General features: G+C 37.1%; 5 protein-coding genes across 8 annotated transcripts; all 5 read right to left on the bottom strand.

The window, feature by feature from the left end:
• Nucleotides 1-21,439: 21,439 nt before the first annotated feature.
• LOC130554081 (uncharacterized) lies at nucleotides 21,440-24,189 on the bottom strand. The gene is made up of 4 exons (XM_057333509.1): nucleotides 24,168-24,189; nucleotides 23,700-24,053; nucleotides 23,134-23,435; nucleotides 21,440-21,878 (listed from the first exon to the last, which is right to left on the bottom strand). The coding sequence occupies exons 1-4, from the start codon at nucleotides 24,187-24,189 to the stop codon at nucleotides 21,507-21,509; spliced, it is 1,050 nt and encodes a 349-aa protein (XP_057189492.1). The 3' UTR covers nucleotides 21,440-21,506.
• Nucleotides 24,190-24,673: 484 nt separating this feature from the next.
• LOC130554080 (gastrula zinc finger protein XlCGF57.1-like) lies at nucleotides 24,674-40,129 on the bottom strand. Its single transcript, XM_057333508.1, has 4 exons — nucleotides 39,621-40,129; nucleotides 35,684-35,823; nucleotides 34,625-35,572; nucleotides 24,674-26,778 (listed from the first exon to the last, which is right to left on the bottom strand). Exons 2-4 carry the CDS (start codon nucleotides 35,736-35,738, stop codon nucleotides 25,823-25,825), a joined length of 1,959 nt encoding a protein of 652 aa, XP_057189491.1. The 5' UTR covers nucleotides 35,739-35,823; nucleotides 39,621-40,129; the 3' UTR covers nucleotides 24,674-25,822.
• A 6,452-nt stretch (nucleotides 40,130-46,581) lies between these two features.
• On the bottom strand, nucleotides 46,582-49,457 carry LOC130554989 (gastrula zinc finger protein XlCGF57.1-like). 2 transcript variants are annotated; one of them, XM_057334959.1, is made up of 3 exons: nucleotides 49,366-49,457; nucleotides 48,277-48,384; nucleotides 46,582-48,189 (listed from the first exon to the last, which is right to left on the bottom strand). In XM_057334959.1, the coding sequence occupies exons 2-3, from the start codon at nucleotides 48,320-48,322 to the stop codon at nucleotides 46,832-46,834; spliced, it is 1,404 nt and encodes a 467-aa protein (XP_057190942.1). In that variant the 5' UTR covers nucleotides 48,323-48,384; nucleotides 49,366-49,457; the 3' UTR covers nucleotides 46,582-46,831. The 2 variants fall into 2 exon arrangements, with proteins under 2 accessions (XP_057190942.1, XP_057190941.1); XM_057334958.1 differs by having other exon boundaries at nucleotides 48,277-48,405; nucleotides 49,366-49,437.
• A 9,590-nt stretch (nucleotides 49,458-59,047) lies between these two features.
• LOC130554988 (gastrula zinc finger protein XlCGF57.1-like) lies at nucleotides 59,048-64,272 on the bottom strand. 3 transcript variants are annotated; one of them, XM_057334955.1, is made up of 3 exons: nucleotides 64,140-64,272; nucleotides 63,503-63,628; nucleotides 59,048-62,775 (listed from the first exon to the last, which is right to left on the bottom strand). In XM_057334955.1, exons 2-3 carry the CDS (start codon nucleotides 63,555-63,557, stop codon nucleotides 60,956-60,958), a joined length of 1,875 nt encoding a protein of 624 aa, XP_057190938.1. In that variant the 5' UTR covers nucleotides 63,558-63,628; nucleotides 64,140-64,272; the 3' UTR covers nucleotides 59,048-60,955. The 3 variants fall into 3 exon arrangements, with proteins under 3 accessions (XP_057190938.1, XP_057190939.1, XP_057190940.1); XM_057334956.1 differs by having other exon boundaries at nucleotides 63,503-63,605; XM_057334957.1 differs by lacking the exons at nucleotides 63,503-63,628; nucleotides 64,140-64,272 and adding an exon at nucleotides 63,048-63,210.
• Nucleotides 64,273-66,372: 2,100 nt separating this feature from the next.
• On the bottom strand, nucleotides 66,373-68,151 carry LOC130554991 (gastrula zinc finger protein XlCGF57.1-like). The gene is made up of 2 exons (XM_057334960.1): nucleotides 68,045-68,151; nucleotides 66,373-67,902 (listed from the first exon to the last, which is right to left on the bottom strand). Exons 1-2 carry the CDS (start codon nucleotides 68,097-68,099, stop codon nucleotides 66,644-66,646), a joined length of 1,314 nt encoding a protein of 437 aa, XP_057190943.1. The 5' UTR covers nucleotides 68,100-68,151; the 3' UTR covers nucleotides 66,373-66,643.
• Between the last annotated feature and the right edge of the window lie 3,938 nt (nucleotides 68,152-72,089).

The raw sequence follows: 72,089 nt of genomic DNA, 5'->3' as shown, positions 1-72,089 counted from the left end.
TTGTTTATGTTGTTGCTGCTGAAATCGTCCAACTCTTCAGATATATATATATATCCCCTCACGTGGTAAATGAAAAGTGTGTTAATATGTGTTATAAAATCCACATGTAGGACAGTAACCAGGACGTTCTTCATTCTTGGTCTTTTGACTTATTTTTAACAGCTCCAACTGAACTGTATTTATTTGCAAGTCAAATACTTTTTCTTTCAATTTTAACATTCTGTGACATTGTAAGTGCAGACTGCAGAGCGCTAAACTATGGAGAGCAAAAAATCATTATGTGTACAGACAGTGTTAACAAAAATACTGTACATAGTATTCTAGTTTATGCAAAATAACCAATGCTTGTGTCTGTGAATAAAACATATGCAAATGTGAAATTTGTAGCAGTTTGTGGTTGATGAACTAGTTCATTTATGTGAAACCAGGCTTAGAGTATGAGTAAACAAATAAAAAACATCTGTAAATAACAGCAAAAAAGGTACCCGCCTTTTTCTAAACTTGTCCACCTCATCCGGGAAGTGCCTTGTGTTTTCCATGGTTAGAAACCAGAGGCGTGTGAAGCGGAAAACCGAGCTCTCAAGATGTCAGCTGTCAGATCTCTGTCTGTACACCCCACGCAGACTTCAACTCACCGCTCAGCGCCCACATCCACAGCACCTGTTTTCCACGCAAACAAAATCACCCACACTTCCTGTTGATGTTTTTCTGTGTCATCATTTTTTGAGGATGAAATAAATAAATACAAATAAAGGTATTTTAAACATCCTGTCAGATTTTAATGCAATGAAGATGCATGTAAACGGTGAAGTATTAAAGGTGGTATGTTGTGTTTTTTGTTGTTACCCTTTAGGTACAGATATGTATTCATTCGGTTCCAATATGCAATTTTGAGCTGCTTCTATGCACTCTTTAGGTGAAAAGTGCACTGTTTAAAGGGTACCGCCCTAGTTACAATTTTTATTTTTCTGAGGGTGTACAATTTTATAATCTTTGTTGTGCATATTTAAGTTCAGTTTTGCGCTGTTTTAAACATCCATCATTGCAAAGAAGCACAAAACATAAAGTTAAAGAGCTACATACATTTTTTAATTTAGAAATCTAGTTTGTATTTATTTAAGATTTAGTAGATAAGATCCTGAGTACAGACAGACCAGCACTGTCTTGTTGTCTTGTCTTTAAGGAAGGTACCGTATGTACTGTGGGGTCTACCCCTGTAGCACACAGCGGTGAACACTATTAGTCCACACTACATGATGTCAGGATGACCTCATTATACCTTTTCAAGACACATTTCCTAGAAGACAAAATGTTCATGTATAATAAACAACATTTAGGGGCAGGACATCCGGTTTCTACTCAGCAGTAGCCTATAAGGTATGATCATATACGATTAGACCTCTGTGCAGCAGTTCTCACACTTTTAAGGCCAAATCTGAATATTCAAGTACCACCTTGTCACAACAATTTAACTCCTATTTTTTTTCAGCATGAGCAAGTTAACATGAGCAACAGATAAAGGACGACGTCAGCAGCAGATCATCCAAAAATGAAATCATTTATTCCCCCTTTTGTCTTTTTAAACCCGTATGAATTTGTATATTCTGCAGGCCACAAAAGAAGATATTTTGAAGAATGTTGGTAACTGAACAATGGTTACCAACGCCGTTGTTCAGCGCTCTTCAAACATTCTTCAAAATATCTTCTTTTGTGGCATGCATAAGAAAAAAAGTCATACGGGTTTGAAATGACGTGGTAAATGTAAAGGTAAATGATGACAGATTTTTCATTTTTGGGTCAATTCTTTTATGCACAGAGGTCACTACAGTGGACAGAAATCGAAAAGTAATTTCTTGTGTTTGCATGGGTTTTAATGCCATAGTTGCGTATCAACTACACTAGTGCATCATCCTATGCACTCCCACCTCCTTAAATGTGCACGACGTGAAAAGAGAAAAATTGTTCGGAGCAATAAAAACCATGAATGAGGATGTTATAGTTCATGCATGAAATGGTTAATATTCTTGTAGTTACAGTAATACAGTAATTCATATGACACGTCATCATCAGTCACATCAAGACCTTCATCGGCCCGTGTGACTGATGGGTAGAGCAGCATTACAAATTAAAATATATATTGAAAAATTGAACAATTGAAAAAAATGATGATCTTATCAGAATTGAAAATCGTTTGCTCTTTGCATATTTGATGATGCATTACTGTACTACTTTTAAAAGAAGTGTTTTCAAACATTTTGAAACAATCAAGGTTAGTTGCCTTTAGCTCCTAAGTAGTTGGATGGATTTCCAATCATTTACATCAATGTGTCATTTACAGTATTAGGAGTTGAGAAAACAGCTCGCGAGTAACTGAAAAATATAAGCAAGATCAATGACACAAATATAGCAACAACAGTCAAAAACGAGTTGTCTTCTGCTAAATAATAATAAAAAATAAACACACTTTCATAAACATGCTTTTGTATGTCATGTGTCATGTGAATCTAAAGTGCTATTCCCGTCTCCACACATAAACTGTCATGTTAAAGTGGAATAAGGCACCAGAATAAGCCTGTAGGTGGATTACACAAAACTGTACATCTTGTGACCTTTAAATGAAGAAAGAAATGTAAATACGAAAAACACAAATTGAAAAACCATGTACACGGAAAAAGTCTGACACTCTTTTCCAACATTTACACAGACACAAACTGGAAATGTATCAAACCCTGACTGTTACAAAACCAGTTTACCCAAAGTACCGCTTTGAATGTGCATTTCAGATAAGTGCAAGATTTATTCTTGAAATGAAATTTCTTAAATCTTCCAGACATTGTTTATTACACATGCATGTCTGTATGACATATCGCTTATTGCTGCCTGAACTCTCTGTAAGTTGCTTTGGATAAAAGCGTCTGCTAAACGATTCAATGTAAATGTTTAGAACTGCAGCAGTTTTTTCAAATCATTTTATTTTCATGAGAATAACATCACTGTTACTTTTTTGCATGCAATGTAACAAAACTGTTGTGCTGATGTTATAGCGGTAAGAACTCTGCATTATTTACACATTGTAAAAAGTCACCTTAAGTCTTAAAGACAACCTCTGACACCATTCTGAAAGTAGGTAAGTAGGATGATTGGTATCAAGAGTTTTCATGTCAGTATTATTTTTTTCCACAGGAAGTGGGCGCTGTGCAGAAATAAGAAACAGCATCTCACTTCCTGCTTGCGTCACAGACGCCTGCGGTTTTTTTTCTCTTCTGCAGGTAAGACAGGATGTGTGTTTGTGTGTGTTTGCGCATGTGTCTTTGTGTGTGTGGGTGGGTGGGTGACAGGAATGAGGACAGGAAGACTGGTGCATGCACATCTTGCACACTTTGCACCTTGCAAAGAGTGCAAGAAATGTAGCACATGCATGACTTTGGTCTATTACAAACCGTATAATATGCCACCATGTAGGCCTATAGTTTCCCTGCAACATTTATGTTTAAAAATATTTATTAAACGATGTTATTAGTCAAATATGCCAAATCACATATTGTATCAAGGTTAGTATCCTATTGGGAATACATTCATGTGATGTGAAAATGACCATTTTGATGGTTTTCTTGCATGTTTCGTGATAAGCACCCTAGCCATTTAAGTTAAATAAATAATGAAATAAAATGAATGAAAACGTGTAGACGTGTAAAGAGACGTCTCTTTTTAAATGCAAAATGCAATGCAAAATGAGGATTAATGTTGTGGTTTGTACTGTATTGCTATTCATTTAATTTTCAGTATATTATTCACAGCGACATTTTATAATATGTACATCGACACACAATGTGATAAATACATTCAAGTCATGCACATATTCGGTCTAATTCCTCAGTAAATCTGTCCAACTACTGGCTAGTGAAGACAGTGACAGAAGCCTCCAACAGAGGGCGCAGGTCGAGATCGTTTCCACAGTAAAATATGAGTACCCACTGACACCTATTGACAGCATTTCAAAACTGCAATTCTAGATTTACAACCACATGTAAGAGCTCAAAACAGACACTAGATGACGCCATTGCATTAGTCATAGACCTGCTTCTCAAATTGTGTCTCTAATCTCTGATTTGCAGTCTCTATCATGGTTGATCTGGGCTTCATGTGAGAAAAATAATTGAATAAAGATCACTTTACTGAATGCAATGTGCATGGTTTTCAACATGGTTTCACAGAATAGATTTAAGTTAGTAGACCTAAAATTGTGATTAAAAATGTGACTTAAAAGGGATTAGATTTGAGCCGTGTCTGGAAAAGGGTCTTTGTCACCAAGATGTCTTCACTTAATCCACATAAAGCAAACCATTTTTGAAATATGCTTCGATACGGTTTCATATTCAATAAGAGACATGGAAGAGAAAAGCTAATAAAGCTGTACAGAACCATGTAGTCAATGCTGTAACATAGTGAGATTTGTATGTTTGCCATTTTGCGTTCTACAATTTTATTAATACTGTGCATGCACAGTTATATAAGTAGGCCTTAGTTTACACTGTATACAGGGCAAATAGTCTTTAATGCGGTTTACACTGTAAATAGTGCAAAGAAAATGCTTTTCATTGCTATTTACACTAAGTTACACTGTGTAAAACAAATAAATGCTATTTGTGAGAGGGTACACTAATATTCAACAACAACATTTTTTATTTCTGCCGTCACCGACAACTCACAATAAATAAAAAATGATGTCAGGGGAAATGAAAATACAGAATAAAGAAAATACACCCAGAGAACAGGTTTGTCTTCTCCAAAAGAAGGAAGTTGATGCATAGCCAAGAGCCTGAGCAGAGACGTCCCCCCAGAATCATTTACACATATTATTATTATTACACAAAATATTGCAGCAGTCGTATAAGCTTTTAGGATAAACTTTTATTGCTTACATTTATTTGAACAAACAACACAGCCTAATAGAAAGAGCACATTGTGACCCCTCAATACACGCACGCACGCACGCACACAATTTTACCAAAATTTGAACTTTTATTCTTAATACATAAAATAATATCATAAAATAATCAATGTAATTAAAAAGACATCAATCGAGTAATAAAACTTTTCCCTCAGACCTATCAAAGAAAACTATGTGAAACCACATGTGTGGACCACATGGTGTAACATACAGCAGTATGTGAATGGTGCAGCGTATAAAAGGATGTACTAAACATGTTAAAGAAACACTATAGACGGTTTCAAAGTGACGACATGAACAAACGTTATTGCGCATGCGCGCGTCAGTGGGCTGCACTTATCTTACACATTCACAAACAATAGAGTGCCATTTCTGATAACAAGCAAAAGAAACCGGAAAGAACCGTTATTTGGCTAAACTTGCCTCTCCAACAAATTGTTTATTTAATAAAATGAACATACAACAAAATTCAACAAGTACACTCTAAAAATGGCTGGGTTATTTTTTAACCCATAACGCTGGGTTGAGTCCGTTGGGTTGTTTTTTTGGGTTATTTTTCCACATTTTAAACACTTTTTGGGTAGTTTTAGTTTTCCAGGTGTTGGGTTAAACCCGCTGGGTTAATGTGCTGGGTTGTTTTTGCCCACCGCTGGGTTGTTTGAAGAGGCTCACGCGCTTCCCGCCCTTAAGACGTTGAGTGTACTACGCAACTTTCATTTTTATAAAGAACAATGGGGCAAAGCCACTGGTTGGAGCAATTTAAAGGTACGTGTTTTACGTTTTAAGTAAATATTTATTGAAATGAGCAGAATTTGTAACATTTTGCAAGGCAACAGTGTCTTAACTAACATTAGTGATGTAACTTAGATGACCAGCAACTGTTACCTCAGATCGCCATTACATAAATTGACTCGCATATATGGAATGCCAAAATTGACAATATTAAAAATAAATAAATACAAAAATAAATCCATGAAGAAATGTAAAAAAGCACAAATAAATGAGTATTTGTGCTTTTATTTCCTTATTTATGTGTAATTATATATTTTCCACGTTTATTTATTTTTTCATTTATTTATTTATACAATCATTTATTTCCACTTTTATTTATTTCCACATTTATTCATGTATATATGTATTTATTCCTACATTTATTTATTTTCACATTTATTTATTTCTACATTTATTTATTTATGTATTTCTGTGTCTGTATGCTAATGAGTGGGGCGTGTTTCACCTCAGACATTAGCAATCGATCTCAGAGCGGCGGTGCTGAAGCTTTGAGGCCACAGTGACACCTTGTGGTGTGACCAAACGAAACGAGTTTGGCTAAGTTGCATAGAGAAGGCAATCTAGTCATTAAATATCACCCTAACTGTATGTAGATAGGGTTACCACACATAGCCTACATATACTTTATTAGGGACATGGCCGTAAAACATTATCCGGTGGAGATTTCTAAAATGTCTTGGCGCACATGAACAGAAACTGCACAACAACAGGTCTGCTATGAGACACTTGGAAGAAGACACTTGGCAATGGAAACGCGTGAAATTATCCAAATCACATTTAATGTAAATGCGCTGGATGGAGCTGATAAGAGCTTGAGTTGTTTGTCAATGAGACTCGCACCCACCAGCTCAGAACGTCGAGAGAAACCAGCGCATTTCACTGAAGTCTACACAAGCATTATGATCAATGCGTTTGAAACGCGACTGCAAATACAGTTTACATTCGGGTTTCTTAATTTTGCAATGCATAACACGTGGCATTTCGAATGCTTAAAATATAACGCATATTTCACAGATGCTGCTCTTAGATACTGATTAATCAAAAGTCATCAATTGGATTTAGGGATCCGGGATTAAATCAAACAAAAGTGCATGCTCATGTTAATGCAGTGAGACACGCATCTCACGCCATCATCATGCCCATTCAAACAGCACCGTTAGGTAGCCTATATTTACACAGACTGCTTAACCTTTACACTTTAGTTACAGTGGCATAAAAGCCATTATGAGATTAATATTTTAAATGTAACATTCTGAATATATAAATATGAAATTGTGGAATCAATGAAATGATACGCGTAAATATGAAACTAAAACAGCCAGTAGGTGGCGGCAAGTCACCCTCTTAACGAGTGAGTTGAATCATTGATTCAGCCGATTCCTTAAAAGTACTGATTGGTTCAGTAAGGAAACACCACGTGTTGCTCGGCGGCGCGTGCAGCTGGAACTTAGGCGAAACAGCAATATATATATATGTTTATAATATATAATATCTGATCTGTTTTATGATATGTTTCTGTGGACAAAAATGTGTTGAATAGAATAGAATTTATTGTCCCTGTACATAGTAAAACGAAATGGGATGCAAATCCTTAGGTGAAACAAAACATAATAATAAGTAATAATGAGGATTATTACCCAACTAACAATTGTTGGTTCCAATAACGTATTCCTAACGTTAGTTTTTTGGTACCCAGAACGTTATTTTCTAAGGTTCGTTTTTGGTTCTCCAGGAAAGTTTTCTTTCCAAAAGTTTTCTAACCAAAAACTAACGTTATAGAAACCACGAAACTAACGTTTTATTTCCGTAAAGAAACCCAAAAACAAACCTTAAAAAAACTTTCTGGGTACTAGAACGTTAGCCTAAAATATTTTTCTTGGGTACATTTGGCCTTACTACACGTCATTTACTGTATGAGTACATCCATGCTATGTTTTTATCCATCGCTTATCTAATCTAACGTTAATTAAAATAAAATACATCAGCACACAATATGGAGGATGAAATCAATGCATTAGATTCTTCTATTAACTTGATCCTTTTTCATTACTGAAGTAATTTTCAATTTAAACATCACAGTATACCATAATAAAACCACACTGTGTGTACCTCAGCATCAGACATGATATTGAAATAAAATAACCAATGACTTTAACACAATACACCGGATTTAAAGCAGATATTTATTGACAGAAGAATAAACATTTAATTATCTTCAGGATAACTGCGTTTTTAGATATAACAATCAAAAGCCTTGAGTTTCAATCCTTACATCATGGTCTGTTCGTTTAGATGTGTCAAATCAATCGAAAATATAAGAATACTCTCAAATCTGTATGTTTTTTTAATTAAAAATTTAAATAATTAAACCGCTTAAACTAATGTGTTAGTGAGTGAGGTAGGCTAAAACGAAATGACAGTTAATTTTTAAATGACGGGAGTGCGCGGCAGAGCAGAGAATGCACGTGCTCGAGCACACACATACAAACCCACTAAAGAAATACACGTGGATTTATGAGTGAATTTTCATTTCGCTTAACTAGTTTAGTATTTTCAGCAATTAAAGTGCACATTTATGATTTTCATTTGGTCAGTATAACACGTGTTAATGTGATCTTGACAATTGTTACCATTAAATAATAACCAAAAATAACCATCAGGGAACGTTATTCTCTGGTTGCAAAAAACAAAATCTGAAAAGAACATTCTTAAAACGTTATTTTTTGGTTTCCAAAAAAGAACCAAAAGGGAGCCAAAAACTAACGTTAGGGGAACGTTCTGTGTTTGCTGGGAAGTTACGAAAAACACACACACACACATTCGTCACATTTTCATAATTTGCATGATCCCTTAGAAATTGCTCATGAACTAGAACAAATATTTCACTCTGAGGTCAGTTTATATGGCAGCATTTAAAGCGATGATGGCCTTTGGATAAAAAAATTGTTTAGCTTATTTGTCCTTGTCTTAATTGTTCTGTACCTCCTGCCTATAGGGCAGTAGTTCAAATAAAGAATGACCGGGGTGAGATGAGTTTTTTAGGATATTTCTTGCCTTCTTGAGACAGTGAGAACTGCTCAGTCTCTCCAGTGATGGGAGAGTGTGAACAATGATTCTCTGGGCTGTGGTAATGACCCTTTGGAGTGACTTCCTTTCCACAGCAGACAGTGCAGCTGGCAAACCATACACCAATGCAGCAAAATGAAAGGGCTTCGTTAATTCTGTCCGGTGAAGAAATTCCACCACGTTTGGTCCAATCTATAAAGAAGAAAACCAAATGATAAAATAACAATACTCCGATACACTTAGCACTGTGTCTTGACATCAGGTATATATGCAAGTAATTGAAATGTTTGGTTTAAAACGGAGGGAGCAATATAATTGACTGGCCGCTTAATGTCAGAGTGGACTCCGAGAGAGGCGTTCCTGAACGGGAATGCTGGACCGCGCTCCGGGGCACTCGCCGGTTTGACTCACTTTTAGTTCAATTCTCACTAAAGTTCATAGACTTAGCTTACATGTGATGGGGTTAACTAAAATTGTATTAATTCGCAGTGTCGCGCATCTTAACAGGATGGAATGCCAAAATTGACAATATTAAAAATAAATAAATACATAAATAAATCCATGAAGAAATGTAAAAAAGCACAAATAAATGAGTATTTGTGCTTTTATTTCCTTATTTATGTGTAATTATATATTTTTCCACATTTATTTATTTTTTTATAATTTATTTATACAATTATTTATTTCCACTTTTATTTATTTCCACATTTATTCATGTATATATGTATTTATTCCTACATTTATTTATTTTCACATTTTTTTATTTCTACATTTATTTATTTATGTATTTCTGTGTCTGTATGCTAATGAGTGGGGCGTGTTTCACCTCAGACATTAGCAATCGATCTCAGAGCGGCGGTGCTGAAGCTTTGAGGCCACAGTGACACCTTGTGGTGTGACCAAACGAAACGAGTTTGGCTAAGTTGCATAGAGAAGGCAATCTAGTCATTAAATATCACCCTAACTGTATGTAGATAGGGTTACCACACATAGCCTACATATACTTTATTAGGGACATGGCCGTAAAACATTATCCGGTGGAGATTTCTAAAATGTCTTGGCGCACATGAACAGAAACTGCACAACAACAGGTCTGCTATGCGACACTTGGAGGAAGACACTTGGCAATGGAAACGCGTGAAATTATCAAAATCACATTTAATGTAAATGCGCTGGATGGAGCTGATAAGAGCTTGAGTTGTTTGTCAATGAGACTCGCACCCACCAGCTCAGAACGTCGAGAGAAACCAGCGCATTTCACTGAAGTCTACACAAGCATTATGATCAATGCGTTTGAAACGCGACTGCAAATACAGTTTACATTCGGGTTTCNTACTTTCACTGTATTTAAATTAAACGAATACAGATATTAACAAAAACATCAAGGAAAAAATAAAAGTTAAGTTATTCCTCAGCAAGCAAAGAGCAGCGAAGAAATCGAATAGCAGATGATTCATTCCCCTTCATTTGAAAAACAACAGTCTGGAGAAATTCCCAGGTAGAAGCGCATTGCCTGGGAAAGTTAACATCAAAACACATAAAATGCGTTGAAACATACATCAACAGCTGAAAGCAGCGTGGTTTGTTCCAGAACTTGTCCATTCAAAATGACAAAAGCCTGAGATATATGCCGGATGTTTCCCATGGCGGAACAAAATGAAAGGGCTTCGTTAATTCTGTCCGGTGAAGAAATTCCACCACGTTTGGTCCAATCTATAAAGAAGAAAACCAAATGATAAAATAACAATACTCCGATACACTTAGCACTGTGTCTTGACATCAGGTATATATGCAAGTAATTGAAATGTTTGGTTTAAAACGGAGGGAGCAATATAATTGACTGGCCGCTTAATGTCCAGAGTGGACTCCGAGAGAGGCGTTCCTGAACCGGGAATGCTGGACCGCGCTCGCGGGGCACTCGCCGGTTTGACTCACTTTTAGTTCAATTCTCACTAAAGTTCATAGACTTAGCTTACATGTGATGGGGTTAACTAAAATTGTATTAATTCGCAGTGTCGCGCATCTTAACAGGATGGAATGCCAAAATTGACAATATTAAAAATAAATAAATACATAAATAAATCCATGAAGAAATGTAAAAAAGCACAAATAAATGAGTATTTGTGCTTTTATTTCCTTATTTATGTGTAATTATATATTTTTCCACATTTATTTATTTTTTTATAAATTTATTTATACAATTATTTATTTCCACTTTTATTTATTTCCACATTTATTCATGTATATATGTATTTATTCCTACATTTATTTATTTTCACATTTTTTTATTTCTACATTTATTTATTTATGTATTTCTGTGTCTGTATGCTAATGAGTGGGGCGTGTTTCACCTCAGACATTAGCAATCGATCTCAGAGCGGCGGTGCTGAAGCTTTGAGGCCACAGTGACACCTTGTGGTGTGACCAAACGAAACGAGTTTGGCTAAGTTGCATAGAGAAGGCAATCTAGTCATTAAATATCACCCTAACTGTATGTAGATAGGGTTACCACACATAGCCTACATATACTTTATTAGGGACATGGCCGTAAAACATTATCCGGTGGAGATTTCTAAAATGTCTTGGCGCACATGAACAGAAACTGCACAACAACAGGTCTGCTATGCGACACTTGGAGGAAGACACTTGGCAATGGAAACGCGTGAAATTATCAAATCACATTTAATGTAAATGCGCTGGATGGAGCTGATAAGAGCTTGAGTTGTTTGTCAATGAGACTCGCACCCACCAGCTCAGAACGTCGAGAGAAACCAGCGCATTTCACTGAAGTCTACACAAGCATTATGATCAATGCGTTTGAAACGCGACTGCAAATACAGTTTACATTCGGGTTTCTTAATTTTGCAATGCATAACACGTGGCATTTCGAATGCTTAAAATATAACGCATATTTCACAGATGCTGCTCTTAGATACTGATTAATCAAAAGTCATCAATTGGATTTAGGGATCCGGGATTAAATCAAACAAAAGTGCATGCTCATGTTAATGCAGTGAGACACGCATCTCACGCCATCATCATGCCCATTCAAACAGCACCGTTAGGTAGCCTATATTTACACAGACTGCTTAACCTTTACACTTTAGTTACAGTGGCATAAAAGCCATTATGAGATTAATATTTTAAATGTAACATTCTGAATATATAAATATGAAATTGTGGAATCAATGAAATGATACGCGTAAATATGAAACTAAAACAGCCAGTAGGTGGCGGCAAGTCACCCTCTTAACGAGTGAGTTGAATCATTGATTCAGCCGATTCCTTAAAAGTACTGATTGGTTCAGTAAGGAAACACCACGTGTTGCTCCGCGGCGCGTGCAGCTGGAACTTAGGCGAAACAGCAATATATATATATGTTTATAATATATAATATCTGATCTGTTTTACAAAAATTGTGTGTGTGTGTGTGTGTGTGTGTGTGGAACATGAAACTACACCGTGGCCTCCCGCTGGTGTTTTAATACTTATTTTTATACATTAAATGATAGCCTGCATTTATACTGATTTTTAAAAAATAGATTGATGTCTATTCATGATTCATGTCTATTTTTGCCTGTTACTTTATATAATTATCTACAATTCTTTGAATGCTATTAAACCACCTTCCTGTTTTCTCTTCCCATTGTCCATTTATTCTTCACATGTTGTTTGATTGAAGACTTTATTTCACTCTTACTATACTTTATCTGCATTCCTATGTCTTTTTTGTGGCTTCCTTTGCATACTCAACTAAATGTCCTTTTACTCCAACATAAGCTGGTACCCAACAGAAAGACATTAATGCCCATCATCTAAATCCTGTTTAAAGAATCTTAATCAACATATCTGATCTGATTTCTGAATTACGTGTTTTAATTGTAATTAAAGATGAACTTGGATCAGATCATACAAGTGTCCTTAATGGGTTTCTTCAACATGCTGCAATGCCAGCAGAATTGCTCGTATTTCACCAGTGTACAGTATATTGGAGGGACCGGTGCCGTGGCTTCACCTTACTTCAAATATAAATACTTTTATGTGGTTTTGACAAATATTAATCAATTATTATTCACAATTAACACCAACCTTTTCTGATACAGAAAGTAGAGAATAATTCATGGTTTAAGTCTCTAATGAATGCTTAGGCTCTCTCTTCCTGCTAGGTCAGTGTTACTGTGCAAAGGGACTTCTTATCATCATCTACGAAAAACATCTTCTGTTAACACACTCTACCCTTGAGGAGGTTGTGTATGTGTGATATTATTGTTTCAGGAAAGTGAGAAAGAGTGGAAAATCACGAGACAGACATAACGTCATGTTTTGATTCATATTATTGTACATGCCTGTCATCTTCGATATAGGACTATATGTCCTGTCTCATGACTCAAGAAGTGTTTGAGAGCTTTGTGTTCTTGTTTATCTATTGATGTGAGCTTAATTTACCCAAGTAATGACGTAGTTAGTTGACTCTGTTAGCTTAAATACTGCATTTTGGATGTAAGGCAGGTCGGCCTGTGGAACTCCTTGAGTGCTGAAGCTGACTTCTGCTGGCAAACCTACAAACTATTTTTATTCACTAAATTTTATTATATTAATTATATTCCTGACTCTGAGTCTTCTTTCATCATAACTGGTCTACGGGTCTTTTACTGTAAATCCCCTACAATATTGACAAATTGTTTACTATTCTTTTACTGACTTTGACATTAAATTCTGAGACACTGTATGTCACACCTACTTCTATGTTCTTCAAAGCATAGAAAATATTTCAACATAACCATAATTGTCTTCAATGTACACATGTATGTGTTATGTTGAGCATTTGGTTTTGACTTATCCTTATTGTCCTTATTTAACATGTCAAACAACCTTGTCCTCAACACCACAAAGACCAATGAGCTAATTGTGGACTACAGGAGGAACAAAATGGACATTCGGCCTCTCTACATCAGCAGGGACTGTGTGGAGACGGTGACTGCCTTCAAATTCCTGGGCATTAACATTGCAGAGGACCTGTCCTGGGACTCCACTGCACTAGTAAAGAAGGCCCAGCAGAGACTGTTTCTCCTGAGACTCCTTAAAAAGAACAATCTGAGTGAGGAACTGTTGGTGTCCTTCTACTGCTGCTCCGTAGAGAGCATTTTAACATCTTCCGCCATGGGAAACATCCGGCATATATCTCAGGCTTTTGTCATTTTGAATGGACAAGTTCTGGAACAAACCACGCTGCTTTCAGCTGTTGATGTATGTTTCAACGCATTTTATGTGTTTTGATGTTAACTTTCCCAGGCAATGCGCTTCTACCTGGGAATTTCTCCAGACTGTTGTTTTTCAAATGAAGGGGAATGAATCATCTGCTATTCGATTTCTTCGCTGCTCTTTGCTTGCTGAGGAATAACTTAACTTTTATTTTTTCCTTGATGTTTTTGTTAATATCTGTATTCGTTTAATTTAAATACAGTGAAAGTATACATTTACACATTAATGTTTTTACTGATTCAGAATTCAAATTTGACTGATTCATGAATGATTTTATTAATTCACTGATAATTGTTCTAATTGATATGTGACATAGGTCTGTTGCAACATGTAATTGTGCAGAATTTTATTCATTCGTGTTATCTATACTGCTAGTGTTTGATATTAGCCATATTTTTATTTATTTAGTTATTTTTATTAATTGTCATTTGTTGCTACATATTGTGGAAAATGTTTATTAGTTATTTATAATGTTATTTATTAACATGTTATTTATAATGCTTGTTAATGTTTGATATGAAACATTTTTATTTATTATAATTTAACAATTTTCTTTTATTTAAGCAAATCTATAAATATTGCTGCTACTGACTGTAAAAGTTTAAATTTTTATTAACAATTATTTTTACAGTCAAATAATTTTTTTTTTTTTAAATAAATGTCAATTGTCTTGATTGACAATGAAGCACAGGAGAAATTAAGAATAACCCAGCAAGAATAACCCAGAATTAAACACATGAATAGTTAAAATGACTACATTTGGGGTTTTTTCAATAACCCAGCATGCTGGGTTAACATGTGTAACCCAGTGTGCTGGGTTACTTTAACCCAGCATGTGTTCTGTCCAATATTTACCCAGCGCTGGGTTGCCAATTGGGTTGTTTTTAACCCAGCCATGTTTAGAGTGTATAGTTTATTCAATACAATTATTATACAATAAAATAATAATATTAATTCATATTAACATAAATTAAATATAAATAGTTATATTACTAGATATATATTTCTTGAGTTTTACTGGCGGTTGGCAAACCAGCTTATAGGTATATAAAAATTATGGTATTTGTACAACTACTTAGTGTAGATTTTTTTCATTGTACACTCTAAAAACAGTTTCGCATTTTCTTTGTGTTATTTCTTGGACAGCACATTTTGTGTTACATTTACATTTAGTCATTTAGCAGACGCTTTTATCCAATGATGAGGCATTTGAAACAACATAAGGACAATAAAAAGCATACGCGCAAAAAACAAACTGGTCTCATAACTGGTGTTACTTGTGTTCCCTTTTATTTGTTTTACATAATACAATAACAAATATTGTGTTAAATAGCTTAACACAAACAGTGTGTTAATTAGTGTATAATGAATTACATTTTGTATAATTACAAAAGAAAAAAATGATCTATTCTGCTAAAAATCCTTGTTCAAGTTACTTTACAACATTTATTGGGAAAACATTTTGACGTTGGATGTTTCACAGTGTCTGTTTTGTAAATGTCTGTAAATGTGAATTCAAGCCAAAGAAGACTACACAAGGAAAGAGACTCTTTCTGAGATGCTATTAACTAAAAAGGTCTAATACACTCTAAAAACAGCTGTGTTAAAACAACACGTTTTGTGTTTAGTTAAGGACAACACATTAATGTTTGTTGTACGTACTTTTAACACAACTTAGGTTGTCTTCATCATTTATTTCACACAACATTTCACAATAACTCATAATGTGTTCAATTACGTAACACAATCAATGTGTTATTAACACATCCTTTTTAAGAGTGTATGGCCCCCTAATGTCTACTTGCAAAACTGAACCTTTAATGATGTAAAGACAATAAAATAATAAACATTAAGTACATGTTTGCTTTAAGTCTTTATTATGCAAAAAAAACCTTTAAACACATTTAAAATGAACAACCCCTTTATTAAGGGAAAATAAGTAATAACACGTGTTTGTGCATCAATATTATTAGCTTTGCAGCCAATATTCAACAGTTTGGCTTATATAGCAAAATGTAGAAACCTATGAAATGTATCGTTCAAACAAACAAACAAACAAATAAAAAGAACGAATTAATGAATGGGCCTTATGAAACCAGTAACCAATCCAGCTGGATATTTATACCGCAATGCATTCTTGATACACTGAAAAAAATGAAACTTTGGACCAACTTAAAAAAAATACTGTAATTCGTTACAGCCAGTTTTATTACTTTTTCTCTAGTTATAGTTTTGCTTTGGTTAAAACTTCAAATTTTAATTTTATAATAACCAAAATATTTATTTTACCAAAGCCAAAAAGGTAAAAAGATTTTTATTTGAAGGCCATACTCCATTTTTTACTTTGTTACATTTTTTCATTTTGGAATAACCTAATATTTAACTTATATTTACTATTACCCGATAGCAAGCAAGCATTAAATCATTGTTAAAATTGTCAATGTTAATTATCAGAGTCAATATCAGTTTTGCACCCACAATTAATGTTGAATGTTGAAACTTCAACAAACCACCATTATTGTGATTAGTGTTTACTTTAGTTGGGCTCTTGACTATTGTGTTTTGATGTTAAGTATTCAAAAAATACATTTATTGAAACAAAGAAAACTAAGATCCATTAGGATCAGATGACAGTGATTGTAATCATTTGCAGTTATTTACTTAAATTTTAGGAAGGTCTTATGGCGTTAATGTGTGAATCTTGTATATATTGTATAGAATGTGGTGTTTTTTTTTAAGTTTCAACATTTTTTCAACATTAATTGTGGGTGCAAAAGTGATATTGACTCAATGCAATTGACATTGATAATTTTAACATTTAATTTTAACATAAATTTGAGCATTAAATTAGAACCTTGGGAAATTTTAATTAAATTGTCTGTAACAAAATTACATTTTTTTGTCATTTGTTTAAACGCGAAAGCTATAGTTGTATATACTGTAGCTATACTAAATAGAAGTTAAATATTAGGTTATTCCAAAATGAAAAAATTTAACAAAGTAAAAAATGGCATATGGTCTCCATAATAAATCCTTTTTTGGCTTTGGTAAAATAAACTTAGTAAAGTTTATAAATAAAGTTTAAAAAATAAAGTTCAAATTTAAAGTTTGAACCAAAGCAAAAATATAACAAAAAAATGGTCCAAAGTTAAAGTAATTTTTTAAGTTGATCCAAAGTTTCCAAATGTTGCATTTTTTCCAGTGTACAGCATACAATCTTCTTGCCAAGTTAACATACAAACACAGTTATAATCACCAGGAAAACATTTAATCATTAAACTTGATCACTATTTAGTTGTTACACATATATTGACGAAATGAATTGCTCTTTTAACAAATTATTGAAACTTATTCAGACTAAGTTCTGCTTCTGTAATTGAGTTTACTTGATGTTTATAAATATATATATTTTTAGAAAATAAAAAACTAAGTAAATAAAAATAGTAAATTACAGAAATACACTGCAAAATTGATAAGATGGGTGTAAAATAACATGGAAAACATGTCATTTCTTTACGTTACGAAAATTTACGTTCCGGGATTTTTTTCATCGTATTAGGCCATATATACATTTTACGCCTACAAAGTAGTTTATGTAGACATCGCAACGTTGTGCAGTTTTTATATATTGAATTCACTGTAAACCTGCGATGTAAAGGGAGCTTATAAGTGCTGAATGATTATACTGTAAGACATACTGTAAGCCAAGAAGTTTCGGTTAAACAAACAATAAATAGTATATGCAATTTACGTTGTTTGAAGACATACTCCTGCATGCCAGTGTGTCAAACAGCAGGTGGTGCTGTTGGCCTTCTTTTGCCGTATAAGTGCTCCACATCAACGAGCAATGTATGCCACATTCAAGTCGGATGGAGAGAAAGTCAAAAGGATAGACAAGGACAGTTTGCATGAGCAACCAAATATAACGAAATACAACAGACCTGTAATGCACTAAATAAAGACGTTACAATCAATGCATGCACAAACACATTAAAGTATAACTTAATAAAATAGATTTCACTTCACATTTGAGTGTCTGTGTCAAAACAGCTGCCTGAGTAACAATGTGGAGTTGTTGTGTGCCCGGATTTGGCCCAGAAATTATTACATAAAAGGCTGTGGCCCAGATGTGGCCCACTTTGTGTAGAATACAGGAGAAACTAAACTGTGAAGATTTCATTCACACAACATGACTCATATTCTGAATAGTAAATATTCTGAAAAGAGCCATCTTGATGCTTTGCCTGAGTTAAGTGACAAAGTAAATGAACACTGCTCAGTGTCTGTATGAGTGCACACTACAGAGTCTATAAAGTGTTGAAGTGAATGAGATAATTGGGTGATGATTAAGCCATAAATGATGAACATTTGTTGTTAACAAACAGAATTACTAAAGAAAAGTACAGAAAAAAAACACTATTGACTTAGTCAGGGGCTCAGATGGGATTTTTTAACTGGGGGGACCAAGCTGTCAGCAAATGATTTAAACTCAGTTAGTTATTTTGGATAATTTGGGCTTTAACTAGTGCTCAAGTAGTTACTTTGCATCAATTGGGTTAATGGTTTGCACTAAAAAGCCATTGAAGGATTCTTATTTGAAATCATGGATAAACAACAATGAACAAAGGCCTACCTGATCAACACTAGCAATGCATGATCAAACTATTATTTTTCTAGTATGCCAAAGTAATGGTTGGTCATTATTTCACAAGTCTAAGAATAACTCAGAAACTATTTTAAAGTGTTAATTACAAGTTTGTTGAAATGTATAGATTAGAAATAGCTTTTTCAAATGATGTTTAACTAAACTAAACATCCATGTTTTCCATAGCCTTTAATTTAAGAGCGGGCATAAACTTGGTTTTGTAAACATGAACTATCAGGATGGAAGATCTATATCCTCCGTATATCAAAAACATGATTTCCAGCTATTAGGGTTTATCAAAAAGGCTATAGGCTTTATTTCTGGCTTGCATAAACCTTACACCACACAAATTTACTTAATATACTGTAATTATGTTTTTATTTTATAGTCGCTTACACATCAGTAAATTGACCTCAGTCAACTTATACAGTACACTGGGTTAGATGATAATGTTATGCCAGGACACTTATTTAGTCGTCCAAGTCCAGACAAAACATTATTTCCTGACAATTTTTTTTATTTATTTATCCAATCATTCTTTTTGTGTTAATTCGCTATTTTCCTCTGTCCACTCACCTAATTGCATAGTCATGCTCTCCACGTTTTGCTGTGTTTGCTAAGTGCAAAAGACTAGCTATACAAAATAAATAACAAAACTATTCTGCCACATGATCTTAGAAAAATCAACAGGCATAGGATACTTACATTTGTTTTTTGAAAAAAGGAGGTGATTGTTTTTTGTTTCTTCATTGCCTAATGTGGCAGTTATGCAGATTATTGAATATTAGAATATTATGCAGAATATTAGATTATTAATGATAATCTTAAACTATTATTTATTTTATTAGTAATTTTATTTATTTTATTTAGCCTTGTTGTGCAAGCTCTCTGGAGCTTGTGCAGAGGCAGCAGCTTTTGCCAGAGGGGAACTGGAATCCCCTGGTTGGGCCTGGGTTCTCCTGAGGTTTTTTTTCTCGATTAGAGTTTTGGGTTCCTCGCCACCATTTGCATACTGTTTTTGCACTATTTGCCTGACCGGGGGGGCTGCTTTAGAGTTTTAAAGTTTTACTTAATTAATATTGCATATAGGAATTTATTATCTGTTATATTTGACCTGTGCTTCTCTCTCCTTTATCTTAAATGTGTGCTCTCACTGAGCGTGTCTGTGTGTGCGTACTTGTCTGTGTACGTACGTGTGTGTGTGTGTGTGTGTTCATGTTTGTATATCCCGCTGGGGACCTAAACCTGAATACACACCAACACATGGGGACTCGTGTCACCGTGGGGACCAAAATTGAGGTCCCCACGGGCAAAACAGCTAATAAATTGTACAGAACAATATTTTTTTAAAATCTAAAAATGCAAAAAGTGTTCTATGATCTTTAGGTTTAGGGATAGGGTTAGGGATAGGGGATAGAATATACAGTTTGTACAGTATAAAAACATTACGCCTATGGACTGTCCCCACGGGGATAGTCAACCAAAGCCTGTGTGCGTGTGTGTGTGTGTGTGTGTGTGTGCGTGCGTGCGTGCGTGCGTGCGTGTGTGTGTGCGTGCGCGCGCGTCCGTGTGTGTGTCTCTATGTCTATGTGTGTTAGTACGTGTGCATATTGTGTGTGTGGAGTGTTTTGTATGTGGGTATGTCTGTCTTCTGTGTTTTCAACTTTTTCTTGTTTTTGCAGGTACAACTTTTGTACTATTGACTATTTTGCTTATAGTCAATATGTCTCATGTACAGCTGCTTTGTAACAATGAAAATTGTAAAAAGCGCTATGTAAATAAAGTTGAGTTGAGTTGAGTTGTTCGTAGACGCCACAGTGTAACGGCAGCCCTCTTGTGTAAACATACTACACGCATATGAGTCTTGCGATTTTTATTTATTTGTTGTAGTGCAATCCATGAGATCACACGCAAAAATAACACTTTAAACGTGATATGGAACTTTTAATAGAGTGTTAAAGATAAAAGCTTAATATAACGTTAAATGTGTGTAGAACAGGAATTGATTCAGTTGTTTCAGTTCAATTATTCACCAGTAGGTGGCGGCAGCGCCTCACCGGTCATAAAGCCGTTCTTTCGCAGGATCTTACATGAAGTAATGAGCGAGACTGACTGCGAGTGTTTGGCTTGGTTAAACATGCGACTGCCGTCACTGATGTTATATTAATTCATTTTGCAGATTAAAACCAACTTTAAATATGTAAACCCCCTTGTAAAGTCTTCTGTACAGTGTACACTGGGAAGTATTACACACGCCTATTTTTTTGTACATCTCCAAGTCCATTGCATTCTTTTGACAATCTATGCTATTCGCGTGAGTCACTATGGTTACAGGAGGCGCGTGCAGATAAAATACAGGCTCGAGTTCGAGACTAAGTAAATACGGTTGTCAATCCTGAAAAGTGACTATGAACGTACCCATATAGTCTTTAGTCAAGATCTCACCAGAGGAGAATTAAACACGGATCACTTTAGTGACTTCAAACAAAACATTTTTAAAAACATAAACATGTGTTAATTCTAACTAAGATCTTAATACATATATGAAATAAAGTGAAAGTGGTGTCTGTAATAATTGAAGATGGTAATGGTGTCTGTGGAGATGTTTAATTCTCCTCTGATGAGATCTTGTCAACAGCAAACGAGTAACTTGACTCGTTTGTTCAAACGAGTCAAGTTGAGTGAACAATTCTTTTTTTTTCAGTGCATCAGTCTGTGGATCAGATCTGGGACGGAGACTTAGCCAGAAAACTAACATGTTGTGGTCCACAAGTGAGCAAGAACAACTTGCTAGATTGGTGATGTCTGATGCGCAGTCCACTCCTTATGAGGGAGGCCAGTATGACACTGAAAAGAAAAACTCAAGACAGCATCACAAAATAAAAAGCAGTTTATTTGCAATTCTGTATATTGCAAAGGAATTGTTACATGGAGGTTTTGTAGGTTTTTGTACAGTGTACATGTGTTTCCTGTTACTGTGGGCCTCAGAGCACAATAATACACCGCAGAATCTCTCACTGCTGCGGAAGATATTTCAAGTGTAACACGTTTCTTTGCTTTATGAAGTTTGATTGACAGACGCAGATGAGGTGGATTGGCTTCTGTCACATATTCAGAAGCTTCATCAATCATTAGTAGAAACTCCAGATTGGATCCAGGTTTCTGGTGGTACCAGAGCAAACTTTTTACTGATCCAGAATATTTACATGATAAAGTAATAGTATCATCCTCCATTAAAAACATGGTGCTGTTATCTGGTTCAATGACATTCTCAGTAGTTTCACCTGTAACAATATTGTTAAATTTGTATTTAATTTACAACAAAAACAACAACTAAAATAATGAACAACATTGCATGAATAATGTGAATAATGAATAATTTGTCATCTAGTTAAAAGAACAAGAACAAAAACAAATACATTTCTTACCAAAATAGTCAAAAAAGATGAACAGAGAGAGCAGCAGCAGCATTGTTTTTTGTTTTGTTTAGATTTCTATATAGAGAAGTGACACATTATTTCTCTCACAACTTAAGAATGAAGGCAGTCGCTTGTCGTCTGCAATTCCTTTCCCTTCAGCTAGCACCGCCCACTTAATTTATTTCTTTATCAGCATCACTTACTTGACTTGATGGTCAAAACATGTTTTCAAAGAATGCCGTCAACACATCTGCATCAACGTACTCTGTTTAAACAAACAAACAAACAATTTAATTCATAATTTGTGATAGAACGAATCAGATCATGTAAAATATGTTTCTGAATTGTTATGAATCGCTTACCTTGAAAAGAAAACAACTATATATGCTCTGTTTAAAGTAGGATTGAAACATGGACTAATGATTCACAGAGCTTCACCTTCTGGCAGATCTTGTATTTGAGGTACACACCTGTGATTTTGAATGAAGGAAAGTTATATCTGTATTCATTTCATACGTAAAGTAAATGAAACTTTGCCAAAAACCCTTTGCTTAAACTACTGCAATTATATGTTGCGTGGACCGGTGTGTTTACCGTATTACTGTATGTGTATTTGTCTAAGAAAGTTGTGTAACATACTGATTTTAATTGTATATTTTAGTGTTTTTATTATAGCTTTTAAAATGCCACTGATAGACAAGAATTTGTGTAACATTATTAAAAAATCACACTTTACAGGGAGAAAAACAGCTGTGCAATAAGGAAAAAGACTGAGGCAGAAAGGGACACAACCTCTCCCTAAACTGTAAACAACTATATGTCCCAAAGCCTTGTTTAAAAAAATGATAATATTGCCTAGTACAGAAAAATAAAAGCCCAGACGGAAAATGAAGCGACAAATGGAGAAAGGTGGTTCTTCTTAAAAATATTACGAATGCATGAAGTTGCAATCAAGAGTAAATGAGGTTTTTATTGAGCTTTGTTGTGTTTTGTGTCACTGTGGGCTGCAGGGCGCAGTAATACAGATCAGAGTCTGTGACTTTAACAGAGGAGATCTCCAGATACACATGTTTATCATGAAGACTGATGCTCATGTGTGCTTGTGGTGGAGTAGATTTGGTGATATATTTAGAGGACTCCATAATAAGCACTAGAAACTGTGGTGTTGATCCAGACGTCTGCCTGTACCAGTGAAGACTTTTAGCTGATCCATCATATGTACAGGACAGAGTGATGTTGTGTCCTTCAGTTATACACACAGATGTGTTGTCTGGTCTGATAGGATTCACATTAGCATCACCTGCACAGACATGAATAAAAAGGCAATTGATCAATTACAGATTTGCATTAAAACACATTTTTATAAATATTTTAGTAATAGTATAGAATGAGGTGCATAGGAATACTTACAGTAGCTGAAGGTAAATATTAAAACAAAAGAGATGATCGACATTGTTCAGAGATTCTGCATTCACTGTCTGTATACACTACGTCAGTGTTTTCTCTGATTTGATCTGTATGAAGTTTACGGTACAAAACAATCAACTCCTCCCACACACATTACTTCTGTGCAAACGTGTGTGATGTCGGCTGTGGGCAGGTTTTTCTACAGCGTGTTTGTTTCTTGTCACTGTGGGTTTCAGGGCGCAGTAATACACTGAATCTGTCACTTGTGTAGAGAAGATACTCAGATCCATACGTTTAACTTCTTTATCAGCCGCGGCGTACAGACCAAACTCTGACTGACCACTGAGCTCAGTGTGAAGAACGAGAAACTGAGGTTTGGATCTGGGATACTGACGGTACCACTGTAGATTATTTACATAGCCAGTGTAGTTGCAGGACAGTGTCACGTTTTCGCCTGCCGAAACATGTTTCTCTGTGAAGAATGCCGTCAACACATCTGCATCAACATTCCCTGCAAAAAAAAAAAAACATAATGAACTACAATCAGTCAAAAATGAGCTTATTAACGAATAAGAATCAAATGTGTATTTTTTCTATTTTGAAAATATGATTGTAATTCAATAACCTTTAAAAAGATAAAGAATCATCAGGATATGGAGCAGCATACTAATAACTGACAGAAACACCTTGAGTTAAGATCTACAGTTTTCTACAGAATATGTATCCGTGTGTTGTTTTACAAACTAATCGGACAGCTCCACCTCCTTGAGGAAGGCACATTTGTGTTTATGGTTTATTTCTTAGACAAGAATGAAGAGTATGAAATAAAATGAGGGTGAGGACTTTGCAATTTGCTATCTACACTTATTTGTATATTTTCATTAAGACAGGTGAGGGGTCTCTAATGGTGTGTCCCAAGACAAGCTATCCGTTCCCACACTGAACATGTGTTTGGGCGTAGTATGAAGTATGATATTTAGTATAATATTTATACCAAATATAATTTTGTATTTATTAACTAATATTAATTAATTAAAAAGTATATTTCTAGACAACTCGGCATTTGCAAAAAAATACAGATCAGTGGATTAATGAAGAATAAACACTGAAAAATGGACACCAAAGTTTAGGTCTGGATTTTCTTTTATTGTAAGCATGACCAAAATTGCACATCTGTGAAACAAAGCGAAAATTATAAAAAACTAAGCATGACAGTAACTATTACTGTATTAGTATAACTTGTTTTATTGTAGCTATAACATGCACATATTACTAGCAAACACATTTTATTTACATCCCGTTTTCACAAATCTTTCCAGACAACAAAATGCAATAAAACTCTGTTACCTTATTATGTTCTTTCAGGATCAACAGCACAGCACCCAATCCAGATGAGATCAGTGAACCAAGCTACAAGATGATGGTCATTTCAATAGCCGGGTCTCCATCCAAAGTTGCGAATTTAGTTTATGCGCAAAATTGGAATATTGCATAAAGCATTTGCGAATAAGCACAGTTTCCATCCAACTAGTCGATCGTCACTTCCTAATAAACTGCCAATAAATATCAGAAATGAAAGTAAGAGAAGCCACTGAATATAATAATTTTCATAACAATACTTGCGCAAGCAGACGATTATGAAACACAATAAATGCGGTGCTTTTGTGGATGTCTGCTGTTTGGGAAACACAGTCGTGACTCGCGACAGTTCTGAGAGGCAATTACAGAAATACTTGACGTCTTTGCTCAGGCATTTAAGAATGACCATAACAACATTTCTGATGCTGTGTAACAAGATCAGTACTCTGGTTAGTCAGATTACGCAGTCTCATAGTGCAGCTACGTGACTTTTTGGAGGAATTTATTCTGCAAATGTGTTTCCATCTCCCATAATTCGAATTAACCCTTTTTTGCAAAAATGAAAAACCACCTCAAGCGATCTTAAAAACGAATTAAGGGATTTTTAATCTAAATTTTCTGTTTCCATCACCCGCTTCTGATGCGAAACTTCAAAATGCGAATAAAACCAGAGTGATGGAGACCCGCGTAATGACCACCAACCAATTACATTTGATTACATTCTCATTTGCACTGCCAAAAATGATTTTTTAAAGCACACAGTTGCAGCACACCTAAAAAATTAACAGTAAAGTCAAGGGTCAAGAGCCCAACTCAAGGAAACACTGATCACCATGATGGTGACTTTTGTGAGCTGGGAACGTTCTTAAAACGTTTTCAAAAACCTCAAAGGAACGTTCTTGTAACACACTTTTGTGCTCATCAGTCTGAATTCTGGAAGTCTTCCTTTGCACGTGAAACACTTTCGCACTTTTTCCCAGTGTGACTTTTCATGTGCATCGTCAAATTGTGTTTTTGTATGTAACCCTTTCCACACTCGGTGCATGTGTACGGCCGCTCTCCAGTGTGAGTTTTCACGTGATTCTCAAGACTGCATTTTTGTCCGAAACTCTTTCCACAGTAAACACACACGTATGGCCGCTCCCCAGTGTGAACTCTCATGTGGACCTTCATACTATATGCACATGTGAAACTCATTCCACACTCAATACATGTATATGGCTGCTCTCCAGTGTGAATTCTCAAGTGTCTCTCAAGATTGCCTTTATGTGTGAAACTCTTTTCACAGTGATCACATGGGAATGGACGCTCTCCAGAGTGAATTCTCAAGTGGATCTTCATACTATTTCCGCTTGTGTAACTCTTTCCACACTCAATACATGTGTATGGCCGCTCTCCAGTGTGAATTCTCATGTGATTCTCAAAACTGCCTTTCTTTCTTAAACTCTTTCCACACTGAACACACGTGTATGGACGCTCTCCAGTGTGAACTCTCATTTGGATCTTCATACTATTTTCGCTTGTGAAACTCTTTCCACACTCAATACATGCGTGTGGCCGCTCTCCAGTGTGAAGTCTCAAGTGGTACTCCAGACCGCTTTTCTGTATGAAGCCCTTTCCACACTCATGACATGTGTATGGCCGCTCTCCAGTGTGAATTCTCATGTGTTTCTCAAAACTGCTTTTGTGTCCAAAACTCTTTCCACACAGAGCACATGTGTTTGGACGCTCTCCGGTGTGAACTCTCATGTGCGCTTCAAGATTTCCCTTCTGTGTAAAACCCTTTCCACAATGAATACATGTGTATGGCTTTCCAGTGTGAAGTCTCAACTGAATTGCAAGTGTTTCTTTGTCAGGATCTTCAAGTTCAATCTGGTCTGAAATGAATGAAAAACATGAATGAAAAACAAACACAATTTTGGGATTTCCCTGTCATTTTCACATCAAGACCATAAAATCCTAATAGAATTGTAGAGTGATCTACCAACCTCTTTGTTCCTCAGTATGTTCATTCACTGTTCCACATGTGTCTGTATCAGTCATGTTGAAGTGGCTCCTTCACTTGTAGAATAACAGGAAATATTTCTGTGTTTTAATCTTGATCTGTGTGTGGTTTAGAGGAACAGACCTGTCAAAACCAATCTATCAATCAATAAATACATTTTCAAAGTAACAACTTCAAGCTAAATCATAGTCAAAAAGTGGGAAAATATTGTAGTTTTTAATTGTATGAACTGTTTCCCTATGTAAAGTGCTAGACTGATATTTGTGTCTGTGTCTTGTGCAATTTTTCTGTCATGAGAAAAATCCAAAGCCTGATAATTGTGGGTGAATCAGGAAAACAGAACAAATGTAACACTGTATCAAAGTGATTTATTTGGACTATTACATTATGCTGGAAATTCACCTGTTAAATCAATGTTTAATGAATGATTGCAATAAAACTGAGCATGTATAAATTCAATTACATTTGGAAATATAGCTGCAAGCAGCAATTACAGGGGTCAAGCCCAAATAAAGTCCCAAAGGCAAATATTTTGGACAGTTCAGATGATCAGATTAGATTATTTTCTCACGCAACAAGCAACAAAATATTAGGAATTCCTGTTTAATGCATTTTTAAACATGTAGTAACTCAATATGGGAGAGACAACCAAGAGCGAATCCACTAAAATATTGCTGGCAAATAGTAGCTATTCTATATTTGATTAGTGATTTACATTTACATTTAGTCATTTAGCAGACGCTTTTATCCTAAGCGACTTACAGATGAGGGAAACAATGGAAGCAATTGGACTGTTGAAAGGTTTTTATTTATTTATGCTAAATTTGTTTAAAATAGCCTTTATTGTTAATGTGATATTAAAGTTTTCCTAACCTTTTTTCCGTAGGCTAAACTTATACCAAAGCCGCTAAAGGCTAAGCTGCCATCAAGGAGATCTGAAATGGGACCAGGAGCATGATGAGCTAAAATGTTTATTTAAATTGTGATAAAGAGTATCGAGTCCTCACTATAGCTGTCCATCAGTTGTACGCGATTGGCTACAATGCTCAACACTGCAAAACACGTCGCAATTAGAAACCAGCTCTTTAGACAGTGCTTGAACACAAATAAGCACACCACCGTGTAAAAGCAGCTTTGTTTCAGCTGAGGTGAGTCGTAGCGTGATGTCATGGAATTTCTTTCACAGAGTTTTTTTTAGCGCACGTGCAAGACAGTTTTCAACGCCTTTATGTACAATGGATTACTTGCACGTAGCCTTGTGTTTCCCATAGAATTGGAATTTGATGACAGACTTGTGGCGCTGGTGACGTCACAAACTAATTAGCATATATATGACGTCCTCACGCCGTGTTAACATTTCTTTCACAAGAAAAAGTTGACAAAAGCACCTTTTAGTAAAAAAAATGCTCGCAGCGTTTGGTTACAAATAGCAGCCGAACGCCATGACTTCACGAAAGAAGGCAGCCCAGAGAAACATAGGCAGCGTTACGGAAGTCTATTTGAATTATAAACAGAGAGCGTCTTTGCAATAACTAATCACATATTTAAAAACTACAATACTACTTTCTCAATAGAATGCAATCAGAAGTTGTTGAAAGTGAAAATTAAACTTACATTTATACAAAACTATCCTCCAACGGGCGTTTCGGCCGCCATTTTATTTTTTCGAGCTTGAGCCTTCTCGACCAATCACGCTCCTCGGAGCATGTTGTTATGGAAACGACAGGTCTCTGTCATTGGTTAGCTGTGAAAAAGGAGCTTGATGTAGGGCATTTTTTCAGAAATGTTGAACTTTTTTCAACCTCAATAGACGTTCCGAGCTGCAGCAGAAGACGCCTGCGCTGGCGTTTAAAAAAGCGCTCAGGTTCTTTGAAAACACAGTTTACTCTATAGGATTATAATGTAAAACAGACGCTAGCAGCTTCAAAAAGAAGTGAAGTCAAGTCGGAAAATGGCTGTATTTTACTCTCTCACTTTAACTGCTGCTAAAATTCTGATTTATAAATTCAACATCATCGGACAAAATCGGACCTGATGAACACACGCAACACGTTTTTATTAAATGTTTGGATCACAATGTTGTGTCCTTTTTTATTGACAAATGTAATGATATCAATGTTAATGCAAGTCCAATTCATGTTGCAAGCCCTGAATGTTAATGGAACTGAATCAATATCACTTTTGTACACACAAAATTTACCATTATTGTGATCAGTGTTTGCTTTAGTTGGGCTCCTGATCCTTGGCGTCTGTTAAGTTAATTATTTTTATTTTTCAGTGGTGTAATAGTGTCTTAGAAAGAACACGTGTACACTAAAACGACGTGCACAAAAACAAGTTAGTTGTATTTATGACTATTATCATAAAATGTTGTAACAAACTAAGTAATTGATGACTGGTGTGGTGACTGACTATATGAAATATAATCTATTAATGAGACTTACACAGTTTAGGAAAGCGATGGGCTGCTGCAGAGTGCATTCAACGACTTTATCATTCACGATATGAGTATACGTTTATAAAATATATTAGGAGAACTTCTGGTGATTTAAGATCTGTAATAAAAACCCACATTAAAGCATGTTAACATCACAAACAGGATTTATTGTTTTTAATTAAGTGACCGACACAAAAATAGAAATAATCTACCATTATCTGCATGTAACAGTTAGATTTGATGAACAGGGTTAACTTTAACAGAAATGACTGAGCCGCGTCGAGTAGAACGCGGAAGACTACGTGCAAGTCCATTACGTCAGCTCTCAAACTCAAAAAAGTATGCAAAAAAACTTGGATGATCCAACTAGCCTTCCGAAATATTCAGTGCAAGTCCCAAAACAGTAACACACATGTAGTGCACTAACCTGTTTTGAAGAAGATATTGTTCTCCAGCAGTTCTCACAGCCTCCTCTATTTCTGGTGTTATAATCTCAATCGCTGCGTCTGAAATCACGTAACGTTAGTTACTCAATTTCTGTAAGGGCTAAAAGAGTACGTTCGTTTTTGCCTGAATGGGTGTAGTAGTATGAACAAAGCCCTTTTAAAAGTAAAGCCTGCAACCATCAGGCAAAAAAAGCGTAACGGCTAATGCTAACGCCCTGGCTTCAGCGGAACGCAGGAAAGGAGACCGGATGCTAGTTTTTTTAATAGACGTCAATGGGTTTTGTTAGCCGTTACGGGTTCTCCAATTGGAAGTATTACAGACCCTGGTTTAGATCTCTGGTATAAATGCGATACGCCATTATATTGTCGTGATCATGTGACTTTTTTTCTTTTTAATGGCGGGTGGCAACTTACGTTTGAGGTGAATATCCGCCACCTACTGTACTGGAGTGTGGGCCAGAGATTAGCCCTGTAATGTAACAAGTGCAGATGACCTCTATGCTTGGTTGAGTTTGAAATATGTAATACCTGATTTTGATTTTTAAACTGTAAAATATTTGTCCTTTTGTCGGAATTGTGATGGCTAATAATATTGTAATCTTGGCCAATTATTTTATTCATAAATGCAGGTACTTTAATAACCTATGTTTTTGCTTTTTCAAAAGCATGATCTTCAATGATCTTCTTCAAATCCTTAAAACTTGTGCATCATAAAAAAGCCCTCAAACTATGTAATCTTTTGAAAGTATTTTTGGATGATTAAGCCCCTTCCTTGTACTGTATTGCATTTCTGTATTTGTTTTAGCCTATTTATTTAATATTATTATGAATATTTGTTTATGCGTAATTCTTCCTAATTTGTTTTATTTTGCTTATTTTTTGTTATGCTGCTATGTAGATGTTATTAAGATTTTTCTTGTTGTTTATTTGGTATTTTGTATCTTCTTGTTAAGCAATAATAATAAAAAAAATGTAACAAGTGCAGCACCTTAAAAGCATTGCAAGCCCATCCCTACACTTGCGCACACTATTATAAATAAATTCTGACCAATACTTAATTATGTTTTTTTTTTTTTACAAAAATTATATAGCCTATTGTAGTAAACAAGCTAAATTATTATTTTTTGGCATTTGGCAGACGCTTTTATCCAAAGCGACTTACATTGCATTACTATACATTTGTTTCTAAACATGTGCAATCCCCTGGGATCGAACCCATGACATTGAAATTGCTAGCGCCATGCTCCAACCACTGAGCCACAGGAAGCATTTAATACAGCAAATGTGCATATGTAAATTTTCAGCAATGAAATACTGCACAAAGTTATGTAACAAATAGGCAATGTTATATTTACAGACAACAATAGGAAACATGAATAAAACATAAGAGAAAAAATAAATAAAGTTACCATTAACAAATAAATACATGTACAAGTAAACAACACATAAACCAACGCTTTATTTAAATGTATTGTTCCAACAAATTGTCCCATATTTACAGACCTCACTGACCACCAGGGGAAATTCCTTGATGTCTTTCTGGAATATCCGGGGTCTGTGCACGATTCCAGGCTGCTGAAAACAGCCATGTGCACTGCTGAGCCTATATCCACCTGAAAAGTGCATCCTTAAGGATGGTCCACCCATTTGCCTCATCAGTCCATACAGAGAGCCTGTACAGAACCATGTAAAACCATGGTTTCTAACCAAGTCAAGGCAAGGCAAGTTTATTTATATAGCACATTTCATACACAATGGTAATTAAAAATAAATAAAACAAGGAATTTAAATACTTTTAAAATTATATATTTTTTATTTAAAGTTAATTAAAACAGTTAGGATAAACTGATTATAGATGAAATATAGCGCAGTCAGTTCGGGCAAGGCACAGTGCTCATTCAGTAAATGCACAGCTAAAATGTAAAAAGCCGATCAATGTAAAAATGACAGCTTTTTTGGGTGGCACGCCACCAGCGGAAACTGGGCGGGACCAGGAACTGACAAGCAGCACGTTTAAGCCAATGACAGCTGGCCTGTATGCATATCTAATGAGCTATCTCATGGTTGGGTCCGGTCAGGTCGTCGCTTCAGGTAACGTTAGGCCTAAATCCTGTAAGTAATAACTTGTTTTAGTTAAAAATGTCAAATTAATTACTTGAAATGAATATGCTTACATTTTACTTGTGTATTACAAGCCCTTGCTTGCAGTTTAAGCGATTAGTCAGGACTAGTTGGACATTCCCGCTTAACGTTTTCTGAGGTAACGTATTCAGGAAAAATATGGCAGAATTGGTAAATTAAATGATTAAAATGCAAATTAGGCATATTTAGATGTTTAAGTGTCTAAAGAAAACGTATCAGTGGTCCTGCGCTTGTCGGAATTGCTTTTATTGATATTTTGTCTGAGGTAAATTTTCAGCTAAAAGTTATTACTCCAGTCTTCAGTGTCTTGAGCAACAAAACTGTCACTTGGATCATGTGACACTGAACTTTAGCGTAATGATGTTGAAAATTCAGTTTACAATAAAGTACAGTTTACAATATATTCATATAATGAGAGAAATAAAAAAGTCTGAACCCTTTGAATGGTAGTGTAAATTATAGTTATGATTGCTTGTTCCTCCCACTTAAATGATACTATTGCATAGGTAGTTTGTTCCGTAGAGACTTTCCAGTTCTTCAAATTATTATGACAAATTTACTAAGGGACCTAGAAAAAACCTGATGGCTATTAAACCAGATAATTACAAAATAAGATAAGTCACAAGCTCTGGACTATTGGTAGTATCCAGGATATCAGAGTCCATTAAAGGAGCCAGAGCTTTTTCAGATTTAGTTAAGCATTCCCATAACACATCTTGTAACCTTGTTCTTCATAAATGAAATGGTAAAAAGTGAACATGATCATCTTTTGCTTAAAATAATATTATGAACAGCAGCAGTGCTAATCTTTCTCCTTTTGCTTTCCTGTTTCAATCCGTCAGGGTTTACACTTTAAGATTACGGCAGATCCAGATTGGATAGAGCATCACTTGTGAAGACTTCAGATGATGCCAACGCTCACAAAGACTTCAGATGATGGAAACTATAGATGGACATACAAAACTGCCAAAATGTAGGAGCTGATAGCCTCGTGGTACTTTCCCGACCCCACTCCCTTCTCTCTCCCACTTCGCTTCCTGTCCTCTCTCATACTATACTGTACAAATAAAGGCAAAAAACCTGCCAAATATTGTAATCACTGCCTGATTACACTGCCTATGAAAGTGTAAATTTGCTGATTGTCAATCCACTTTGTATTGTTACAATAATGGCCGTATATGTAAATGGACAATGTTTACCCTTATTTTTTTACTTACTGAGATATTCACATTTACTTGTCCACAAAAAAATTGCCGGATATGGGTTGAAAATCTGCAAACTTAACCTATAATAACATTGCATGTTTAACTGAACATTACTTTAAACACATGACTCGTATTGTCTTAGAGCTATTGTGATATGAACATCACTTTGTTGTTTCTCAGTGAGTCACAGCCACCTCTGGCTGATTAAAGGATATATTTTTTGATTGTAAACATTGAAACATGCATTTTTAAGATGCTTTGAAATTATATGCATTGTTAAGTTTATACCCTTACTATGGTAACACTGCAACCATGTAATCATATTTTTTCTTTTTTCAAATCAAGGTTTTAAAAATGGTTCTGATGCTTTTGAAACCATGGTAAAAGTCTGTATAGGTTTTCTATATGTTGTAGTAATGTCATATTTATTGTGGTTTTGCTACAACAATCAATCATTGTAGTAGATTTTGAATGGTCTTACTGCAAATGCTGTAAAAAAAACATGGATAACTTCCATATGGGTACAAATACTGTATTTGTGTGTTGGTCTGATAAATGTAACGCATTTGTGTATTTAATCTGTTAAAATATTAAATTTGCAGTTGTTATTGAACATTGTTTTTTGTGCTGAATGACATTTTGGTTAGCGTGATTTAACAATTATAAACCGCGTTCCGACCGTGGCCCACCAGCAAACATGAATGATAAACCAGCGGCTTAGCAGCGGACCACCGGCGGAAATATGGCCGCTGCGGCCAGTGGACTGCTGGAAAAATGATGAGCAAAAAGCCAGTGGTTCCTGCTGGTGGACCGCCAACTTTGCCACCGGTGGCCTGCCAGCCTTATGTTAGCTGGGGTGCTTTTGTGGATGTCTGCTGTTTGGGAAACACAGTCGTGACTCGCGACAGTTCTGAGAGGCAATTACAGAAATACTTGACGTCTTTGCTCAGGCATTTAAGAATGACCATAACAACATTTCTGATGCTGTGTAACAAGATCAGTACTCTGGTTAGTCAGATTACGCAGTCTCATAGTGCAGCTACGTGACTTTTTGGAGGAATTTATTCTGCAAATGTGTTTCCATCTCCCATAATTCGAATTAACCCTTTTTTGCAAAAATGAAAAACCACCTCAAGCGATCTTAAAAACGAATTAAGGGATTTTTAATCTAAATTTTCTGTTTCCATCACCCGCTTCTGATGCGAAACTTCAAAATGCGAATAAAACCAGAGTGATGGAGACCCGCGTAATGACCACCAACCAATTACATTTGATTACATTCTCATTTGCACTGCCAAAAATGATTTTTTAAAGCACACAGTTGCAGCACACCTAAAAAATTAACAGTAAAGTCAAGGGTCAAGAGCCCAACTCAAGGAAACACTGATCACCATGATGGTGACTTTTGTGAGCTGGGAACGTTCTTAAAACGTTTTCAAAAACCTCAAAGGAACGTTCTTGTAACACACTTTTGTGCTCATCAGTCTGAATTCTGGAAGTCTTCCTTTGCACGTGAAACACTTTCGCACTTTTTCCCAGTGTGACTTTTCATGTGCATCGTCAAATTGTGTTTTTGTATGTAACCCTTTCCACACTCGGTGCATGTGTACGGCCGCTCTCCAGTGTGAGTTTTCACGTGATTCTCAAGACTGCATTTCTGTCCGAAACTCTTTCCACAGTAAACACACACGTATGGCCGCTCCCCAGTGTGAACTCTCATGTGGACCTTCATACTATATGCACATGTGAAACTCATTCCACACTCAATACATGTATATGGCTGCTCTCCAGTGTGAATTCTCAAGTGTCTCTCAAGATTGCCTTTATGTGTGAAACTCTTTTCACAGTGATCACATGGGAATGGACGCTCTCCAGAGTGAATTCTCAAGTGGATCTTCATACTATTTCCGCTTGTGTAACTCTTTCCACACTCAATACATGTGTATGGCCGCTCTCCAGTGTGAATTCTCATGTGATTCTCAAAACTGCCTTTCTGTCTAAAACTCTTTCCACACTGAACACACGTGTATGGACGCTCTCCAGTGTGAACTCTCATATGGATCTTCATACTATTTTCGCTTGTGAAACTCTTTCCACACTCAATACATGCGTGTGGCCGCTCTCCAGTGTGAAGTCTCAAGTGGTACTCCAGACCGCTTTTCTGTATGAAGCCCTTTCCACACTCATGACATGTGTATGGCCGCTCTCCAGTGTGAATTCTCATGTGTTTCTCAAAACTGCTTTTGTGTCCAAAACTCTTTCCACACAGAGCACATGTGTATGGACGCTCTCCGGTGTGAACTCTCATGTGCGCTTCAAGATTTCCCTTCTGTGTAAAACCCTTTCCACAATGAATACATGTGTATGGCTTTCCAGTGTGAAGTCTCAACTGAATTGCAAGTGTTTCTTTGTCAGGATCTTCAAGTTCAATCTGGTCTGAAATGAATGAAAAACATGAATGAAAAACAAACACAATTTTGGGATTTCCCTGTCATTTTCACATCAAGACCATAAAATCCTAATAGAATTGTAGAGTGATCTACCAACCTCTTTGTTCCTCAGTATGTTCATTCACCGTTCCACATGTGTCTGTATCAGTCATGTTGAAGTGGCTCCTTCACTTGTAGAATAACAGGAAATATTTCTGTGTTTTAATCTTGATCTGTGTGTGGTTTAGAGGAACAGACCTGTCAAAACCAATCTATCAATCAATAAATACATTTTCAAAGTAACAACTTCAAGCTAAATCATAGTCAAAAAGTGGGAAAATATTGTAGTTTTTAATTGTATGAACTGTTTCCCTATGTAAAGTGCTAGACTGATATTTGTGTCTGTGTCTTGTGCAATTTTTCTGTCATGAGAAAAATCCAAAGCCTGATAATTGTGGGTGAATCAGGAAAACAGAACAAATGTAACACTGTATCAAAGTGATTTATTTGGACTATTACATTATGCTGGAAATTCACCTGTTAAATCAATGTTTAATGAATGATTGCAATAAAACTGAGCATGTATAAATTCAATTACATTTGGAAATATAGCTGCAAGCAGCAATTACAGGGGTCAAGCCCAAAAAAAGTCCCAAAGGCAAATATTTTGGACAGTTCAGATGATCAGATTAGATTATTTTCTCACGCAACAAGCAACAAAATATTAGGAATTCCTGTTTAATGCATTTTTAAACATGTAGTAACTCAATATGGGAGAGACAACCAAGAGCGAATCCACTAAAATATTGCTGGCAAATAGTAGCTATTCTATATTTGATTAGTGATTTACATTTACATTTAGTCATTTAGCAGACGCTTTTATCCGAAGCGACTTACAGATGAGGGAAACAATGGAAGCAATTGGACTGTTGAAAGGTTTTTATTTATTTATGCTAAATTTGTTTAAAATAGCCTTTATTGTTAATGTGATATTAAAGTTTTCCTAACCTTTTTTCCGTAGGCTAAACTTATACCAAAGCCGCTAAAGGCTAAGCTGCCATCAAGGAGATCCGAAATGGGACCAGGAGCATGATGAGCTAAAATGTTTATTTAAATTGTGATAAAGAGTATCGAGTCCTCACTATAGCTGTCCATCAGTTGTACGCGATTGGCTACAATGCTCAACACTGCAAAACACGTCGCAATTAGAAACCAGCTCTTTAGACAGAGCTTGAACACAAATAAGCACACCACCGTGTAAAAGCAGCTTTGTTTCAGCTGAGGTGAGTCGTAGCGTGATGTCATGGAATTTCTTTCACAGAGTTTTTTTTAGCGCACGTGCAAGACAGTTTTCAACGCCTTTATGTACAATGGATTACTTGCACGTAGCCTTGTGTTTCCCATAGAATTGGAATTTGATGACAGACTTGTGGCGCTGGTGACGTCACAAACTAATTAGCATATATATGACGTCCTCACGCCGTGTTAACATTTCTTTCACAAGAAAAAGTTGACAAAAGCACCTTTTAGTAAAAAAAATGCTCGCAGCGTTTGGTTACAAATAGCAGCCGAACGCCATGACTTCACGAAAGAAGGCAGCCCAGAGAAACATAGGCAGCGTTACGGAAGTCTATTTGAATTATAAACAGAGAGCGTCTTTGCAATAACTAATCACATATTTAAAAACTACAATACTACTTTCTCGCTAGAAATGCAATCAGAAGTTGTTGAAAGTGAAAATTAAACTTACATTTATACAAAACTATCCTCCAACGGGCGTTTTGGCCGCATTTTATTTTTTCGAGCTTAAGCCTTCTCGACCAATCACACTCCTCGCATGTTGTTATGGAAACGACAGGTCTCTGTCATTGGTTAGCTGTGAAAAAGGAGCTTGATGTAGGGCGTTTATTTTTTAAATGTTGAACTTTTTTCAACCTCAATAGGCGCTCTGAGCTGCAGAAGACGACGCCTGCGCTGGCGTTTAAAAAAGCGCTCAGGTTCTTTGAAAACACAAGTTTACCCCATAGGATGATAATGTAAAACAGATGCTAGCAGCTTCAAAAAGAAGTGAAGTCAAGTCTGAACATGGCTGTATTTTACTCTCTCACTTTAACCGCTGCTAAAATTCTGATTTATAAACGCAACATCATCGGACAAAATCACAATACAGTACATCTAAAGAGCGGCTATATGCTCTTTGCCCTTTCTCGACAATGTGTAGCTGTATTACGAAAGCTTTTTTGATTTTAAATGCAAGTGACAGTTAAATATGACAGGCCGAGGGCTCGCGCACACACATGGAGCTCATCGGAAGAGAGAGTGCATGCGAACACGGAAGATGAGGACGCGCACGCGGTCACGCTCCACTCACACCAAACAAGTCTGGAAGGAGAGAAGATGCGCAAGCGCTGTTTATCCACTAGTTATTCGATTACTGATACTGTCATTAGCACGGATGGATAAAAAAATGTGACGCCAAATATACGTGGGCGGCCATAAATACACATGGGCAGACCGCCCAAGTAAATGCATCGTATGGGAAACGCTGGATGTACTTCCGACTTGAAATCGTACGGCTCATTAGGTTCCGGTTACATGTATTTACAATGGGCCATAGCTTCATGTGAAACCTTAATGGTTAAAATAAGATTTTTACACACATACATTATCAGCGACATAATAAAAATATTCTAAACATCACTAGGTACATAATCTTCAAAAGATCTGAGAAAGTAATGGCTGGTGAACGATAGCATTTCACTTTTCTCCTCACACACAGCTCCGTTGCAGACATTTAACCACCGAACGCAAATTATTGAAAGGTGAAGGACACTTACAGGGAATCATAGCAGCACTGTTTGGATTAAACCAGTGGTTCTCAAACTGGGGGCCGTGGCCACCTCGGGGGCCCCAAGATGGTTCCAGGGGGCCACAGATTTTGTGGCATTTTTAGAAATATAGATATTTATTAAAAAAATTGTGCAACCAAACATCAGAAAAACAACGCCACCAACCCAAATAATTGATGTTTTAGCATTGTTTAACTGAATATTTTCTTGGTTTAATTAAAATTTCAAGTTTAAGATTATAAGTCTTTATTTGGGGGTCCGCAAAGCAATGCACTCTAAAGGGGGCCTTACAACAAAAACGTTTGAGAACCACTGGATTAAACAACTACAGACTTCAAATACTGAAGTGTTTAATGTGTAAGAGAGCCGTGACCTGATGAACACACGCAACACGTTTTTATTAAATGTTTGGATCACAATGTTGTGTCCTTTTTTATTGACAAATGTAATGATATCAATGTTAATGCAAGTCCAATTCAGGTTGCAAGCCCTGAATGTTAATGGAACTGAATCAATATCACTTTTGTACACACAAAATTTACCATTATTGTGATCAGTGTTTGCTTTAGTTGGGCTCCTGATCCTTGGCGTCTGTTAAGTTAATTATTTTTATTTTTCAGTGGTGTAATAGTGTCTTAGAAAGAACACGTGTACACTAAAACGACGTGCACAAAAACAAGTTAGTTGTATTTATGACTATTATCATAAAATGTTGTAACAAACTAAGTAATTGATGACTGGTGTGGTGACTGACTATATGAAATATAATCTATTAATGAGACTTACACAGTTTAGGAAAGCGATGGGCTGCTGCAGAGTGCATTCAACGACTTTATCATTCACGATATGAGTATACGTTTATAAAATATATTAGGAGAACTTCTGGTGATTTAAGATCTGTAATAAAAACCCACATTAAAGCATGTTAACATCACAAACAGGATTTATTGTTTTTAATTAAGTGACCGACACAAAAATAGAAATAATCTACCATTATCTGCATGTAACAGTTAGATTTGATGAACAGGGTTAACTTTAACAGAAATGACTGAGCCGCGTCGAGTAGAACGCGGAAGACTACGTGCAAGTCCATTACGTCAGCTCTCAAACTCAAAAAAGTATGCAAAAAAACTTGGATGATCCAACTAGCCTTCCGAAATATTCAGTGCAAGTCCCAAAACAGTAACACACATGTAGTGCACTAACCTGTTTTGAAGAAGATATTGTTCTCCAGCAGTTCTCACAGCCTCCTCTATTTCTGGTGTTATAATCTCAATCGCTGCGTCTGAAATCACGTAACGTTAGTTACTCAATTTCTGTAAGGGCTAAAAGAGTACGTTCGTTTTTGCCTGAATGGGTGTAGTAGTATGAACAAAGCCCTTTTAAAAGGAAAGCCTGCAACCATCAGGCAAAAAAAGCGTAACGGCTAATGCTAACGCCCTGGCTTCAGCGGAACGCAGGAAAGGAGACCGGATGCTAGTTTTTTTAATAGACGTCAATGGGTTTTGTTAGCCGTTACGGGTTCTCCAATTGGAAGTATTACAGACCCTGGTTTAGATCTCTGGTATAAATGCGATACGCCATTATATTGTCGTGATCATGTGACTTTTTTTCTTTTTAATGGCGGGTGGCAACTTACGTTTGAGGTGAATATCCGCCACCTACTGTACTGGAGTGTGGGCCAGAGATTAGCCCTGTAATGTATCAAGTGTTGCACCTTAAAAGCATTGCTAGCCCATCCCTACACTTGCGCACAATATTATAAATAAATTCTGACCAATACTTAATTATGTTTTTTTTTTTTTTTTACAAAAATTAGTAGTAAAGTTTGTAGTAGGCCTAAACAAGCTAAATTACATTTTTTTTTTGCATTTGGCAGACGCAAAGCGATTTACAGTGCATTACTATACATTTGTTTCTAACCATGTGCAATCCCCTGGGATCGAACCCATGACTCTAACCACTGCGCCACAGGAAGCATTTAATACAGCAAATGTGAATACACAAAGTAATGTAACAAATAGGCCATGTTATATTTACAGACAACAATAGGAAATATGAATAAAACATAAGAGAAAAAATAAATAAAGTTACCATTAATAAATAAATACATGTACAAGTAAACAACACATAAAACAAAGCTTTATTCAAAGGATAAAGGAGGCAGGTCACCTTTTTTGCAACCAAAAAAGACTTAAATGGTGGCATAGTATAATTGTGAATCTAGGTCAATGTCAGAATCAGAACTATAGTAGTAAGTTGTAAAAATGTTGAGTTTGTATGAATCAATTTTGAGTAAGAAGACTCACCTTCTCTATATTTTCATTCTCTATATTTTCATTCTCACCTTCTCTACATTTTCAGCAGTTGATGTGTTTAAAATGGATGGTTGTTGTTTAAATGTGTTGTGCTGTACCTCAGTGTGAGCAGCTGCCGCATTCTTCTGCGGTGAGGGCTCCAGCGCATTCAGACGTTTCTTCTTCTCCTGGCGCTGGCTGGAGCGAGGAACCTTTCCCTGCACCTTTTCACCTTTCACACTCAATTTCTCCTTTGTTAGGTTTCCAGAAGACGACTGTAGAAGAATTTAAACACAATAGCTGTTCTGCCCATTCACCTGAATCAAATTCCTTGCCTGATGGCAACATTTTGGGAGCATATAGTGATTTCTGTTTCTGTGATCATACTGTACATAAAAAGTCGTAATATGACATGCAGTTGTTACCTTGTTAACTATCCCCACACACACAAATACTTTTGGTGTAATTTTGTAGTCATGTTGATTCTAATATTACTTTTGCTTTTTCCTTGTAAGCGTGTAGGCTATTATTATTCATAGGTTACTTGATAAAGCATTTTATTGGGAACAATACTGTCAAAAAAATAATGTATTAATGACTTTACTCGTCATGCTGTCGTGGTGTCATTGGTATTGTTCCAACAAATTGTCCCATATTTACAGACCTCACTGATCACCAGGGGAAATTCCTTGATGTCTTTCTGGAATATCCGGGGTCTGTGCACGATTCCAGGCTGCTGAAAACAGCCATGTGCACTGCTGAGCCTATATCCACCTGAAAAGTGCATCCTTAAGGATGGTCCACCCATTTGCCTCATCAGTCCATACAGAGAGCCTGTACATAACCATGTAAAACGGATTCTGTGTTATAGTAGATTTCATGAAATGAATTGAACCCTTGGTTATCTAACTAACTTGATCCTAATGATCTAAGTGGTTTTAATCGGTTTATATTTAGTGAGCATATCTGCGATGTATTTCGGTCCTAGGCCGTTTAGTGATTTATAAACGAGTAACAGTACTTTTAAATCAATCCTAAAAGTAACTGGAAGCCAGTGTAAGGATCTAAGGACCAGTGGCGGCTGGCCAATAGAGGGCGCTAGGGCGCCGCCCTCCCTGAGCTACACACAAAATAATAATTATATATATATTTTTAAATGTACATTTGCATAATGTCATGTTACAGATAATCATCTGTGGAAAATAAATGTTTTCATCATCAAAATATGGCCTCTCTGTACGTCTCAATTTCAGCTGAGGGGCGATCCAGAAATCGCCCACAGGAGGCGGGTCTTTGTAGAATTTAGTCAAATCCTGATTCAAGATATACATATGTTTAAGACGTGACATAAAATTGACCCAATCAGCGTCCGCAAATCTTATCTGAAATGGGCGATTTTTCTGTCGCCCCAAACTGCTAAAACCAGGACTGGCCTGTAGTGGCGCAATTTCCAATTGTGTGACAATGGCGGGCTCAGGTAATTCCGGACACGAACCTAACTCTGTAAAATCTCTACTCCAATGTACGTTTGAGAAGAGAACTTTGGCAGAAAGTATGTCCTTGTTTAACTGAAGATAGTCAAAGAGTCAAAATTAAGGAGAAATCCCAGAATTCTAAATGCACAAATTATTGAGTGAATTCAAAATTGTATCATGTTCAACCCACTTAAACTTGTATAAATGATTTTTACTTAATTATTTTGTGGTGGGTCTACATTAATTATTTTTGCTAATGTCACTAACTGAGCAGTGGATTTCGAGTTACCAGCATGCTTAGCATGTGAATCTTTGTGAAAAGATTGTGTTAGTTTATGTGCTTTACAATAAAATGAAAGACTAGACTTGATTGTTCAGAAGAGTGGTGCTTGGGCATAGGCTATGGGAGAGCTCATGGTGTGTATTTCTACACCCAGTAAACATGGCAAATTATATAACAATGTTTGTTTTGTTTTGTTGACAGTACCAGTGGTGATGGAGGTGTTTATAATGTGTGCGAGTTGAGGCCTTTAGGAGGTGGGTCGAGGGGACAGGTAGTAGGCCGGGTGGAAAGGAGAATTTTGGAGACATCAGCCTCCGAAAGGGGAGAGAAAGAAGAGAGTTGAGGATAGCAAGGGGTAAAAGAAAGATCAGGGATGCGTTGAGCAGAGAATTGCCTGCAATTAGACTAGACAACACACGAAGAACCTAAACTGACAAAGACTAGACTTAGACTTGACTGTGACGAGAAAATGTCTCTGCAATATCAGAGAGACATTGTGTCCTTCACGCAGGAAGCACAGGTTTAACCACAAGATCAACCAAAACGAAACGGCACAAGACAGACAACGCAAGGGCATAAAATAGGGAATAAAATCAAGAGGGAACAGGTGAGGAGCATGAAACCATTACAAGATAATTAATGGGGAAACGAGTGGGCGGGAACAGAGACGAGACCAGAGAGCGCATGGCATGCCAAAAGAAGCGATGGACATGCGCTTCCACACAAAACACGTGGTTCTGTCATGATCCTGCCACAAGACTAAGAAAAGCATGACCAAAAGAGGCAGAATGATGACAGTTGATAATGTAGCCTATCTAAAGTATCTTCAGCTCATCTGTGAACTTGCAATATTACCATAAGAGTTATAATTGTATGCAATGCCCATAGATGTGTGTACATAATCTGTATGTGTCTGTCTATGCATTGGGTTTTTCCCCTATACCCTCTCTATTTCATATTACTTTTATGGGTTTTTTTGTGTTCAACTTTTGTGTGTTGTTTTCTTGGTTTTGGTCTTCCTTTACAGCTGCTTTAATGCAATGCAAATTATAAAAAAGTGCTATATGAAAAAAAAATATATATATACTGCTATCTTACACTATTTTAGTCTTGTCTCATTGTTCCAAGGTTACCACAGCGAGCAGGATGCAGTACATGGCCAGACCTGATGGTAGAGCGGAGAATGGGAAGCGGCGACCTGACAAGAGCTGAGATGATAGAGCTGGATAAAGAAGGACGCGGTCACCTGACACGTCTTCATGGCCTGACCTGATGGTAGAGCGGAGAATGGGAAGCGGCGACCTGACAAGAGCTGAGATGATAGAGCTGGATAAAGAAGGAAGGAGAATGGGAAGCGGTCACTTGACACGTCTTAACCCACAAAATTTCAAATGCTATTAGATTATTAATGATAATCTTAAAACTATAATTAATCTTATTAGTAAATTTATTTATTTTTATTTAGCCTTGTTGTGCAAGCTCTCTGGAGCTTGTGCAGAGGCAGCAGCGTTTGCCAGAGGGGAACTGGAATCCCCTGATTGGGCTTGGGTTCTCCTGAGTTTTTTTTTCTCGATTAGAGTTTTGGGTTCCTCGACACCATTTATACTGTTCTTTTGCACTATTTGCCTGGCCGGGGGGGGCTGCTTTAGAATTAGAATTTTTAAGTTTTACTTAATTAATATTGCATATAGGAATTTATAGTCTGTTATATTTGACCTGTGCTTCTCTCTCCTTTATCTTAAATGTGTGCTCTCACTGTGCATCTGTGTGTGTGCGTACTTGTCTGTGTGTGTGTGTGTGTGTGTCTCTATGTCTATGTGTGTTAGTACGTGTGCATATTGTGTGTGTGGAGTGTTTTGTATGCGGGTATGTCTGTGTGCGGGTATGTCTATGTCTTCTGTGTTTTCACCTTTTTCTTGTTTTTACAGGTACAACTTTAATTGTATTGCTTATAGTCAATATGTCCCATGTACAGCTGCTTTGTAACAATGAAAATTTGTTGTTAAAAAAAGTGCTATATAAATAAAGTTGAGAATTTATAATGCACATCATTTTTACCATATCACATAAATGTTTTATTGCTTTCACCGTTTACCGGATCCATAAAGAAAAATGTTTTTTTTCGTTTTGGAGTATATCTGTATGCGTTTATGCTTTTGCCTTTAAAATATAGAAAGCAGAATTAGAAAGAGCAGCAGGAGATGGGAAAAGACTAAGAAAAATCTGCTGTCTGATTTTGAATTATAAAGCACCACCTACTGGTAAAAATTGGCAATCTTTTTTGTGAGTGTCAGGGATGTGAATCCTTAACATTTGTAAATTCATTAAAAAAAGACCAGTGTGGTTAAAATACATCTAAAATGTAAGAAAATTATGTTTTTATATGCATATATCATTATATTTTCATTAAAGTAATAATGGGAAAAGCATGTAACGTCAAGATTTTCTATGATGGACTTTAATTCTGGTTCTGAGTTAAATATTGTTGATGGTTAAAAGATGCAGTTTTATTTCTGAATGTCAAGAGCTTTGCAAAATGTTTGAAAACTCGTTGTAATAGTTGTTGTAAACCTGCAGTATTACAAAATTATAAATGACATTTATCTGTGGCAAATAGTTAAAATGAGCATTAGATGAGATGACAGTGTGCAAACATCACTAGTGAAAAAGAGTTAGATGTGATTCTGGAGGTTTTTGTATGATGTGTAGTGTGTTTCCTGTTACTGTGGGCACCAGGGCACAATAATACATGACAGAATCTGTCTCTACAGCAGATGAGATCTTCAGATCAACTTGTTTAATGTCTTGATGAACTTCAGCAGTGAATCTGTCTGGTCTGTCTTCGCTCATAGCTCCAGTTGGGAAGATGTAAAGTAGAAACTCTGGTTTGGATCTGTGATATTGTCTGTACCATTGTAAATTCTGTACAGTAGAAGAGACATCTTTGTAACTACAGGACAGGGTGACATTGTCACCAACAACACTGTTTACATCCCCTGACAGACGTCGCATTGCTTCTGCATCTGCGTGTCCTGAGAATGGAGAGTATAAACTCAGATAAACCAAACAATAACTTAAGCATTAAAATAATATTAGCAAATAATCAGTAAACATTAAAACAGCAGCTTTGGTTCCATAGAGGTAAAAGAAATGTTATCTTACCAACACGTGTCAACAAAAAACTGATGAGAGTAAAAGTAATCATGATGGTTTATCTCTGAAGAAGAATCAAGAATGAGCTTTTCTCTTCTGACATCTTTTCTAAGTTTAAAATGCTTCTGCATCTTTACATTAAGCTCCGCCCTCTGGCAACATTTTTTCTTATCTTTCTGCCGTAGTTTTTACTAGTTCTTTACCATTCATTTGTTAATGGGGTTCCGGTTTTGCCTTGCATTGTGAAAACATTGTTGTTTAAGGGGATGAGCATAATATAATTCAAGTCAATAGAAACGGTCCCAATACTGAGCATTAGATTGTGAAAAACCAGTTCCATGAGTTTTGTTCTTACATGAACTTTAGCAGAAGACCAATGTGCCAGATGGGGGCAAAAACAAAAGTGTTGCAGTGTTGCATTTTGTTCAGTGTATACTGTTAAAAAAAATTACAAATGTAATTTAAAACAAATGTATTTACATTCCAAGAGGCATCTTTATATGATCCTCAGATATTTTTATGATGGATCCTGTTGAAAGCAGGAAAGCATCTCTAAGGGCTGCATTTGTATTTTAAGTGCAAAATTCAATACACTTAACATTTTAAATCAATGCTGTTATGTCAACCAGCATGTTTGTTTTAATAGATCAGAATGTCACTATGCAGTAGCACCAGCAACACATTTTTATCAACCAAAGCTGATATGTGAAAATACACCTCTATTATGAAGAACAAAAATATATTAACATCTAACCACAAATATCAAGAACCCAACTGAAACACTGATCACCATAATTTAATCAAATCTGAGGTGGTATGGGGTGTAAGGTGTGGGCCAGATTTGGGCCAATCTGGGAGTAAACTCGAGGGATGCTGCTGGACCATTTCTCGACTTGAACTCAGCATTTGCAGATCAGTGAATTAATGAAGAATACATTCAACAATCTTTGGGTCTGGGTTTACTGTTTTTATTGTATGCCAAAATCGCACATATCTGTGAAATTCATTAAGAAAAAGTGTTAATTATCACAAAAAAATACGTATTAAAGTAACCATTATTGTATTTGCATAACTTGTTTTATTGTATAATGTGCACACATAATCACTTTTGATATCAAGTCTTCCTTTGCTTGTGAACACATGTGCACTTTTCCCCAGTCTGACTCCATGTGCACTGTAAAATGGCCTCTGTGAATTCTCGTGTGAATTTTAAGGCCTTTCTTGGTTGCGAAACCCTTTCCACACTCGAGACATGTGTCCACTTTTCATGTGATGCTCGAGATTGCCTTTGTGTCTGAAACTCTTTCCACGCTCAACACATGTGTACGGGCACTCTCCAGTGTGAACTCTCATATGTACTTGAAGACTTTGTTTAGTTGCAAAACTCTTTCCACACTGAACACAAGAGTATGGACGCTCTCCAGTGTGAACTTTCATATGTACTTGAAGATTTGATTTCTGTATGAAACTCTTTCCACACTCACTGCATGTGTAAGGGTGCTCTCCAGTGTGAACTCTCATGTGATAATCCAGAATGCCTTTCTGTCCGAAACTCTTTCCACACTCAATACATGTGTATGGACGATCTCCAGTGTGAACTCTCATGTGCTGTCTATGAGATGTCTTCACTTTGAAACTCTTTCCACACTGAACACACGTGTACGGGCGCTCTCCGGTGTGAACTCTCATGTGATAATCCAGAATGCCTTTCTGTCCGAAACTCTTTCCACACTCACTGCATGTGTACGGACACTCTCCAGTGTGAACTCTCATGTGAACTGTAAGCATTTGTTTTGTGGCAAAACTCTTTCCACACTGAACACATGTGTATGGGCGTTCTCCAGTGTGAACTCTCATGTGATAATCCAGATTGCCTTTCTGTATGAAACCCTTTCCACACTGAACACATGTGTACGGGCGCTCTCCGGTGTGAACTCTCATGTGATAATCCAGAATGCCTTTCTGTCCGAAACTCTTTCCACACTCACTGCATGTGTACGGACACTCTCCAGTGTGAACTCTCATGTGAACTGTAAGCATTTGTTTTGTGGCAAAACCCTTTCCACAATGAGCACATGTGTATGGCCGCTCTCCAGTGTGAACTCTCATGTGATAATCCAGACTGCCTTTCTGTATGAAACTCTTTCCACACTGAGGACATGTGTATGGGTGCTCTCTAGTGTGAATTTTCATGTGTCTATTAAGATTTGGTTGATGTATGAAGCTCTTTCCACACTCAACACATGTGTACGGCCGCTCTCCAGTGTGATCTCTCATGTGATAATCCAGACTGCCTTTCTGTCCGAAACCCTTTCCACACTGAGGACATGTGTACGGGCGTTCTCTAGTGTGAACTCTCGTGTGAACTTCAAGTGTTTTTTTACTTGGGAAGCATTTTTCACATTGAGGACAGATGACAGACGTTTCTCTGTTGTGGATTCTCATGTGCGCCGCGAGGTGTCCTTTGCTGTCAAATCCTTTTCCACAATGAGAGCAAATAAAAGATTTGCTTGCTTCTGTTTTTTGCTTCCTTGATGATCCTGATGTTTCTTCCAGTTCCATTAGGTCTAAAATTAAATGAATGAAAAAAAATGTTGTGATTTTTTTTGTGATTTTGCTGTCCTTCGCATGTTAAGACCATAAAATATACCAACCTCTTTGTTCCCGATTCATCATTCTGCATGTGTCTGTATCAGTCATGTTGAAGTGGCTCCTTCACTTGTAGAATAACAGGAATTATTTCTGTATTTTAATCTTGATCTCTGTAGTTCGGAAAAACAGACCTGTCAAATCAATACACAGCAACACCATCAAGCTAATTATTGAGTGGGAAATTATTTATTTGCACCATTTTTAAAGGGGTCATATGGAGCGAATACATGTATTTCTGTGTCTTTGGTGTGTTATAAGCCCATGCATGTATTAGACGCGTAAAATTGCAAATATTAAAGTGTGGGAACAAAAGATGCATTCTATCTAAAAGCGAATGCTCACCCAGCCCTGCCTGAAACGCCTCGTGTAACCACACCCCCACAAATCTACAGTTCGTGGTATGAGCATAGACCGCCCAAATGTATACGCAAGTAAGGTGGGCACCCCCACATCTTCACTCGCTAATTCAGATTTATGTACCCGCCAGATCCTCGCGCTCTGCAATCGAACAACGTCTTGTGGTGCCGTCCCTCAAAGGGAAGAATCACTCTCACGCACTTTCTCCGGTTGTGTCCGATCTCCCTCTTGCCACAAGATCAGCGGATTCTGTTTTTGAGAATCGGCTAAAAACACATCTCTTCCATCAACATCTGACCCGTTAGTACAGTCTTCTACTTCTTTTCTACCCCCTCCCCCCGAAAAAAAGTTCTTAGCTTCGTATACTGTGATAGGCTGACTGAGACTAGTTGTACTGCACCTATGCATTGTTGTTCTTTTGTACGTGACTTTGGATAAAAGCGTCTGCTAAATGACTAAATGTAAATGTAAGAGTAATACTGTGGACAACAGAAAAGTGTGGCTACATAAACGTTTGTAAAGAAAAACACAGTGGGGCCAAACAATTCTTAAAATCAATGTATAAGCCACAATAAAGCAACACATTTCCGACCAAGAATTAAACCTGACATCAATTCTATCGTTATTTTACCTCTCAAGCTCAAAAAGTACGCATAAAAACTTGCAGCTACCCTGTGACTCAAGACAGCAAAACATTCAGAGCAAGTCCCAAAACATGCATGTAGTGCACTAACCTGTTTTAAAGAAGATCTTGTTATCCAGCAGTTCACACAGCCTCCTCGGTTTCTGGCGTTATGTTTGTCCCGACAATCTCAATCGGTTCTTCCACTCCTTTTAACTTCTACGGAGCCTCGAGTGGGACAATTTGATTGGCTTACCCCGAGGGGCGGAACTAGAGGATACCAGCCGGTCACATTCCTCCACCCCATTGGATGCTCCGCTAACTTTCGGACAGCAAACCTTCAGACGTTTGCACATGTGACCTGTGAGGACTGCTGTTTGTTACAGTTTTTAAATAGAGTGATGAAAATATTTTCTGCAATACTCACTTCTGTGATATATTTGTAATAAATACTGAATTAGTGGAACTTGTTTTTCTACAGTGTGCACGTCTAGTTATATAATCAATGTTTTTCTGTAGACTGACACATGAAGCGTTACCTCATACTTTTGTTAAATCTCAGGGACTCTCCATAATACTTTACCTAAAAGTATTTTGGGTTAATTAAAGATAAAAATCAACAGCTATTTACAAAATATGAAGTCAAACATTGTAAAATCACGTATATAGCCTGACTAATGGTCTATCAGATATCTTTCTCTGTAGCATCAGTGTAAATGGCTGTAGCATTCACACAGTGATGGGCAATAAAGAAAACATTCAGCAATCTACCACAAACAATACGCTATTATCATCTTAATTTACATATCTATAGATGCAGTCAGATAGAAAATGTTTTGCTAATAGCAGTAAGTGAATAGTTGTGACATAAAGACTGTACTGTATTGGATTATACTGTCAGCAGACTGAAGATGACTCTTCTCCATCGACTTACTTTATAACTTTATACTGTTTAAAGTTACTAAAGTGAAACTAAACTGGAATGGTTCAGTGCTCCTCCTTCTCACAATTATATAACAGGCTAGACAGTGTTTGACATTATGTCAGTATTTGTGGTCAGGGTCGTGTTTACCATTTTGGGGTCAAGACCCGAGGCCCCACACATGCATACTAACATTTATTTTCTTTGAATTGCACAACAGTAATATTGAGTATATGTAATTGGTGAGACATATATAACCTGGATCTCATTTTCATTAAGATCTTTTATAGCCTACACATCTGCATTAATGTGAAAGTGGTGTTTGTAATCAGCTGGAGGAGAGTGACCGTTTATGCCACGAATGTACGTTTATACACTTGTGTTTGTTCTTGTTGATTGTTATTTTCTACTTTTTGAGAATAAACAGATTAAAATGAATGTTATATATATACCAGTGTCTTATTTTAAATATATTAAGTAGTTTTATTAAACGTAATAAATGTAATAGTAAATAAACGTGGCAAACATTTTTGTTCTCTTTATTAAAAACTAATACAATAAACATGACAAATAATTTAAAAAGTAACTTTACCATTTTACAAAACAATACCAAACAAATATAAGCATTATGACAAATGTTCGCGACAATATTGTCAGACTCAGGATATATTATGCCAGTGTCCAAAATTGTTCACTCATTTTTATTCACTTCTTCCCCATATAGTGGACTATTTAGCATTCGCTGTATAGGGAATAGTGAATGAGTAAACCAGTGAGCGAATTCAGACACAGCCATTGTCCCTAGACTGTCTACTCCCTGCAAATCAGCTGAAGTTTAAGATCACGGATTTGCGCTACATGAGTGCCTACAGCGTTTTTACACATAGACAAAACTTACTACAGATATGTCAAGTGTTGTTTAACCGTAATCATGAGATGTGTGTACATTTTGTGCGTTTTAATGCATTTCGAATCTTACGTAGGCCGACACTCCTTTCGAAGTGGAATCATAGCAGAATATCCAGTGTTATTTAGGGTCACGGAATAAGAGAAAGTTAGGCCTACAAAAGGTTGCGAGGACCAGGATTAAGAACAGCTGCTTGAGAGAACGTTGATTCTTGAGAATCGAGAGATGATTCTTTTCAGATGATTCAGTTGACTCGGAGTCAAGTGAATAATTTTTTTTTTCAGTGTATCAGTGTGTGGGCCAGGGACCCATACTGAGCCAGAAACTAACATGTTGGGGCCCACAAGTGAGCCAGAAAAACTTTTCTAGATGGGTGGTGTCCAGTGTTGGGTGTAACTAGTTACTAAGTAATTAGTTACTGTAACTTAATTACTTTTCCCTTGAAAAAGTAAAGTAAGGGATTACTCTTATTTTTCTGTAATTTAATTACAGTTACTTCTGATGTAATTAAACTAAATACTGTGTGTAATATATGTGTGTGTAATAGTGGAATTGACATCAAAATTCAGAGTCTAACTTTAAAATCTGTGCTTTAATGTATAATTCTCACATTTGTAATACTTTAGTCAGTTAATAATACTACTTTATGTAGTTTAATATGATTATTTGAATGAACTGTAAAAAAACTCAAGACAGCATCACAAAATAAAAAGCAGTTTATTTGCAATTCTGTATATTGCAAAGGAATTGTTACATGGAGGTTTTGTAGGTTTTTGTACAGTGTACATGTGTTTCCTGTTACTGTGGGCCTCAGAGCACAATAATACACCGCAGAATCTCTCACTGCTGCGGAAGATATTTCAAGTGTAACACGTTTCTGTGCTTTATGAAGTTTGATTGACAGACGCAGATGAGGTGGATTGGCTTCTGTCACATATTCAGAAGCTTCATCAATCATTAGTAGAAACTCCAGATTGGATCCAGGTTTCTGGTGGTACCAGAGCAAACTGTCTACTGATCCAGAATATTTACATGATAAAGTAATAGTATCATCCTCCATTAAAAACATGGTGCTGTTATCTGGTTCAATGACATTCTCAGTAGTTTCACCTGTAACAATATTGTTAAATTTGTATTTAATTTACAACAAAAACAACAACTAAAATAATGAACAACATTGCATGAATAATGTGAATAATGAATAATTTGTCATCTAGTTAAAAGAACAAGAACAAAAACAAATACATTTCTTACCAAAATAGTCAAAAAAGATGAACAGAGAGAGCAGCAGCAGCATTGTTTTTTGAGATTTCTAGAGTGGCACAGTTGTTCTTGTCTTCTGCCTTTCCCTTTAGCTATAGCACCACCCACTTAAGAGTCTTGTATAGCTTTACATCAAGAGGAAAAGTTCATTATTTCATCAAAAGACTAGTTCTCTATTTTCAATAGATTTATGTAAAGTTGTTTGTGAAGAATGAGAAACTCAGGTTTGGATCTGGGATACTGACGGTACCACTGTAAATGATTTACATAGCCAGTAGTTGCAGGTGCCACGTTTTCTCATCAGCATTCTCTGTAAAAAACGACAAATATATATAACTAAATGTGACCATGGACCACAAAACTAGTCATAAGTCGCATGGGTATGTTTGTAGCAATAGCCAACAATACATCGTATGGGTCAAAATTGTAGATTTTTCTTTAATGCCAAAAAGTAAAGATATTACGTAAAGATCACGTTCCGTGAAGATATATGGTCAATTTCCAACCATAAATATATCAAAACTTAATTTTTGTGAGCGGATGCAGCAAATCGCGAACAGAAATGTCCAGAAAGAACATGCCTACAAACTTCACCCACTGCTGCCCGCTCTTTGGGAATTACCCACTCAAGTTTGATATGTAAAGCTTAGAATTTCCGCTTTCGGGTTAATTACAACGTTAGACAGCGTTAAAACAAACCTAGTTCTTCTTAGCAACGGCCTGCTACAGAGTTCTCTTTCAGCAGGACCAACTTGCTAAATGTAAAATAACCTTGTAAAGTAGCCATGTAGGATTTTAGAAAGAAAGATGATATTGAGCAGCAGACAAATAAAAGACCACAAGAAAAACGAAATGTATGGAGAAATGCGATTGTTTTTTAAAATATGACTGATCCGTTTAAAGGCAAGAGTAGATCTCTATACACTCTCTATATCTTTATCTTATGTTTATTGTATTGTATTTCTTTATTTTTTATACACTGTAAAAATGATTCGTGGCCCTAGTAAATATGGCTCAATTAAATAGGCTGATTTTCCTCAAAAAAATAAGTTTTGCACATTACTTAATTTCTTGCTATAAATGTTACTAAATTTATTGAGATTGCAGTTTGCTTAAAATAATGAGTAAACACAGCAAGTAATTTTTAGTAAAGTCGCATGAATCTGGTTATTAGTCAATTTGACTAAACATTTTAATTCGGTGATTCGGTTAGATCATGTGACACAGCAGCGGCCATTTTCTGAAAATCATCTCCTCAGACGATAAAGGTGAGTAAACTTAACTTGTTTTATACTAAAATGTTTCATAAAATAAATCCCACCAATAGTGTGAAGATACATGTTTCTTAGTGTTTTCATTTGAAATAAGTTTAATTGTGGTGGTGCACGTTTCTTGGTGTTTTAAATAAGCTCCTAGATATCAAATGTACAGAAACGTGAGTGCACAGCGCACTTCAACTTTTGTGAGAAGAAAGTTTATTTACGTTGCTTAAATGAGATTTATGGTAAACAATCACGATTGCCTACTTTTATGAAGGCATTGAAAACACGTTGATAGTTATATTCGCCGTCCAGCTCCTTGAGCTTTTTAGGTTCAATTTGACACAACGCGCCACATTAACAGACAACGTTTTTAAGTGAGTTAAAAAGAGCGCGAAGCCGTCATTGCTTTATTTCAAACCTTTCATCTGTTTATCTATACCGCGTGCGAGCGTTGCGATGCATCGCGACAAACGCCTTGTTAAAATGGTTTCTGTTATCTTTTGTCATGTATGTGGCATCTTGAGGTGCGGACAGGGTGTGACCGCTTACCGTGAGCTGGAAGTGCGAGGCGGAGGCTGGAACAGCTGGCTCAAATCTCTATGCATCCTGTTGGTTAGAAACCTCCTTAAAACCGCACACTGTCACTTTGCAGACACGATAGAGGAGAATTGTGTCGGCTAAGGCTAGTGATTATTTTTTCTTTTATTGTAGTACTTATATAATTGTTTGTGTGTGTCATAAACGCATATTTTTATACTGAGCAGTGTAAGTGAACAAAACACAGTAGTGTTAAGTACAATCAACTTTGTTAGTGTGACATTAAACTATGGCAATGTTGTGAAGTTCTGGTAAAGTTCCATTATGTGACTTTAATATCTTTGTTTTATATTTTAGGAAAGCCAATTCCTGAATGAATGTTAAAAAATATTGGGAGACCTAATTTTCATAGTGAGGAACTTATACAGAACTAGGTAAGAACTTATTCAGAATCCACATGATGCAGCAGACCTGTGTGCAACATAACAGTTCATATTGATTCTTTACATTCTTTTAATTATCAGTATGTATATGTATATATTTTATACTATTCTAAATTTATATTATACATTAATATCATATTGTTTTGTTTCAGGACAATAATGGTGAAGTTAATCAACCTTGCAGAGCACACAGTAATCACCAGAGGGGGGATCTCCAGATCTCCATATTCAGCTCAACACCACACGTACCATGCAAGCATACAAGACCACACACAAACTTTATATAAATAACATAACTCTACACGGTTATCAAATGCACATACACACTCATGCATACAACACCAGAAATATTAAAAACCACTAGCCTTAGCCATGTTGATGGTTACTGTTGTTATAATGTTGTCAGAATGCCTGTTGTTTAGTATCGTTTATTTGTTTTTGTTGTACAATGAAATTTACATTTCTGCTGTATGTTTCATGTTTAAATTATTCAGTGAAAAAATAAAGCTTTAAACATTTCACAGCTGTCCATTGTTTCTGTATTTTAGGTGTTAAGTACATAAAATTATTCATCTAAATGAGCTTACATTTGATCATGAGGGTAAACTAGACTTTTTTGGTAGAAATAACAAAAATGTGTTAGTAAAAACAACTTAAAATTGTGAGTCACACCAACCGAAAAAATTAAGCAAAATCCCTTGCTGGGAATAGGGTTACTCAAAAATTTAAGCAATGCCTACTAAAGAATTTAAGGTAATGCTGCTTAAAATTTCATGTAGGACTGGCTTAAAAAATTGGTCGCAATAATGATGCACTATATTTTTAAGTAACTTAAGCGTAATTTTTTTTCAGTGCATAGGCCCTTATTTAAATCATCTGTGTACTGTATTCTATTGTGTTATGGTCTCTGTTGTTGCTGTTTCTGTGTACTGGATGCTCCTGTCACCAAAACAAATTCCTTGTATGTGCAAACATACTTGGCAATGAAGCTCTTTCTGAGTCTGATTCTAGATGAGGTTTTTGATCAGTGTTGTTGTGTTGTTGTGTCACTGTGGGCTGCAGGGCGCAGTAATACAGAGCAGAGTCTGTGACTTTAACAGAGGAGATCTCCAGATACACATGTTTATCATGAAGACTGATGCTCATGTGTGCTTGAGGTGGAGTCGCAGGTATTACAGTTTGTGTAGTCTCAATAATAAGCACTAGAAACTGTGGTGTTGATCCAGACGTCTGCCGGTACCAGTGAAGACTATAAGCTGATCCATCATATGTACAGGACAGAGTGATGTTGTGTCCTTCAGTTATACACACAGATGTGTTGTCTGGTCTGATAAGATTCACAGTAGCTCCACCTATAAATAATAACAAAAAGGCTTCAAGCATGTAATTGAATACAATTGGAACTGAAAATTGGAAGCAAAATATGAATGACACTACTCACCATAGCTTAGGAAAAGTATTAAAATGAAGGAAATGAGTAACATTGTTTTTTTAGATTGGGACTGAAGGACCAGTAGTTCATGAAAGTTTAAGTAGCTAATGTTACAGTACTGTTGCGTCTCTGATTTTCTTGAGGAGTCAATAAAACTCCACCCACACGTACACACATCACGATCAACTCTTAGAGCACCACCTACTGACATTATTTGTTAGCCTCTTCTGTCTATAGTGAGTTATGAAGAGAGAGTGACTTTCTCTGAATTTACAGTGTTAATGGTTAAAGTATGCCATTTTATTCCTAAATGTCAATCACTGTATTTTGTTGTCGCACCTCCAATATTTAAAAGTGATAGTAAAAGAGAGAGACATTCATCTGTGGCAAATAATCAGTAGGATTACCATTAAATGACATGTGTTTATTATAATCTGCAAAAAATACTATTGAGAAGGTTTTTGTATGATGTGCAGTGTGTTTGCTGTCACTGTGGGCACCAGGGCACAATAATACAGAGCAGAGTCTGATAGAGCAACAGAGGAGATCTCCAGATCCACTCGAGAGGATTGTTTGTTTGGGATCGCTCGGAGACGTAAAGTGGGTTCAGATGCATCATTCATCTCTGTATTAAAGATAAGAAATTGTGGACTAGATCTGGGATATTGGCGATACCAGTAGAAGCTGGGTCCAATGCCGGTGTAACTGCAGGAGATAACCGCACTTTCTCCAACTAAAGCAGACTTCTGTGTTGAGATTGATGTTATTGTATATGAATGAACACTTTCTGTGAAAGAATAACAAAGCTTATTAAACTCCTGATCAGAACTGTCAAATGTAATCAGGGCAGAATGTTAATAATATAACATTTGTTGACAATGACACTAAGGGAACACAAAGCATTAAAAGTGTTACTCACCTTTGAGCAGTAAAAATACAATCAAAACTGCAGTAAACATGATTGTTGAATTGAATGTTGAAAGAGTCCCACTCAGTTCTGAAAACACGTGTAATTTAACTGGAGCTTCTTTAATTTGCAAAGCTCCACCCTCTGACCAAAGAAGTTGAAAACTACAATTTGTGCACATTCTTTTGGCGACCTCTTGTGGGCGAAACATTTATTTACTTTTAAAAGATGAAACTTCATGTTTTTGTGCAATGCATATTGTTTCTCTGTAATGATCATATGTATTAATACATATAGCTTGCTACACAAAGGTTCGCCTTGCTCTGTTCTGCGATGCGCGTTCATGACTTCAGGTAATATGTAATTACATTGAAAACTTGCACGTTCAACTTGTAAACACTGACTCGATACTTCCGCCTAAGTCAAGCGTGACCATTTCAACGTAATTACGCATTACGTGAAGTCATGAACGCACATGGCAGAACAGAGCAAGGCGAGCATTTGTGTTTATAAAGCATATACATTTGTATTTTTTTAGAAAATGACAGATCGTTTCGCTAGATAAGACCCTTATTCATCATCTGGTATCCTTTAAAGCTGCACTGAAACTGTATTTTGACCTTCAACCGTTTGGAGTTCAATGAAGTCCACTATATATCAGAATCAGAATCAGAAGAGCTTTATTGCCAAGTGTGCTTGCACACACAAGGAATTTTCTTTGGTGTTGGAAGCTTCTAGTACAGACATTCAACACAATGACAATACAATATAATACGATTTACAGTCTAATATAGAGAAAAATCCTGGAATGTTTTCATCCAAAACCTCTTTTCGACTAAAGAAACAAATACATAAACCTCTTGGATGACGTGGGGTTGAGTAAATTATCATGCGATTTTATTTTGAAAGTGAACTACTCCTTTAAAAGTAACCCAGTATTTTTAGAGTACATATACAAAGAAGACCTAACATAACAAAAAGAAACATGGTGGACTGGGATTAAAAACTGTCCCACAACACCCATCTTGCAACATGACATAACACACCCGCTCATAGATGCACAAACCTTCTATAGCACCACAATTCATAAACGTAAATGTTTTGAAGGACTTTTCATGACACTAACCCTGCATCCGAAATCACCTTCTTCCATATATCATAGGCGAAATTAAGTATGAGTCATGAATAGTATGTCCAAAACCTCACAGTAGGCGAGAAATATCCGGATGGTCTACTTCTTCCGCCGAGATTTGAGTGTGTGCATCCGATGGACACTTCTCTATCCCATGATGCCATGGGAGCCAGTAACAGTCAAATTTCAAAAGTCAATCGTCATAGGTCAAAGAGCATACACGGGTCACATGACAATAAAACATGGTAGATGTAGTCCCAGATAGCACAATCCATCTGGTTTACGTCTATTTGACGTCTGCATTTACATCTGCAAGACATCTGCAATACATAGTTTGCTCATCTGCAATACGTCTCGGAGACGTCTGAACGTCTGTAATACGTCTGCTAAAGATCTGGAGATCTGCTGCTTAAAAACATCTGCTAAACATCTTAGAAAGAGCTGTTGTACATCCATTCTAAATCATAAACATCTTACAGACATCTTCTATATGACGTCTGACAGCAGACATCTCCGAGACGTATTGCAGATGAGCAAACGATGTATTGTAGATGTCTTGCAGATGTAAATGCAGACGTCAAATAGACGTAAACCAGATGTATGTGTGCTATCAGGGAAGTTAATAAAATGCCTTAGATAAAAACATTACTCGTGTGCATCTTGAGACAAAACAATGGCACTGATATATGTTAAGATGGTTTTTGCAAGTTACTTTCAGTTAAGACAACTCAAACATTCATTTTAGTCTGGGACTAGTCGCCCAAAAATCTTGCATCATTTACAAACCTTCTTTTCATTTCAAACCTGTATGCCTTTCTTTCTACTGCAGAACACAAAAGAAGATATTTTGAAAAATGTTGTTGACCGAACAGTGATGGCACCCATTCACTTGCATTGGTTTTGTGTTCATACAATAGAAGTCAATGGGTGCCACCGCTGTTCGGTTATCAACATTCTTCAAAATATCTTCTTTTGTGTTCTGTGGAAAAAGAATGTCATACAGGTTTGAAATGACATGAGGGTAATTAAATGATGACAGAACTTTCTTTTTTGGGTGAACTATCCCTTTAAGCCTTGTCTGTGAAACCGGGCATAAACTCGCAAAGCACTACACATTAAAACTGGGATTCACGCATGGTTTCTGTTTAGTGCCCATCTGCCTACAGCAAAGTTTGGTCTTCTTCAGTTTGATTGGCTGAAATTCAGCTTGGCCGCTGTTTAATTTAATTGGCCCTGTGAACACTGTTTTTTTATTTTGTTGAAATTTCAACATTTTTTCAACATTAATTATGGATGCAAAAGTAAAGAAATCTTCAATGCCATTGACATTGTCAAGATTCTGGAAGAGAGGACCCAATTGCAGGCAGCAGTGAAGGGGTTAACAAAGATTTATTAAACAAAACAAAACACCCACAATGGGGAAAACTATAACAAAACACGAACTAGGGACACAGTAACAAAAGAAGAATTCAAAACAAAACACCTCCCACGAGGGGGAAAAAAATAAACTATATGCAGGGATCGACACAACGTTTAACAAACACGGAATAGGTTAGGTTAGGCAAGGCAAGGCAGGGCAGGGCAAGGCAAGGCAAGGCAAGGCAAGGCAAGGCACAAGGCAAGGAGTACACGCAGGGTACATAGCAAACAAGCACAACGAATGAGCACAGGACAATAGACAGGAGGGTATTATATAAGGAGACAAACAAAAGATAATTAACAAGGGACAGGTGTCAGGGATGAAACAGAAGCTAACGAGAGAACGAGAGGGGCGGGGCCAAAGACGAGACTGGAGAGAGCGCATATTATGTCATGATAACAATAATATGTCCCTCTCCACACAAAACCTAAGGCTTTGCCATGACTCTGCCACAAGATCAAGAAAGACATGACATGATGAGGCAGAATCATGACAGAAGCTCCCCCCTTAATGAACACCCCCAGGTGTTCACCAAGCGGTAGACTAACAGGACAAGACCGACTGGGTAACATACAAAATCCAACAAAACATGGTGAACAATAACAATGGGAGACAAGCAATGATAATAAATGGGTTGGGGTGGGACAATAAAAATAACAAACAATGGAGGGGGTGGGGGAACAACAGAGTCTATGGGGGGAAGTCCATAGGGGTTAGGGCTAGGTGGGGAAGCTTTAGTCCGGGGCGGCGCTCGAGAGCGCAAAGTCCTGGGGGACTTGACGGGAGAAGTCCTGGGGGGACCTGCCGGCCGTCTGGCTGGACAAAGTCTGTGAGACCGGCTGAAAGGCCAGCGGTACAAGGCTGGGGACCAGCTGGAATATCCAGCTGGAAGGCCGGCTGAGTCACCAGCTGGAACAGCGGCAAAACAAAACACCCACAATGGGGAAAACTATAACAAAACACGAACTAGGGACACAGTAACAAAAGAAGAATTCAAAACATAACACCTCCCACGAGGGGACAAAAAATAAACTTTATGCAGGGATTGACACAACGTCTAACAAACACGGAATAGGTTAGGCAAGGCAAGGCAAGGCAAGGCAGGGCAGGGCAGGGCAGGGCAGGGCAGGGCAGGGCAGGGCAGGGCAAGGCACAAGGCAAGGAGTACACGCAGGGTACATAGCAAACAAGCACAACGAACGAGCACAGGACAATAGACACGAGGGTATTATATAGGGAGACAAACAAAGGATAATTAACAAGGGACAGGTGTCGGGGATGAAACACTGAACGAAGCTAACGAGAGAACGAGAGGGGCTGGGCGGTGCCAAAGACGTGACTGGAGAGAGCGCATATTATGTCATGATAACAATAATATGTCCCTCTCCACACAAAACCTAAGGCTTTGCCATGACTCTGCCACAAGACCAAGAAAGACATGACATGATGAGGCAGAATCATGACAGACATTGATGTTTCAATGGTTTTCATCTGCTCTCTTGCTGTCTGGGCTTTCTCCAGGATGAAGTCTCATGTGAATTTTAAGGCTTCCCTTGGTTGTGAAATGCTTTCCACACTCAACACATGTGTACGGCTGCTCTCCAGTGTGAACTCTCATGTGATTATCCAGATTGCCTTTACGTATGAAGCTCTTTCCACACTCAATACATATGTATGGCCGCACTCCGGTGTGAATTCTCATGTGCTCTGTGAGAGTTTGTTTCTGTATGAAACTCTTTCCAGACTGAGGACAAGTGTACGGACGCTCTCCGGTGTGAATTCTCATGTGCAGTTTATGAGATTTCTTCTCCCTGAAACTCTTTCCGCACTCACTGCACATGTACGGGTGCTCTCCAGTGTGAATTCGCATGTGCTTTGTAAGACTTTGTTTCTGTATGAAACTCTTTCCACACTGTGGACAAATGTACGGGCGCTCTCCGGTGTGAATTCTCATATGCTTTGTAAGACTTTGTTTCTGTATGAAACTCTTTCCACACTGAGGACAAATGTACGGGCGCTCTCCGGTGTGAATTCTCATGTGCAGTTTATGAGATTTCTTCTCTCTGAAACTCTTTCCGCACTCACTGCACATGTACGGGCGCTCTCCAGTGTGAACTCTCATGTGCTCTGTGAGAGTTTGTTTCAGTATGAAACCCTTTCCACACTGAGGACAAGTGTACGGGCGCTCTCCGGTGTGAATTCTCATGTGCATTTTATGAGATTTCTTCTCTCTGAAACTCTTTCCACACTCAACACATGTGTACGGCCGCTCTCCAGTGTGAACTCTCATGTGATTCTCCAGATTGCATTTCTGTCCGAAACCCTTCCCACACTGAACACAAGAGTATGGGCTTTGTCCTGTGTGAATTCTCATGTGGGCTGTAAGACCAATTTTGCTCTTGTAACTCTTTCCACACTCAACACACGTGTGTGGGTTTTTTTCAGTGTGAATCCTCATGTGGGCCTTAAGATTGCTTTTCAGTATGAAACTCTTTCCACACTGAGCACATGTGTGTGGACACTCTCCAGTGTGAATTCTCATGTGCCCTGTGAGACTTTGTTTCTGTATGTAACTCTTCCTTCCACACTGAACACATGCGTACGGCCGCTCTCCAGTGTGAACTCTCATGTGATTCTCCAGATTGCCTTTCTGTATGAAACTCTTTCCACACTGAACACATGCGTACGGCCGCTCTCCAGTGTGAACTCTCATGTGATTCTCCAGATTGCCTTTCTGTATGAAACTCTTTCCACACTGAACACATGTGTACGGCCGCTCTCCAGTGTGAACTCTCATGTGATTCTCCAGATTGCCTTTCTGTATGAAACTCTTTCCACACTGAACACATGTGTACGGCCGCTCTCCAGTGTGAACTCTCATGTGATTCTCCAGATTGCCTTTCTGTATGAAACTCTTTCCACACTGAACACATGTGTACGGCCGCTCTCCAGTGTGAACTCTCATGTGATTCTCCAGATTGCCTTTCTGTATGAAACTCTTTCCACACTGAACACATGTGTACGGCCGCTCTCTAGTGTGAACTCTCATGTGATTCTCCAGATTGCCTTTCTGTCCGAAACTCTTTCCACACTGAACACATGTGTACGGCCGCTTTCCAGTGTGAACTCTCATGTGATTCTCCAGATTGCCTTTCTGTATGAAACTCTTTCCACACTGCGCCATGAGGTGTCCTTTGCTGTCTAATCCTTTTCCACAACGAGAGCAAGTAAAACATTTGCTTGCTTCGTTTTTTTGCTTCCGTGATGATCCTGATGTTTCTTCCAATTCCATTAGGTCTAAAATGAAAAATATATATTTTTGCGACTGGTTAGTTTCTTTCCTGTCATTCTCATTTTAAGATCATTGTCACGGCTGGCGTGAAAGAGAACCCAAATGCAGGCAGGCGTGAGTGCAGGGATAACAAAAGACTTTATTTCACAACTAAAAACACAAAATAAACACCCACGATGGGGGACAAACACAATAATTTAAAACGCTTGAAAAAAGACAAAGAAAAACTTCCCACAATGGGGCAAAACAAAAACCAAAGAACACTAAAACAACTCACTTAACTAAACAGGATCATGGACAGGACAAGGCAAGGCTGAGACGCTGGGTCACACGAAACACACCAAACATAGTACATCCACAGAACAATCCACGAGCATAGGACAAAGAAACAAGAGAGTATATATAGGAAAGACAAATGAGGGATAATGAGCGAGGGCAGGTGTGGAACATAAGACACGAGATGAAAGCAATACAAGAAACGAGAGGGGCGGGGCCAATGACGAGACACTGGAGAGAACGTATTTTATTGTCAAAAGGACAATAATATGTTTCTCTCCACACATAACCAAAGGCTTTGCCATGGCTCTGCTACAGGCCAAGAAAAACATGACTAAATGAAGCAGAGCCATGACAATCATAAAATCTTTATGCGATATTTTTATATCACTATTTAGTGATATTACTTTAATGTTTCTTACAAATCATTAATGAAGATTAGAGAAAAAGACCAACCTCTGTGTTCCTCAGTATCTTCATTTATCATTCCAGATGTGTCTGTATCAGTCATGTTAAAGTGGCTCCTTCACTTTATCAAATTATTTCGGTATTCCAATCTCTATGTGGTTTGGAGAAACAGATCTGTCAAAATCATTAAATATTTTTTTATATTAATAAAACAAAATATATAAAAAGAATATATACAATATTTTCTACTATGGTAGTCAATGGTGCCCCAGAACTGAAACTTGTAAACTTTACTTCTAATATCTTCTTTTGTGTTCAGCAGAACAAAGTAATTTATATAGGTTTGGAGCAAGTAAATGATGAAAGAATGTTCATTTTTGGGTGAACTATCCCTTAAAAGAGTCCAATCTTTTTCTTTACAACCCCTTCTTTGCTTGTTGTCCCAGCAAAGTCCAACCATATGTACATAACACTATGAAGGGTTTAAGCTTGGTATCAAAGACATTTATACAGGTTTGGACTTAATGGAAATCTATACAGGTAATGGGTTTTCGTTGTTTGTGTGTTGGTAAAACGCAGTTAATTTTATTGCGAGTAAACGGCCCATTTCCGAAGTAACTTACACAGAGAAACATTCAGAGTACGTCATAATATCACATTCATAACATGCATACAGTGCACAAACCTGTTTAAAAGAAGGTCTTGTTATCCAGCAGTTCTCACAGGCTCGTTGTCCGTGTCTAGTGTTATGTTTGTCCTGACAATTTAAATCAGTCCGTCTCCGTCTCCTTCTCTTTTAAACAGCCATCTCTTGTTGTATCTTCACTAGCTGGATCGGTACTTACAATCTTATTGGCTTACCCCGGGGGCGGGGCTAGGGAATGGGCGCGCGGATCTCTTTGCGGAAGCCGCATCCAAGCGCCCCAAGCACGTAGACGTGTACGCCATCTTGGAACGGTCCACTGACGTCACTCGCAGTTTGCTAGAATGCCACTACGTTACACTGCGCAGCCAAGGCTGTGAAAACCACGGCGATTTAAATTCCCGAAAATTTTAAAAACCTTTCGTGATAGTTTAAAAGATATAATGTTTGAGTTTACACAACAATAAATATGTTTTCATAATCATACACAGTCAGCTTGCTCTTGAGTGTTAACGGACCTGCTCGCACCATTCCAATATGACGGACGACCTATGTACAGCGGCCCATACAGATGCGGCATCTAGTTTTTATATCTATGGTGATTTGTCAGTTTTTAAATAATAAGGTGATGAAAATAATTTTCTGTGATAATTTTATCTGCCTGCAAACAGTGAACAGAAGAGCAAACAGTGAATCTACAGTGAAATGTAGATAAAGTGATATCATGCCATCTCATTAACTTTTTTAAAAGTTTGCACTAACTAGGCCTACTATATCTTACTTTCTTTTTTTGTACATAATCTGTATGCAGCCCCACTGCAAATTATTTGGCAATACAAATGTATAATTTTTGTCATGCCAATGAAGCACGCTGAATTAAAAATTGAGTCAAAAATTGTTTCCACTTATTGGCCATTTAAGTAAGCCTAACATTTTATTTTTCAACATTGCTGATGAAATATTTTGCACATTGTAAATCCCTAGACACCATTGTTATGAAATAAAACAATAATGGACGTCAAGAATGTTTGTTGTGAAACTCTTTCCACATTAAAAGACATGTGAATTTTATGAATGATTAAAGATGAAAAACAACAACTATTCACAAGGTACTTTATCAGTGTTAATGGACGCTGCATTCACACAGTGGGCAATGGGCAATACAGAAAGTATTCTGGCAAAAACAATAAGCTTTTATCATCTTAATTTACACATCTATAAATGTAGTCAGATAGAAAATGTTTTGCTAATAGCAGCAAGTGAATGGTTGAGACAGAGAGACTGTACTGTACTGGATTACTGACTAGAAGTGATAGGAGGATTTTTCTCATCTGACTCAGAATAACTGTATGCTGTGTAACATAAATAATTTTAAAATTCAGATATCAGAGTATTTCATTTGTTATGCCCGTAGATGTTAAGTATTGACATTTTTGTAAAACAATTAACTTAACCAAACATTTTATCCTGAAATAACCGTATACTGTAGGTTTACTTAAAACCCAAGAGTCGTGTTTGTCCCTTCTTCCCCAATGGGTTGAGCACTTACAGTAAGTGTTTTAGAAAGGAAAACAGCTGTACTATAAAGAAATGATTAAACGATTGGAACACAAAGAAAGGGAACATAAACCCTTCTTGTTACATGTGAGATACAGTTTTTGTAGAGTGTTCAGTGTTGTTGTATGGGTGACAAAACAATGGCACTGATATACTGTATGTTAAGATGGTTTTTGCAAGGTATTTTCAGTTAAGACAGCTCAAACATTCATTTTAGTCTGGGACTAGTCACCCAAAATCATTTACAAACCTTCTTTTCATTTCAAACCTGTATGCCTTTCTTTCTACTGCAGAACACAAAAGAAGATATTTTGAAAAATGTTGTTGACCGAACAGTGATGGCACCCATTCACTTGCATTGGTTTTGTGTTCATACAATAGAAGTCAATGGGTGCCACCTCTGTTCGGTTATCAACATTCTTCAAAATATCTTCTTTTGTGTTCTGCGGAAAAAGAATGTCATACAGGTTTGAAATGACACGAGGGTAATTAAATCATGACAGAACTTTCTTTTTTGGGTGAACTACCCCTTTAAGCCTTGTCTGTGAAATCGAGCATAAACTCGCAAAGCACTACACATTAAAACTGGGATTCACGCATGGTTTCTGTTTAGTGCCCATCTGCCTACAGCAAAGTTTGGCCTGTTTAATTTAATTGGCTCTGTGAACACTGTTTTTTATCATTTGATCTGTCAACATTTTGACATTGACAAGCCCTGTACTGCCACAGCTGTAGGGAATAAGGCATAGAAATGTTTGACACTAAAGTAAACCACTCCAACTTAACACCTCTTTCTGTACCACAGCAAAAGTGTTTTTATTGATGATAATAAACAATGAAAGAGTCAAGAGCCCAACTAAAGAAAACACTGATCACAATACTGCTGGATAGTTGACATTTCCACATTTATTCAACATTAATTACAGATGCAAGTTACATTTTTTCAATGCCACTGACATTGAAAAATCATCAATGTTAAAAAAATTGTTTCAATGGTTTTCATCTGCTCTCTTGCTATCTGGGCTTTCTCCAGGATGAAGTCTCATGTGAATTTTAAGGCTTCCCTTGGTTGTGAAACCCTTTCCACACTGAACACATGTGTACGGGCGCTCTCCGGTGTGAACTCTCATATGATTATCCAGATTGCCTTTCTGTATGAAACTCTTTCCACACTGAACACATGTGTATGGCCGCTCTCCAGTGTGACCTCTCATGTGATAATCCAGATTGCCTTTCTGTGTGTAATTCTTTCCACACTGAGGACAAGTGTACAGGCGCTCTCCGGTGTGAATTCTCATGTGCAGTTTATGAGATTTCTTCTCTCTGAAACTCTTTCCACACTGAACACATGTGTACGGCCGCTCTCTGGTGTGAACTGTCATGTGATAATCCAGATTGCATTTCTGTCCGAAACCCTTTCCACACTGAACACAAGAGTATGGGCTTTGTCCTGTGTGAATTATCATGTGGGCTGCAAGACCAGTTTTGCTCTTGTAACTCTTTCCACACTGAGGACATGTGTGTGGACGCTCTCCGGTGTGAATTCTCATGTGCCCTGTGAGACTTTGTTTCTTTATGTAACTCTTTCCACACTGAACACATGTGTACGGCCGCTCTCCAGTGTGAACTCTCATGTGATAATCCAGATTGCCTTTCTGTCCGAAACTCTTTCCACACTGAACACAAGAGTATGGGCTTTGTCCTGTGTGAATTATCATGTGGGCTGTAAGACGAATTTCACTCTTGTAACTCTTTCCACACTCAACACACGTGTGTGGGTTTTGTTCAGTGTGAACTCTCATGTGGGTCTTAAGATTGCCTTTCTGTACGAAACCCTTTCCACACTGAGGACATGTGTGTGGACGCTCTCCAGTGTGAACTCTCATGTGCTCTGTGAGACTTCGTTTCTGTATATAACTCTTTCCACACTGAGGACAAGTGTACGGGTGTTCTCCAGTGTGAATTCTCATGTGCACTTCAAAATTTCCTTTGTGTATGAAACTCTTTCCACACTGAGAACATATATAAGGGCACTCTTTAGTGTGATTTGCAAGTGTTTCTTTGTTTGGGAAGCATTTTTCACATCGAGGACAGATGACAGACTTTTCTCTGTTGTGGATTCTCATGTGCGCCGCGAGGTGTCCTTTGCTGTCGAATCCTTTTCCACAACGAGAGCAAGTAAAACATTTGCTTGCTTCGGTTTTTTGCTTCCTTGATGATCCTGATGTTTCTTCCAGCTCCATTAGGTCTAAAATGAAACATATATTTTTGCGACTTGTTAGTTTTTTTCCTGTCATTCTCATTTTAAGAGCATAAATCTTTATAAAATTGTAGTGATATTACTTTAATGTTTCTTACAAATCATTAATGAAACACCAACAAACACCAACCTCTGTGTTCCTCAGTATCTTCATTTATCATTCCAGATGTGTCTGTATCAGTCATGTTAAAGTGGCTCCTTCACTTGTAGAATAACAGGAATTATTTCTGTATTCCAATCTCTATGTGGTTTGGAGAAACAGATCTGTCAAAATCAGTAAAAAAATTATATTAATAAAACAAAATATATAAAAACAATATATACATTAATATTTTCTACTATGGCAGTCAATGGTGCACCAGAACTGAAACTTGTAAACTTTACTTCAAATATCTTTGTTAGTGTTCAGCAGAACCAAGTAATTTATATAGGTTTGGAACAAGTAAATAAGTAAATTTTCAGGGCTCTAGAGTGCGACCAATTTGGTCGCACATGCGACCTAATTTCTCAATGGTGCGACTAAAAAAAATCTGAGGTCGCACCGGTGCGACCAGCCATTCGAGGGGAAAAAGTCTCTGCGAAAGTCTCCCTGTGGTTCAACAACAGACACATTAGGCCCATATCGTGGTCTAAACTCAAAAAAAAATAAAAATAAAGTTGAGTTAAACCAATCAGAGACAGTGCAGGGCGGACCCCCTCTGATTGGCCATGGTCCAGATATTCCTGTACGTGTGTGTACGTTTGAAAATGCTGTGCTGCAGTCAGATAGAGAGAGGTGAGTAGCCTAGGCCCGTCAGATAAACAGAGTGGAGTGCGACAAGTTTTTCTTAATGGTCGCACCGGTGCGACTGTCAAACTGATCAATATATAATTTTTGTGTTTCACTTCAATTGCTGATTAAGAATTCCTAATCTTTAAATTGTAGATTGGAGTTTAAGAAAAGCAACATGTCAACATCTCCTCTGTTTGATGCGAAAGTGTGCAATGCATGCGTGTTGTGTATGTGTACTTGCCTGAATATCACTTGACCACGTCGCTCGCGCTGCGCAGCCGGAGACTGATCCGTGTGTGACGTCAAACTGCCGCGAGAGCTACTTTCATAACATAGCGTCACTGATCGGCATGCGCAGAGCTAACAACATTTAGTTATGCTGAAACTATTAATGTAATTAACAAGATAATCGACACTTTTCAGAAAATATCGATACCTAAATAGCAGCTTTTGAATATCGATGTATCGATATTGCAGCATCGATGTGCACATCCCTAGTAAGAGGCGAAGGACCGAAAGAGCAGACGAGTGAAGCGCTCAATCTTGCAACTTAAATAAATATGCAGAATACAAGAATTTCCCCCGCTAAGGTACAAAACAGCAAAGATAACGAAATGTGTTGCAAGTATTGTATGCATGTGAAGCTAATGCAGGAAACACGTGTTTAAACTTTAAGCACTGAACTATTGTATAAAGATCTCTAACAATACTGCAAAGCATACAAAACGTTACACATCACGCTAAATACTATTTATTTGTGAGTCGCTATTGATAGAAGCCAAACGTGTATCAATGCAGCTTTCATGAAGAATAATCACTAAAAGCCTTCAGGTCTCGCGGGTTGTTTGAGATGCGCGCGCCCAGAGAGTCAGAGCACAAAATACTAAACGGAGCTCTCTTTCACGCCTTCTTACTCTGAAACGGACATATTAACACAAAATAACCTAACAATTCCCATATTAACAAGAAACCTTGTAAAGGTATTGTTAAATTTCTGGTTCCTTACGAACACTGCATTTCTTTCTGTGTTTTGGATCACCAGTAAAATCAAATCATAAATAGGTTGGATGTTGTGAGAGAATTCTTCTGCAGATCTGGGAGCACAAAAACAAGACACAGAGAGGCATCAAGCTTTTGAACTCATTTATTTTAGAAACTACAAGTCTTTATATACGGTGCCAAAAGACATCTGGCAGGTTCCATATGTCCAGGGATTCACAGAATGACCAAATAAGGTATAGCAGTTCGGACAAAGAATGTTTATCTTAGAAGGAATCCCCTCCTCCCAGTAATAGCCAGAAGGAATCCCTTGCTCCTACATAGCCAGCAATGTATTCAGTGAGCTTAACAACTTCACAATTCTTTATTTTGTGGGCTTGTATTCATCTATGCGGAAATTAAATCGAACAGGTATTCAGTTTGTTTCGTGACCAAACAGTTGGGAAACAAAACACGTGTTCCAGTATATTGCGCGAGCTCTTAAAGGGGCAGCAGCATAATAAAGATTTCTGTTTTGTTCATCAAACAACGGACGGGCCCAAAAACACTCACTGATATTAAAGGAATTGTGTTCTCTTATAGGAGTCGTTCACAACAAATAAAGGAAGAAAGTAGCTTTAAGAAAGATGTGTTTTAAATATGGTAAAGTGTTGAAAGAGAGTTTACATATACAATAAAAATAATTCAATCATAAACAATGATTTGTATTAATTTCTAATTAATTTATTAATGTATTAAACACATTTTAATGAAGTTTTAGTGATTCTTTTTTCTTACCTCACCCCACGACTCTGGTGCTATCAAATTAAGGGCTGGTGCCACCAACTGAATAACTTGGTAGCACCAGTGCCACCTCTCTCAAGTGTTAGTCTAGAGCCCTGCTTTCTTGTAGAATTGTGCTTCAAATAAAGAACTTTATGTTGACCAGATTGTTAGTTAATCATTTACAAGTCAATATTGCCTATATGGAACTTGTAAAACTGCGGTGTTAAATGCGATGCGGTCGAAAATTTGGGTGCACCTAACTTTTGTGCTGGTGCACCTAAGAAAAGTTAGGTGCACCAGTGCAACCAGTGCAAAAAGATAGCCTAGAGCCCTGTAAATGATGAAAGAATTTTCATTTTTGAGTGAACTATCCCTTAAAAGAGTCCAATCTTTTTCTTTACAACCCCTTCTTTGCTTGTTGTCCCAACAATGTTAATCTACACAAGTCCAACCATATGTACATAACACTATGAAGGGTTTAAGCTTGGTATCAAAGACATTTATACAGGTTTGGACTTAATGGAAATCTATACAGGTAATGGGTTTTCGGTTGTTTGTTGTGTAGGTAAAACGCAGTTATATTTTATTGCCGAGTAAAAGGCCCCCATTTCCGAAGTAAACTTACAACAGAGAAAACATCCAGAGAACGTCATAATATCACAATTCATAACATGCATACAGTGCACAAACACCTGTTTAAAGAAGGTCTTGTTATCCAGCAGTTTCTCACAGGCTCGTTTGTCAAGTGTCTAGGTGTTATGTTTGTCTGACAATTTAAAATCCAGTCCGTCTCCGTCCTCCTTCTCTTTTAAACAGCCATCTCTTGTTTGGTATCTTCACCTAGCTGGATCGGTACTCTACAATTTATTGGCTTACCCCGGGGGCGGGGCTAGGGAAATGGGCGCGCGGATCTCTTTGCGGAAGCGCGCATCCAAGCGCCCCCCAAGGCACGTAGACGTGTACGCCATCTTGGAACGGTCCCACTGACGGTCACTCGCAGTTTGCTAGAATGCCACTACGTTACACTGCGCAGCCAAGGCTGTGAAAACCACGGCGATTTAAATTCCCGAAAATTTTAAAAACCTTTCGTGATAGTTTAAAAGATATAATGTTTGAGTTTACACAACAATAAAAATGTTTTCATAATCATACACAGTCAGCTTGCTCTTGAGTGTTAACGGACCTGCTCGCACCATTCCAATATGACGGACGACCTATGTACAGCGGCCCATACAGATGCGGCATCTAGTTTTTATATCTATGGTGATTTGTCAGTTTTTAAATAATAAGGTGATGAAAATAATTTTCTGTGATAATTTTATCTGCCTGCAAACAGTGAACAGAAGAGCAAACAGTGAATCTACAGTGAAATGTAGATAAAGTGATATCATGCCATCTCATTAACTTTTTTAAAAGTTTGCACTAACTAGGCCTACTATATCTTACTTTCTTTTTTTGTACATAATCTGTATGCAGCCCCACTGCAAATTATTTGGCAATACAAATGTATAATTTTTGTCATGCCAATGAAGCACGCTGAATTAAAAATTGAGTCAAAAATTGTTTCCACTTATTGGCCATTTAAGTAAGCCTAACATTTTATTTTTCAACATTGCTGATGAAATATTTTGCACATTGT

Source organism: Triplophysa rosa, linkage group LG5 (assembly GCF_024868665.1).
Source record: "Triplophysa rosa linkage group LG5, Trosa_1v2, whole genome shotgun sequence".
In the NCBI taxonomy this organism is placed as follows: Eukaryota; Metazoa; Chordata; class Actinopteri; order Cypriniformes; family Nemacheilidae; genus Triplophysa; species Triplophysa rosa.
Note: the sequence above shows the minus strand (reverse complement) of the source record. Positions and strands in the feature narration are given on the sequence as shown.

Coding starts and splice junctions, on each gene's coding strand:
- LOC130554989 (XM_057334959.1), bottom strand. CDS start 48,322: ATGACTGATACAGACACATGCAGAATGATGAATCGGGAACAAAGAG. Junction 48,190..48,276: donor GATGAATCGGGAACAAAGAG/GTTGGTATATTT, acceptor ATTTAATTTTAG/ACCTAATGGAACTGGAAGAA.
- LOC130554080 (XM_057333508.1), bottom strand. CDS start 35,738: ATGACTGATACAGACACATGTGGAACGGTGAATGAACATACTGAGGAA. Junction 35,573..35,683: donor ACATACTGAGGAACAAAGAG/GTTGGTAGATCA, acceptor CATTCATTTCAG/ACCAGATTGAACTTGAAGAT. Junction 26,779..34,624: donor AAAGGAAGACTTCCAGAATT/CAGACTGATGAG, acceptor CATTCATTTCAG/ACCAGATTGAACTTGAAGAT.
- LOC130554081 (XM_057333509.1), bottom strand. CDS start 24,189: ATGATTCTTTATCTTTTTAAAG. Junction 24,054..24,167: donor GATTCTTTATCTTTTTAAAG/GTTATTGAATTA, acceptor TTTTTTTTGCAG/GGAATGTTGATGCAGATGTG. Junction 21,879..23,133: donor ACTGCGCCCTGCAGCCCACA/GTGACACAAAAC, acceptor TGGTACCACCAG/AAACCTGGATCCAATCTGGA.
- LOC130554988 (XM_057334955.1), bottom strand. CDS start 63,557: ATGACTGATACAGACACATCTGGAATGATAAATGAAGATACTGAGGAA. Junction 62,776..63,502: donor AGATACTGAGGAACACAGAG/GTTGGTCTTTTT, acceptor TTTTCATTTTAG/ACCTAATGGAATTGGAAGAA.
- LOC130554991 (XM_057334960.1), bottom strand. CDS start 68,099: ATGACTGATACAGACACATCTGGAATGATAAATGAAGATACTGAGGAA. Junction 67,903..68,044: donor AGATACTGAGGAACACAGAG/GTTGGTGTTTGT, acceptor GTTTCATTTTAG/ACCTAATGGAGCTGGAAGAA.